Here is a 60,948-nt window from a genome sequence, read left to right as displayed (position 1 = left end):
GAGGCTAGAGAGAAGCCTTTGCCTGTCCCCACTGCACACATCTCATCACTGGTATTCAGAGCCCTCCCCACAGAACTTTCCAGCCAGCCTATTGTCCAATAATGTTATTTCAGCAGACCATGTCCCGCCCCTCCTACTGCCTTGCTGCGTTTCTGCCTTCATATTTGCTGATACTTTCGAAGCTTATCTCAAATTCCACCTCTTCCAAGGAGGAAGTCCAGAAAGCCACTCACTAAGGGATTTGTCTTGTTGAGTGGCTGACACTTTGGCTGCTTGGGTGTCCCTGCCAGTGGAGCAGGGGGATCTGGCCCTGGGATCTCCATGAATCGTCGACCTGAAGAGTCTACTGGAACCCCAGGAACCTCTGAATAACCTCCTGCCTGCCTCTCTCTTTTGCAGAGCCCTCCAGAGCCCTCCAGCTCTTCCTCTGCCTCCCCAGCGCAAAATTTGCCTTGTTATTTGGTTACTGAGTGATTTTAGGGAAATCTGTTAACCTCTCTGGGCCAATCGCAGGCTGGGTTCCCTGGTCCCAGATACAGAGTATAGCATGCAGGATGTTCATTAAGGAGGGCCCTTGGGCTCAACGCCTGTGGAAGGGCATGAAGAGGAAGCTGCATTGGACAGAGGGAGAAGTTGAACTGCCAGGTAGGCCTGACAGCCTCCATCTATTCCCCAAGGGAGCTCTAGAGCCACAAGGACCTTCAGAGTTGTCCCATGTCGGCCGAAGTGGCCAGTCTTTTACCTCCATCCAGATCAGCCTGGGGAAGGGCCTGCCCTTGGGCAAGGCTGCTCTCTGCAGCAAAAACAGTCCCTGAAGGGGCTAAAACGCGATGGCTGTCCACCTCCCAGCACCTGGGACAAGTCCTTCCATGAAGAGGGATCCGGACTGTGCATGGGTGCCTCAGCTTCCTCCTGTAACGACGGTTTATGACACGTCATTGGAATCTCATCCCAATAAAATGCAACAAAATATGTGAAGTTCCTAATACACACTCTGACTCACAGTCACTGCTTGGTAATGAGGACAGTGCTTATTGTCTGAGTATTGGGTTGAGGTCTTTTGGTTAACCCAGACCCCAAGCCACCTTTCCTCTCTTGGGGAGGGACCAAGGGGTGACTCCATGTGAGCTAGGCTCAAATTTAGACTTCTAACGTTTCTCTAGATGAAATTGCATATAAAGCCACAGAAGTACAATAAAAAAAATTTTAAATGTTCATCACACAAATTCAAAGGAGGCCCCATTAGCAGATTAATTACATTTTATTAATTTGTTATCTTGTGAATAACACTGTTATATTCCATTTCATGTTTTTGTCTTAACTTCTTCAATATAAATGTTTTTTTGTGTTTTTTTTTTTAAATATATCTTTATTGATTTCAGAGAGAGAACAGGAGAGGGAGAGAGAGAGAGATAGAAACATCAATGATGAGAGAGTCATTGATCGAGCCCACAACCCGGGCATGTGCCCTGACCGGGAATCGAACCCCAATCACCTGGATCCTAGGTGGATGCTCAACCTCTGAGCCACGCCCGGCTGGGCCAATATAAATGTTTAATATGAACCACTTTATCTACCATCCTGTTTTCACAAATTTCTTCTCGGGATTCAGGCATGCTTAAGAAATGGTAGTGGTCCAGGCTTCTCTCTGCATTTGAGAGCTCTGAGGCCCCTGGTCCAGGTGGGGGCCAGGAGGCAGGTGGGTGACACAGCTTCAGCTCTGGAGCTGGCCCCTCAATTTCTTGGACATGGCCATAGACCCAACAGTTCATCGGTCCATAGCTTTACTGGCCAAGGGAACTCCAGCCAGGTCAGGTGCACAGGTGCCCTTACTGTCCCACGCGCCAAGGAGCACGCTCTGTGCCATCTGGAACCAGAAAGGCACCCAATCCTGAGTGGCCACTTCAGGATTTCCTCCGGGCTGGAGCAGGAAGCAGGAGAAAAGCAAAAACGGGGCGCCAATTCCTTGCCCCATCCCTGGCACAGCCACAGGTACCTCCCACAGGCATTTCAGCTGCTGGTGAGGGACACGCTGCCCCTGGGCGCAGGGCTGGGGGCTGAGCCGGCCTGGACCGGCGGGACAGGACCAGGCCGGAAAGATGTCTTTGTTGTGTGAGCTTCTGAGCTTAGGTTTCATTCTTTATACAGAAAAAAAAGCATGTCACTCGGCTGTCATTAGACCAGGGCGCCCCGGGCAGTTGCGCCCTTTTGGGGACGTGGGAGTCGCTGTGCTCCTGGCCAGGCACCTTCTGGCGGTCCCTTGCCGCTGGGCAGAGCCGGCCTCAAATCCCAGCGTAGGCGGTGCAGTGAGTCTGAGAATCACCTTTGCCCCCACCTGGGTCGGGGCCAGAACCTCTCAGTCCCAGAGGAGGGGCCCTGGTGGCCATCTCCAGGGACAGGAGCTCTGCAGTCACCTGGGCAAGTCCAGGACCTGGAGATTAACTAAGACCGTATGTAAAGCCTAGCACAGTCCTGGCCTCTGTCTCCATCCACATAGTGGCCCCGGGGGGGGAGGGGGGTCCTGGCAACTGCACCCTGGGTGTGGGGTTGCCAGCTCTGCAGAAGCCAGACTGGGCGACTCCGCCTGCAGATGCCTCCCACCCTGTCCACATTGTAAAGCTGGACTGAGAGCTGGAAAGACCCACTGCCCCCCAACCCCGACTTCCTGGACCACTCCTCTCTTTTTCCTGCCCTCCCCGCTTCCATTTCTCCAGTCTTCTTCTGTTTCTGCGGGCGCACGTCCCAACACCTCTACCCCTTTCCCGGCATTTGGTGGAGGCTGTTTAGGTCAACAAACTTTTATGGAATGCATTATAATAATAACAAGGCAACTGAAGCTCAGAGAGGTTGCTTAAGGCCTCCGCGGGAGTCAGGGGTCCGAGGGAACTGGGGAGTAGGGATAAATAAGTAATGGTGTTTAAAATAAGACAGGGTTGCTTGTGTTCAGGGGCCAGAGCTGTCAATGGGTCTGGGTATTTGAATACCTTCTGTGTGGCCAGCTCAGAGCTGTTAGGGGAGATTAAAAAGACAGAAGATGAGATTTCCTATGGCCAGAAAGACTGGCATAGAGTCACCAATCCAAGAAGCTGAGAACATTTAATTTAATTTATTTGTTTTGAAAACTTTCTATCATTAGAGGAAATTCTTTTTTAAAAATTCCTCAATTCCATCTCCCAATACAAAGTTAGTTTTTGTGCTTTCTCCTAATTTTTAGCAATAAGACAGAGTTTTCATTTTTTAACATAAATTTTACCAATAGTAATATTTGGTTTACAAGTAATCTTGTTCCACTGATTTTTCCATATTCTGAGAACACACTTCCTGGTCTCCTCTTAGTCCCATGGTCACTATTTTCATGCCGCATACTGTTTCCTCATATGGCCATGCCATATTTAGCCACTTTTCTGTTACTGGTTGATTCCAGTTTTTTGTCATTATAAATAATGTGGTTATAAATATCTTTGTACATATAGCTTTTTTCTTCTTTTAAATTATGTCTTTGGAATTACTTCCCAGAAAGGGGATGACTGGGTCAAAGGGTTGACTGTTTTATAGCTCTTGCTATGTAGATCCAGACTACAACTGAGAACATTTAACAACTAAATGAAGCAACTGAGGACTCACAGCCCTCACAAATGTACCAGTGCCCATGTCTGGAAAGTATATTGTGTAGAATAAGCACTGTTGGCACCTAGGAGTATCAGGCTCCTACTAGCAGGACACACAGGGATGAATGAGACGCAGGCTCCCTCCTTGGGGAGCACAGAAGCTGTGACTATTCAACCTTTTTCTCCTCCTAGGGCACAAAATACTCAACACTGCTACACATCTAAGGCAGACTCAGAATTTGGCGATTCCCCCCAAATTCTGCAGGGACTTGAAACACTAACATGTTTTCTGATCAGCAGACTCTTAATCAAAGTGGGTGGATTTGGGGCTTCAATGAAGCCCGTGGCTGGTTCCTGGCTGTAAGTCCATTCCTTTGTCTCAGACTCAAGAAAGAATATATCAGGATGCTAGGGGATGGGAGGGATATATAGATAACATAAATCCACGTCGATTTCTAAGTATAAGCAAACCATTCCTAAAAATAGGCATTTGTGCTGTGATACAATCAGACAAGATGATCCTTTCATGTGTAATCTGTGCACCCAGCTCCCTGGTACGTAGCCCAGGATCACAAGGAGACAGAGCTCTGCTTTTAACAAACACATTCAGTTAGGTTCCTGGGCCCATTGGAACGTGGGGTGGGGGTTGGTGTTCGGGGTTCCTCCCACACCAACAAACAATTCTTAGACACCAGCAGGGTGTCCGAAAAGTCAGCTCAATTTTGACACTACAAGACTGCCCCCCTCCACACACTTCAGAAGCCAGCCTCAAGCCCAGGCTCACACCTGTGCTGCTGGCCAATCGGCTATAGATTGGAGGTTCCAACCACCTTCTCCAGCTCAGAATGCCAATCACAAGTCCAGGCTGTTACCTGTACTTCTGACCAACTGGCTATAAATCAGAGGTTCCCACAAACCCCTCCTTGGGTTCTATTAATTTGCTATAACGGCTCACAGAACTTGGAGAAAACTGTTACTTGCTACATCACTAGTTGATTGTAAAAGGACATGACTCAGGAACAGTCAGATGGAAGAGATGCACAGGGGCAGGTTTGTGAGGGGGGGTGCGGACCTTCCAAGCCACTTCCAAGTGCACTGCTCTCCCCTCATCTCCACGTGTTCACCAACCTGGAAGCTCTCAAAAGCAAATTCACCGAACCCAAGGAGAAGGTTGTGGGAACCTCTGAGTTACAGGCAGTTGATTCTTATGGAGACTTCTTTACACAGGCATGGCTGAATAAATCACTGGTCACTGGTGATTGATTCAGCTCCAGTCCCTCACCCCTCCCTGGAGGTGGGGGTGGGGAGTGAGGGACAGAAAATTCTAAACCTCTAATCCTGTGGTTGATTCTCTAGGCAACCAGCCCTCATCCACAGAAGTTTTCTAAAAGTTACTTCATTCGCATAACAAAAGACACCTCTATCTTTCTCAACACTTGGGAAATTCTGTGGGTTTCTGGAGTTGTGAGCCAGGAATTGTGGGCGAAGACAAAATATTTTTGAGAAATACAGTTTGATTATCTGAATGACTGGCTAAATGTATGTTTTATAAGTCATAATGTCGCATACATTGGGCATGTGCTCTGTGCCAAGTACTGTGCTGGGGCCCTGGGGCCAGGATGCATGAGTGCCAAGAGAACTACGAAGAACCTGGACCCCAGAGAGGGTAAGTGGTCATAAGAATGGCCATTGTGCCCCGCCGGGGGCGGCTCAGGCCTGTGCACCAGAGGGTCTCGGGTTCAATTCCTGGTCAAGGGCGGGTTCCCGGGTGGCAGGTCTGATCCCCAGCCCGCGTTCGGGGCGTGTGTAGGAGGCAGCCAATCGATGTGACTCTCTTCCCTTCCCCCTTCCCATCCACTCTCTCAAAAATCAATGGGAAAAAAAGTCCACACTGCTCCAGCGAGGATTAAAAAAAGAAAAGCACGGCCATTGTATCGCATTCATGAACACTACGTGCCGCGCACCATCTGGACACTGGGATGCACCCTACCCCGCAGAACCAATGCCGAGGGGTGGGGTGGGACAAGTAGTAAGCAACACGTCGAGTGTGTCAGACGGCGATAAACACAGTGGGGAAAACTAGCGCCGAGCGAAGGCGACAGAGCCTTCCCGAGGGCGTTTAAGCGGGGGCTGGGAGACGACGAGGGCGCCTCGGGGAGCTTTCCAGGCGGAGGCCTCGAGGCAGACGCCAAGGGGCCGAGAGCAGGGCGGGGCGGCTGGGGAGCGAGGGCAGGGAGGGTGCCGGCCGCCCTGGGGGGCCCTCTGAGCAGTTTGAGGGCTCGGGCTGACTGCGTGAGGCAGGGGCCCCCGGGCAGCGTCCGGCCCGGTGGGCGCGCAGGACGCGCTCGCGGGTGGCCGGCTGGGCCCCGGGGCTCCCCGCTGAACCGGCGCCCTTTCCTCCTCGGAGCCCTCGGCCGCCTCGGACTCGAGGTCTGCGCGGCTCCTGTGGGAACCTAGCGCGAACTCCAGCCCCAGGAGAGCTTCCAGGAGGGTTCTGAGTCCCAGTGACCGCGCAGCGCCGAGCGACGGTCCCAGGAGCCTCATAACCGCCCCGGCTGCGCAGCGCGCTGGACACAGCCTCGTCGGCCTCGCGGCACCAGACGAGCTCATTCGAAAGCACCTCGTGCACCCCGTTACCGTCCACAAAAAGCAATATGACGACGGGGCAGCTCTCAGAGGCCCGACTGCTCGGCACTTCCAACACTTTTAAAAGCGCCGCGCCCGGGTGCGCGGGTACCTGCAGGCTTCTCACCTAGCGCCCCCGCGGCGCCGGGGCCCGGGGCGGAGCCGGGGAAGCCCCCCGACCAGGCTCGAGGCCCCTCGGACGAGTCCCTCACCGCGGCGGGGCGGGGCGGGGCGGGGCGGGCGCGCGGAGGCCTGGGCGGAGCCGCCCCGCCCGCGCTCGGCCCGCGCCCGGCCCGGGGCGCGCACTCGCCGGGAGCCCGGGGAGCCCAGCGCGCCGCCGGCTCTGCAGCGTCTGTCCCCGCGGGCCGCCGCGCCATGACCACCCAGCAGATAGTCCTCCAGGGCCCGGGGCCATGGGGCTTCCGCCTCGTGGGCGGCAAGGACTTCGAGCAGCCTCTCGCCGTTTCCCGGGTAAGAGCAGCCGGGACGCGTGGGGAGCGGGGTGGCCCCGGGCCCCGCGGACGCTGGGGGGACGGCGGTTTCGGGAGCCGGGTCGGAGCCGGGACCCCGGGCGCGTCCAGGTGCGCGGGAGCCCCGAGCGCGCCCCCGCCCCCGCCCCCGCCCCCGCCGGCCGCGCGCTCCGAGCCCCGAGCCGGCCGGGGCACCGCGCGCCTACCGCGCCGGGAGAGCGGGGCAGGGTCGCTCCTCCGCCCGGAAGCGCGGCCGCGCGGCGGCGAGGGCGTGGGGTGCCCGCAGGTCCGCGCACCGCGAGGTGGCACCTTTCGGTTCTTCACGAGTCAGGGTGGCAGACGGTCCTTTGGGGCCACCCGGCCCGTCTGTGAAGAGGCGCAGGGGGTGGGACGTGCGCGGGGCGAGCGGGAGTGACTTTCGGTGCCACCGAAACGACTCGCTTCTCGCTCGTTGGACCTGACCCACGGCCGGGTCTCACCTCCGAATGCCTTTTGGAGAAAAGACCGAATTTTGGAAACAAAAAAAAAAACACGAGTAAATTTATTTGGACACCCCCCCCGCGGGAGTGGCCATGGCCTTGTTTCTTCCTGGCATTCCCGGATTATCAGCCGATCAGCACTTTTCAAAACCCCGGGAATGCTTGAATCCAAGGAATCATTAAGTTCTCAAAAGGGCCTCATCTGCTTGGAGGACGGAACCTCATCGCAGGGTCAGAGACCCCCAGGCCCATCGCCCCGAATTCAGCAGAAGCCGCGGGAGACCCAGAGCCAGTGCTTGGAAGGCCAGGCTTTTGTCTCCTAGTCTGGGCTACAGGCGAGCTTGCTGTCCCACCGGGAGTTGTACAGTCACTGCCTGCACCTACGAGGTGGACAAGCAATATTTTTTGACTGAGTGGCAAAAGGGATTAAAAAGCACTGCCTGGTGTCCACACCTTGCTTTAAGGTCTCACATTGCACCCTGGGGCCCATCTACTTGAGGAAAGCTGCCCCTAAACTTACCTCTCCAGCCACGGAATATCTTTTTTCTTGGAGGGAAGTGAGGGTGGAGAGGGAAGGGGAAGATCCCTATGGGTCCTTTTAACTTAAGTCCCTGCCACCAGCTGCTGACAAAGTGCGGTGGGAGGTGCAGGAAGAAAAGAATTGGGGGCCTCTTGGCCTGTCTGCCCACATTTCCTTCCAGGTGGGCCTAGCGAGACGGAGGAGGTTTTCTCTGACCTTCCCACCTCCCAGAGAGGCTGGTGTTACAGTTCTTAGGCCCTATCTTTCCCCTGCTGCCCTGAGGGGACCTCTTTGATTGTTATGGCAGGTACAGACTTTCTTCCCAAATTCCTCAAGCCCAGAAACTGTGCCTTCCCCTTATCAGGACTCCCACCCCCAAGCGTGACACAGAGCTGAACCTGGCCGTGCCCAGTAAATCTTTGCAGGCTTATTAATAAAAGCCTGTCCAGGGAAGGCACATTTAGATTCGCTTACCTCATAGTCCATTTGTCCCCACTCTTTGTGTCTATAATTAACCTGTCAGCCCTCTCCACTTCTGAATTTATATATGACATGCAACCTTTTTTTAAGAAGTGGAAGATATATTGGCAATCTGTTAAAAGGGCTGTTACCACCTGGCATTTTAACTGCTTTAAAAAGTCTTAATGCAAGTGGCACTGTAGGAATGACAATACGGGGTGGAAAACAACACTATAAATTCACTAGTTTGTACCTTCATGTATTCATTCATTTATTTATTAGCACATTTTAATGAGCATGTTCCAGAAACGGCAAAGCTCTGAAGTCTCAGAAATGAGGACACGGCTCCATTTTCTCAAGGTGTTCATGGTATAGTGAGGGAAGCTAATCTTTACTTGGCAGGTGCTTTACCTGAAAAGTGAAAGTGACTCAGGAGGTGACATTCTCATGCTGACAGTAATTTACTTCTTTCTTCATCTTATTATTTCCACGTGGAAAAATTGGGGCCTCCTCCTGGGAATGGGAAAGTGGCCATCTGGGTGAGATCTGGTGCTGGTCTGGTTTCTGCTGCTTCCTTGAGCTGAACCTGGGGTGAGCCTCCTATTGTGGAGGCTGCCTTCTTTAACTCTGCAGTGGAGATAACCCCAGCCACTGGCTGTGAGTTACCTATGAGAGAGTGCTCTGTAAACAGTGAACAATAGTGTGGAGGCGTGAGCACTGATCTGGAGCTGCACACACCTTCTGGTTGGTAGGTGTGTTACATTTATCGTCCTGGGCAGATAGAGTTTGCTAGTACGGATTTGTATATGTAGACTTTGAGTCTCCACACCCAAGCAAACCATAAAATTAGGCCAGGAGAGGAGTGCCTTTTATTTAAATAGCTATGTTTGCTTTCTCTTGCATGGATTATTCTGGTATTGGCTGTAGTCTTGCTAACGCTTCTGAATGTAACTTTGTAATCTGTGTACTTGAAATTGTTTTATTTCTTTTTTTTTTTAACTTATTTTTTATTGTGAAATAAAGAAGTTATAAAATATAAATGTGCATAGCAAACGATTATAAATACCTGTATAATCACCACCACCCAGGTCAAGAAATAAAACATTGCCCACACCCTAGAAGCTCAATACCCATAACCCTAGCATGACTTACGGTAATCACCTTGCTTTTTTTTTTTTTTTTATAGTTTTACCATCCAATTATGCCTCCTGAACACCATAGCTTAATTTTGCCTGTTTCTGAGCAGAATCATACCAAATACATTGTGTATGTGTGTAGCTTCAATGTTTTCATCTATTTCTAATTTGAAGACTTAACATTTCAATCCAGATTTTCAAATTTAAATGGACATAAATTAGCTTTCTTCCTTTTCCCAGTTTCTCAAATTAACTTCTAACCTTGGACTCCCATATGATCCACACATTGGCCACTGTCCCCTGAGATTTTTTTCTGTCAGTTCCTGCTCCAAATCTACAGTTGTCTGTCTCCTTGAGGGTGTTTTTTGTTTGTTTTGGTTTTTTTTCCTATGTCAATTTCTTATTTCCTCTAGTTGCTTTCAAGGGAAGCTTTCAGAGAATCCACACCCAAGCTGAAATTGCTGCTCAGTGTGTCTGGACTGTTTTTCTCTCCCAGCAACTGACAAAAGACAGGAAGGGGTGGGGCCAGAGATAGAGATGCTCTTGGGAGGAGCTGCTCATTTGCCTCAAGTTTGGGGAAGCCTTTGCTCAGCGCCTGTGGTTTTGTGGCGAATTGCTCAATATCCTAAGGGGTGCTTAATAATGGCTGCTCTGTAGACAGAGGGCCTTTTCTGCGTTAAGAGTGTTATAGCCAGACTGAAGTAGGTTCACATCCTGTCCTGAAGGTCAAAAGAGCAGGGCTCATCTGTCAGATTTATGAAAAGCGAGAAATGACCATGAAGGCTCATTAGGCGTTAATGGCCCTTGCTCTGCTCCCCTTCGTTCTGTGAAATCCATTACCTGAGAAGCATTAGCTCCTCTAGCTGAGCGCAGCGGATCCAAGGAGAGAGGAGGAACAGGATGGATGAAGGAATAGCGTGGAAGTGAACGCCTGAGCCTCTTGGCCTGAAACTCCCCAAACCATGTTATGACCCCCAACCAGAGACCTTCACCTTCCCCCGCCTCCTGGGTCCCAGCGGGGCTGGTTCGTCTTTGAGGAGGAGAAAGGGGAGAAGAATGGCCTTAAGGTATTGCAGGGCAGCAGGTGACTGAGAGGAGACTGTCATCTAACCACTGAGGTCACACTGCCCTCCTGATGAGGACTGGGAAAAGCACCAAGGAATTGCTCTTGTGCTGGGACTAGGCTCGGACTGCCTTCCAAGCTGTGCTCATTCCCTGGGCGGTGCCTTGCATTGCTCCACGGAGGAGAGGAAAGCAGGTGTTGCCTTTTACAGAGAGGAAGGTCAGGTTTCCATTGCTTAGGTAATTTGCTTGAATTTACATAAGTTTTGTCATTGACTGAGCTACTTAAGGTCCTTGTAAAGGGAAGAGTAGAGATTAGTTTAAACTGAGCAAAAATGGCTATGTGTGGGCCTGGTAAAGTGTCCAGGCCAGTGTCTCAGGCTGAGCACCACACTGGGTCACCCTTGGCAGGTCAAAGCTTCTCTAGGGTTCAGTTCTCCGGAAAGATAAACAAACAAGCAAACCCAAATGGCTTTTGTACACTTTGAATGTGAGAGCCCACTTTTTATTCTTAAGAAGTGTCCCAGTCGTCATTGTACCATCAGCCACAAGTGAGTTGACTAAGATAACGTATTATGAATTCAGAAATGTTTTCAGACAAACTTGTTATTCACCTGTGAATGTTGTTCCAGGTGACTTACATCATCTTGAAAGATTTGTGTGGGAAATACTTGATTGGCTCGTGATAATAACTGTAATTAAAATGTATATTGGACTTTTTAACATATGAGGCACTTTTCTAGATGATTAATATATTCTCTCAGTAATCCTCACGAGTATCTTGTGAGGCAGAAACAATTAAGATACCCATTTTACAGGTGAGGAAACTGAGGCATGGGCTGTTACAGTGCTTTGCCTGCATCATATAGTAGTGAGTGACAGAGCTGGAATTTGGCTGAGCAGTCTGGCTTTAGGGCCCACAGCCTTAATTGCTGTCATACTAATATTTTAATAGCAGCTAACATTTTGTGAATGCCTATTCTGTGGTAGGTGTGTACTTGCGTCAGCTTCTGTACTTCCCACAACCCCTGACACAGGGATTCAGGACACAGTAAATTGCAGGACTGGGATTTGAAGCTGGACAAACAGACCCAGGACAGTTTTAAACGCTGTAACTGTCAGTATTTCATTAGTAATAATATCTTAATTCATAGCCCAGAGAAGTGCTACAGGCATTAACATGAGGGTTGGGACCCTAAAGCCTCTTGTGCCCATGAGGGTTGGCCGGTGAGGCCTTTCAGCTGCTTTGTGGCCTCAGCTCGAGTGCTCCTGGAGCTCAGAGAGCCCCACAGGGCAGCACCTCCCCACCCTGTTCCTCCTGAAAAGCCAGAAGCCCTGGCCTCAGCTGGGAGAATTGGCCATCCAGGTATAGGATTCCATGCCCTTGTGGGTGGTGAAAGACAAGAGCAGAGGAGCTGAATGACTGGCCAGAGAAAAGCCTGCCTGGGGGGCTGGCAGGAGGAAATCTGGGGACAGTTTTTGTGGAAAATAAAGATGATCAGGGAGTGGACAGATCCACCTTGCCCAGCCAACAATGGGACTGGAAAGTGGTAGCCAAGCCAAGTCCAAAACTAAAGATAGCCCTGGCCGGTGTTGCTCAGTTGGTGGTGTGTCTTCCCATGCACGGAGAGGTCACTGGTTTGATTCCAGGTCAGGACACATGCCCTGGTTATGGGCTTGATCCCAAGTAGGGGGCATGCAGGAGGCAGCCAGATAGATGTTTCTACTCTCTTTCTTTCTCTCTTCCTTCTCCCTCTCCCTTCCTCTCTCTTTCTAAAAATCAATAAAAAGAGCCTAGCCAGTGTGTTTCAGCAGTGGAGCATCCACCTATGATCCAGGAGGTTGAGGTTCAATTCCCTGTCAGGGCACATGCTTGGGTTGCAGGCTCGATCCCCAGTAGGGGGCATGCAGGAGGCAGCGGATCAGTGACTCGAATCATTGATGTTTCTGTCTCTCTCCCTCTCCCTTCTTCTCTCTGAAATCAATAAAAGGCATATTTAAAAAATAATAATAATAAGTGGAAACATTTATATTTAAAAACAACAACAAAATATACCCATGAAGACCTAAGACAAAAAAGGTAACTTCTGTATGGTGCTTGGCGCCCTGTATGGTGGTTGCCCTCGGTATTAGCTTCCTTGTGGGTAAACTGGGGCACTCAGCCGTAACTGAGGACTGTGGTGCACTTTCACGTATACAGTACACTGTCTTCTTGGTGAGCATGTTTTCCTGAGGAATATTTCCTGAAGAATAGTCTGGTCTTGTAAGAGGCAAGTTTTTGACCAAAGACTCAGGGCCTAATTTTTATAGACATGACTACTCATATCAAACAAGATAACAAGGACATAGGTATGACATATATGAGGTAAAGGTGACTAAAATGCTTACAGATAGGTTAAATTTGGATAATGCAGCAACAACTTACTTCCATTTCTTTAAAAAAAAAATTATAAAAAATACTCGTGCTTCTGAAGTGGAACATGCCCATACCCATACCCATGACCCAGCAATTCTCCTAGTTAGACTCGGCAGAAGTGTGTCCACTTGGGCACCAAAAGCCCCAAACTCAAAACAATTCAAATTTCTAACAACAGTGGAATGGACAAGTAAATGGTGGTATGTTACATGATATCAACACCACAGCAATGAGAATGGAGGAGTCACAACTGTGCACAGTGCTATGGCTGAGACACACAAGCATGCATAGGAAGGAAAAAAGCCAGACATAAAAGGGTGACCACATGTATTTATATACTAATATATCATTATGTAATATGTGAAATGTATTTATATATGAATAAAAATATGTATATAAACAATATAAAATTATTCTATGGTGTTGGAAGTCAGGACCATGGTAGCCTTTGCCAGGAAGTTAGGGATGGGAAGGAGACCGAGGGGACTTCAGCAGTTCAGCTGAGTTGTTACCAGCTCTGACACACCGATGCTGGCTCCGTGGGTGTGCTCTCTGTGTGAGAATCCACCCAGCTGTGTATTTACAATTGTGTACTTTTCTGTATGTGTGTTATACTTCAATAAAAAGTTTGCTTGAAAATCCTTGTGCTTGTTAAAAGAGATCAAATACCATAAAAATGTGGAAAGCATTTTTATCAAAAGGTAAAAGCCTGCCCCACACCCTTCCCCAACCTTAACTTCCCAGAGGTAAACACTGTTAACAGTTTGCTGCAGAACTTTCCAGACTTTTTTCCCATTCATGTAGCATTTTAAAAATCAAATTACCATATCTAGGTGAACTATTTAGACATCGTTGCTTTGTACTTCCTTATTTTTCACTGTGGCAAATCAAGAATTAGAGGCATCTAGCATAACCCACGGACACAGACATAGTATGGGGAAAGCCTGGGGGTGGGGCGGATGCAGGGTGGAGGGGGCCATGGGGGGGTTACAAAAAAGAATTAAAGGCATCGTGATGTGGGAAAATGTCTTGTCGGTTCATTAGCTGTGTGTCCTCGGCAGGGTGAGCCCCGAAGCCTCAGTGCCCTCCTTTGTAAGGCGGGACCAGGGATTTGTCTCCGCAGGCGGTGGTGAGGGTGCAGGTGGAGAGCCCAGCGCTGCGGCTCACAGAAGGCGTCAGCAGGCAGCGGGTCTGTTACAAAAATATTCGTGGTAGCTTCTACATACGGAGCGCTTATTTAATCCTTCCACCTCCCTAATGAGGTTGGCACTGTTATGTTTTGCTTGATAAATGAAGAAACTGAGGCATAGAGAGTAACTTGCCCGATGTTATGTGTTTAGGACTTAGGTTACGGGCGGTGGTGCACGCGGGGTTCCTGGGGGCATGTTTGGAGACTTTTGAGAGACTCGGTGACTTCTTGATAAAGTATTCTGTTTTGCTATCAGCTTTCTAATTATATTCCTACCTAAGAAATGATGGTTGATCTTCCACAGTCAGAGCAGTAAGTCTCTTTGAACTGTCACCCTTAGAAGCGTTAATAGCTTCCTTTTGCACAGCGTGAAGTGAAGTGGGATTAAGGTACGAGTCCTCTACGCGTACCTGAGCCCCACTTTATCGCCACATTTCCTTGAGAGAATGGTTATAGAGTAACCAAGAACATGTTGAAACATTCTTGGGGTTTTCAGGCCAACCTACATAAACTCATACAGCTTCACTTTGACATGGCCATTAAATCAGTGGAGATTGTCCCCTAAAGGCCCATGGCACTGAGATTGACCTTGATTCCAAATCTCTGAATTATATAACTATCTTCATTTCTGCTATCTCACCTACTTGTAAAAAGGATTTAAGGTGATTTACAACACCAAACACATATTTACAATACTTAAAACTTAAGAACACACATAAGATTTATGGAACAAGAGAAAGATGTACCAGGACCTTAAAATCAGGGGGTTTCTGAAATTGCACACTATGTTTAGCTGTGAGTTTTCTTGCCAGGGCAAAACAGGAACCAGGTTGAGTTATTGACACATCTGGAATGAAATTACTTCTACAATTCTTCAGTTGCAAAGAACTTAAGGATGTTGACCAACCTTATAGGGACTGTATTTTTTTTTTTAACTGTTTTGGTAAGAGGTAGAGAAATATTCTAATGGACGTTTCTTTCAAGGGCCTTCTATACACTTTGATAGAAGTTCAAGCCCTTACAGTTGTTTCAGGAAGAGCTGAGATTTAAGTCTAAGTATTTTTGTGTGTGTTTATCCTATGACTTAACATCATTCAGGGAGAGAACTTTGGGGGGAAAGGATAGTCAACATTCCCTTTGATGTTTTCAAACCTGGGGAACATTAAAAATTTCTGGAAGGCTTTAAAAAAAATGTAGATTTCTGGGTCTCACTGTGTGGACCTTCAGTAGATCTGAAGTGGGGTGTGGAGATCTATTTATATTTTTATAACCGGTATGGGATCTGATGACTAACTTGTTTGGGAACCATTCCCTCATCCTTGCAAATATCAGAGTTTCCCTGAGTTATTGGTGAATTGGGTCAATTTCTGGCCTAAGATTTAGGTGCCAATTCCAAGGGGCAAGGTTAACAATGTTCTGTGAACAGTTAGGAAATTACCCTGTATTCTGTCCACAGGTAAAAGAGAACCTTCTGAATAGAGACAGTTTCTCCCTGGGGTGGGGGCCCTGCATCAGAACTGTGTAAGCTATTTGACAAATATTTGGTTAAAACCCCCATTTCTGTCAAAAGGAAGGCAGAATAATTTGTTATCCTAACTGGAACACTGTTGAGAGTGAAATGTAAAAACGAGAGAGTGAAATGGAGGTACTTTTGATAATTAAGATGGGAAAATAGTTTACTATTCTATGAAAACCAGGGTTTATAATCCTAGTCATAAAATATTTGTACATATAATTTTGCTTTACATAGCTTTTTTTCAATCCTCCCCCGAGGCTATGTTTTTATCGATGTTATAGAGAGAGAAAGAAATATCGATGTGAGAAACATTGCCTACCTTATGCGCCCCAACCGGAGATAGAACCCACAGCCTTTTGGTGCAGGGCATGACGCTCCAGCCAGCTGAGCCACCAGGCCAGGGCAGCTTTACATCTTTTTAACTAAGCCAGTGGTTGGTTACAAACACGTTTGCATGAAGGGGTCCGGAGGCAACGTAAATGAGTTTTAACTCGAGGGTGAGGTAGTGAGAGAATGAAATGAATGGCTTCAAGAGTGATGATAAATGGCAGCTGGTATGCGGTTTCCATGTTGAGGGCCGTGGAGCGTGCTGGGGCTGTGGCTGAATGTAGATCACACGCCTCATCGGAGGGGACAGGCTCTGCAGCTGCTGCTGATTGTTGCCATGTGGGAATACAGGTCCAGAATTGCTAGATTTTCTGAGAAGCTGAGAATCTAGAGTTTTGTATGAGCTTTACTAACATGTAAACATTAGCAAGTAATTTTAAGTTAAAAAAAAAAGCGCACAACAAGCTTATAGACTGGGTTCATTTCATGGGCCTCCAGCTTTCAATGTTGAGCCCATCTAGCTGTCAATTGAACGTGTAATTTTAATGGAACTGCCTTCTAAAGGTCCACTCCGGGAAGCCAGCCTCCCAGTGGTTGGCCTGGAGGCTGACTGGGTGACCCGGAATAATGGGTCCGTTTCTTTAAACTGCCATCATGAGAGTATTGTCATTCAGTCACCTTAATCTCAGCAGAACCAAAGCTCCGTGGTTGTTTCTTGGTAGTAACTGGGCAGTCGAGTCAGATGCTGTGTTTAGATTCCTTTGTTTTTCTCTGTCGTTTTCCAGATAAAGTACAACCTTCTTAGAAGGAAAGTTGCAGGGCTCTTGCAGCCTGATCTGTTTACCTCTCCAGCCTCATCCCCTTCTCTCTTCAGGCCCTGTTTCATCCATGGCAGTCCACATTGCTGTTCCTACAATGTTGGTATGCTCTTTCCACCTCCTGAGTGCCTTTGCACAGTTTTAAGCAACACCTCCTCCAGGGAGTCTTCTCTGATTCCACCCCTTGGTTCCCACTGCCTCTTTGCTTGCTTCTTGCACAGCACTCATCAGCTGTGGTACATGCCTGTCTCCCTCAGGAGGTTGTGGGCTCCTTGATGGCAGGCACCATCCTTTCCCATCTGTATTCCAGTGCCTGTGTGGGTCCCGGAATCTACAAACAATAGCTCACATTTTTAGAGTTCGACAGTATGCTCTGCCTGAATCATCTCATGTCTTTCTCACAACAGCCTTCTGATGTCAGGATAGCTATCGTCCCCACTTCACAGATGAGAACAGTGAGGCACACAAAGGTGAAATATCCCATCCAGGGACACTTGGCTTATAAGTGGCAGAGGCAGGACTTGAACCCTGGCCATCTGACTTCAGAAGCCACATCTTAATCAACAAGCTGCACTGTCTTTGAGAATGTACTTAAGAAATGACTGATGAGTGAAAGAATGAATGAGTGAATGAGAGGAGGGGTAAAGCAGGAACACAGAGGAAGGTTACCCCTTCGTTTGCCTTGGCCGGTGTGGGTATGCACGCTGTTCTGTGTCATAGCAATAGTTATTTACATGTAAATTGAAGAAAGCAGGAGAGCTATATCATAGTTCTGTTCTGCACCATTGAGAAGTGAAATTAAACTCTTCAAAACCTTCTATGTGCTCAGGAGTCCGGCAGCAATGCACAGGCTTTAAAGATGCAGTCAGGACCTTGCAGTACAGGGCGAGTGTGCAGGCCGGCCTCTGAGCGAGTGTCTGCCCGGGGACCGAGGGCAGGGGTGAGGAAGACATGAGCAAATTCTGCGGAAAATGGCAGGTTGTTCATTCGCGGAAATTGTTGTGCCCAAAGCCATTCTTAGGCAGCAAGAGTCGTGTGATTGAGTTATATGGTCTCTGGGGAGGAAAGCTGGGAAAGGGTTTTTGAAGCTATGCATTAACTAATGGGTCTGTTTATTTGGAGGAACATATAGGATTTCCATTTTAGAAATTGAAGCTGACTCCACCATGAGCTGGTTCTGATGGAACTTGATGGTCAGGAGGAAATTAGAAAGGACGGTGTGGTACACTGGGTTAAGAGGATGGGCTCCGGAGCCCGCAGCCTGCCACTCACCAGCTAATAGCCTCAGGCAAACCACTTAACCCCTGCACCTCCATTTCCTCCTAATGATGCAGTAATATTCCCACCTGATATCATCACATGAAGACTGGTAAGTTAACCCCTGCCAAGTACTGAAATTGTGCTGGGCGCTTAAAAAGCACTCATTAACTGACAATTACGATGAATAGAGTGTAGTAAAGATTGGAGTCCACCGGTCAAGATGGGAACTAACCGATGTTGGAGACACAGGCCTCCCCTGAGGCCTTTCCAGTCCTTGTTCTGATTTGCGTATTTGATAAGGGGTGAGGTTACTGGGCCCCAGCTCAGGACAGAGCAGTTGAGATTGTCCTGTGGAGGTAGGCACCCAGGCGGTGGCAGGAGTCTGTGACACTCGGTACCTTTTGTAGAATGCCACACAGATGAGTCTCCTTAATTCTGGATTTTTCTTTGGCTCTGGCACTTGGGCTTGGAGCATCTGCCTGTGGCTTTGTGGTGAAGCAGAAACGGAATCTGGTGTCAAGGTCAGACTCAAGCCTTAGCTGTGCGAACTTGAGTCAGTCACAGCTTCTGTGAGTCAATTTCCTCATCTGTCAACTTAAATGTTGGTGGTGAAGTCATCATTATTAAAATCTCAAGTAGGTGATTGGATGTGAAAGCGCTTTCTAGAAGGCAAATCTGTAATTTAAGTCTTTTTTTTTAAAAAAAAACAACGGCTCATAGAAGGTGAGTTTAATCTGTTTATATATGATTCTATCCAAGTCCTATCTAATGATGTTGTCTTGTAAAATTTCCTTTGGCTTCCCATAAGTTTGGCTTTAAAAAAAAAATCAGGCGGAAAGATAGGATGTCCAGGCCTTGATTACTCAGGCTCGGGGCCCTTGAGACTGGTTCTAGCTTGTCTCGGACCTGTTGGGATGTACTTAGCAGAAATGCCTCTCCCACGAGACAGTTTGAACCAAATGCTGGAAATTCCAGAGCTCTTAGCTGCTGAGCATATAAAACTAAGAGAAACTTCTATTTTCATCTCTTTAAACCTTTCCCCGCACCCCCCATCGTTTTAGTTTTGAGTGGTCACATTTCAGGATAGCGATGTTGAGGGACACGATTATTTGATCCCTTTTAAAATAGTCATTTTTTAATGGATTAAATAAAGTAACATGATTAAATATTTAATAACACTAGATATTCTAGATTTAATCACTCATTGGACAAATATTTATTGAGTACCTACTGTGTGCTAAGCATGGTGCTAGACACTGGGAATACCACAGTGCCAAAGGCAGACAGAATCTGCTCTCACACACCTTACTGTGTAGTAGGGCCTCAGATGTTAAGTAAACCCACAAAGTAGATTTACAAACCTAAGGTGACAAGTGCCACCACAAAGAAGAACAGACTATATTAGGATGATGGGGGGAATCTAACTTGGATTGGAGGTCAGGAAGGCCTCTCTGAGAAGGGCCATTTAAGCTGAGACCTGAAAGAGGCAGAGGTTGTTGCAGGTGCTAAGGTCCTGCGGTGGGAAAGAAACGAGGAAGACCCATGTAGTTAGACCTTAGTGGGGGAATGGCATGAAGATGGTTGGGAGGGAGGCGCACAGCCTTTAGGGACCTGGTCGATGATTTGGGGTTTTATCCTTAGGGGGACTGTCTTTAACACTATTAGATTTGATTGTGATAAATGAGCTTGATCAGGCTGCTTTCTCTGGAGGTAGAGTTTGCCAATCCAGAAGCATTGCTGATCCCAAATAAAGTGATGCTTAGGGCCATTTTTTTAAACAATGGGCGTATTGTTCTTTAGAAAATGAAGTATGCATGAAGTCACGGTAAGATCAGACTTCTCAGGAAGACAGACAGAAAAGGAGAGGGATTTGTTTTCACTGCCTGGACTGGGTGACTCAGAGGCTGGTTCCACCATGTTGACCGAAGGAGAGCAGCCTGCGCTTGCCTGTATAAATGTCTTTTCCCAGTGGCTGGGTGAGAAAAGGTCTGACCTTGGCTCTCTGGTAGATGGCTGATGGGAAAGCAAGAGAGGAAGGTTAGGAGGTCAAGGTCTCTGTTCTGGTTTCCACATCCTACTACATTCCAGGAGAGTTTTGCCCGATAAAGTAACAGCCTGTCTAAGCCAGAAGGGAACTCAAGAATCAAGTCGCTCACTGTTGATTTTATGGGGTCAGGTGCTGATGAGATGGACCAGGACAGCACCCCAGCTCCCTCAGACGGGGCGGCCTTTTCATTTCAGGGTGGTGAAATTGGAAGCCATGGCTGCTGCAAACTGCATCAGCCACGGAGGCTCGGGGCTTAAGCCGTTTGTCTTGCTTTGGTGCCTTGAAAGGCCTCTTACCTCTGGTTCAGCCTTACAGAGGCACACCTGTCACAAGGTTTTCTTCAGTGGGCTCCCAGGTGTCAAGGGCCATCTCCAAGGAGAGGCCACAACCCTGTGGGTGCTGGGAGTCTGGGTGTGTTACCACCACTCCATGCCTATGGGACTTGGAATTTCCATTAAGGAAAGTCTTATGTCAAAGTCATGGGCTGACACTGGCATGGTAGTAATGTTTTTAGTATACCTTGGTTTAGAAAATGGCCAATAACAAAAAATTACTCTGAGATTAGTGCTACTTCAATTGAGTTTGTATTTCATTCATTACACTACAGCATCTGTATTTACTTGAAAAATACTTGTACATCTGTGTGTGAGGCATGGTATTTATTCAGTTCACATGTAATAGTCAGAAGGCAGATGGATTTTGATGGCCCATTGCAGTCATTGATTCGCTCCCCCAAGCATTGGGGCCCATAATTTGGAACCATTGGTTCAGAAGCGTTGACCTACAGTAAACCAGCCGCCTATAGGGGATGACCCTAATCATAGTCAGCTTCTTGGGTGGGAGGAAGTGAACCAGTGTAAACCTTAAACTCACACTACAGATTTTAAAATATTTTTCATTGCCTTTTTTAATTACAAAAGTAATTCAAGCGCTTTGTAAAAACCAGAAACATTACAGAAATGTATAACTGAACAGTTTTGCATGCAGTGTTTGTTTCCATGCATAAATAACATTAATTATTAAGATTTTTATAGACCCAGATGTCACCGTACATAATGTTCTCCGTGTGTGTGTGTTTAATGTAATGGGCGATTTATTTTAAGGAAACAATAAGGTTCAGTGGGAAGAACATTGGTCTGGTTTCAGGGTTTGAATCCTAGCTCTGTAATAAACAAGCTGGATGACTAACTAGTAATACAGGGTGGGGCAAAAGTCAGTTTACAGTTATTCGTGCAGAAAATAGTACAATAATTAATAAATAATAATACAAGAATGAACTCTGTATTTTGTGTACTCACAGCTGTAAACCTGCTTTTCCCCACCGTGTATAATAATATACTAAATGGGTGCTCCCAGGTAAATCACAGGTCTTTCTAAGCCTCAGTTTCCAGATCTCTAAAATGGGCGCTGATATTTGTCCTTTCTCATGAGGTTGTTGTACGGATCCCATGAGATAGTATATAGAGAAGGACTCTGTACTCCACAATGTGTTCCGTGAAAAAAGGGTTTGTTACTATTGACACTGATGATTTAAGTCCCTCTCCTTTTTGCATGCTCTGATCCGCATCCGTGAATACTTAACCCAGTGGTAACTGACCCAGTGTTTGCCTTGGAGACGAATAGTAACTAGCTGCTCTTTCCCTTTCCCCAGGTCACTCCGGGAAGCAAGGCTGCGATAGCTAATTTATGTATTGGAGATATGATCACAGCCATCGATGGGGAAAATACCAGCAATATGACGCACTTGGAAGCTCAGAACAAAATCAAGGGCTGCGTAGACAACATGACTCTCACAGTATCCAGGTAAGGCTCCGGAAATGCCATTCGTTTCTGACCCGCTGGAAGCTGCTTGTGGGCAAGGCCCGCCTCGCCCGCCTCAGAGTCCCTTACACCCCAGCTCAGTACCGTGTGTACTGCAGGCAGGTCGGAAGGTGGGTGGAACTGGAATTTCAGGTTGCTTATTTCCCCTCTAATTGTCATAGTGCTGCTTACACTGTGGGCACCTTTCTGCGGTTTTACTTGGTCCAATACGTACAACTAGCCAGAATTTTGAGGAAGTAAGGTCAGTTAACTATTGTCAGGTATAATGAAAGGAGAACTTCTTCCTGGAAACCATTGAGAATCTGCTCAGGACGCGGCCCCCGCCACGCTGCTGAGCAGTGGGGCCTGCGCCAGGAGGTGACGGTGACAGAGCGAGACGACGGCGGGCCAGGCGGAGCGCTGAGTGCGGGCTCCAGTCTGCATGAGGAAGGGAGAGCTGGCTGTCCTCGGCGGGCTGGCGCGGGGAGAGCGCACCGCGTGGCGATTGGGGTGGAGCCCCCTTCTGTTCTCACTTGAGCATTGGAAGGAAAGGGCAGGAATTCAGAAGCGGTTTGGTTCAACCTCGATGGCTCCGTACACCCTGTTGGATCGGTTCCCATTCTTCATTCTCACCTCCTGTTATGTTAACCTGCTCTTGAATTCTCATTAACCTTCACTTCCACGGCTTTTCACCACGGACCCTTGCTCAGGTCCTCACCTGTGAAGTAGGTTTTTGGTTTCCTTCTACCTGGCGCTGCAGGACTGGTGAGAGGACCAAGTGGGGGGCAGGATGGCAAAGATTCTGTACACTTCAGGGCCTTTCCTGGGAGGGACACCATTCTCTGACTCCCCTCTCCAGAGCTCATTCACCCCTCATTCTCATCTCCACTTCTACCTCAGTCCAAATCTTCTCCTTCAAGCCTTAGTTTAAGACATTCACTCACTTGTTCATTCATAGGTTGGTTTCTGATTCATTTACCAACAAATTGAACAGGTTTATCTTATGTATATCTGGCACTGTGCTAGGCACTCCGACAATGCAAAGGTAAGTAAAATATTCTCTCCCTGTAAGAGAGAAAGAAACCTACACTAATGAAAACTGAGAAGAGGCTGAGATTGTTGATGTTGGATTGGTGCAGAGAAATCCTTTGCAAGCTCAAAAAATGAGGCATCACTTTTATTAGGTCCAGACAAGCTTCCTGATTAAATTGGTTATCTGGTTGGACACAGTGTAGTGGGGGAGAACAAGATTCGGGCAGTCCCAGCAGCTGGGGATGCTCCTCAGGGCTGAGCATGGATAGCCCTTGGACCTGATGTCATCACATTGGTGCTTTTGAAAGATCACCCCGGTGGCAAAATGGAGGGGAAGGGTGGCAGAGTGCTGGTTCAGAGGCCAGGAGTCAGGCAAGAAGGGGCATTTTCCCCTTCTGTTTTTGGTATGTATTATTTATTTAACATGCATGAAACAACAGCTTTGTCAATCTCTTGCAGATCTGAACATAAAGTCTGGTCTCCTCTAGTGACAGAGGAAGGGAAGCGTCATCCGTACAAGATGAATTTAGCCTCTGAACCGCAAGTAAGGACTTGTCCAGCATTGCTACTCCTCGCACTACCATAGCGCCTTCTCTGCTTTTGACACAGCTCAGCACACTCCTGTTTTTTCCTGCCTTGGAGGCCTGGAGATCAGACACAGGGAGAGCCCTCCACTGTCTACTGGGTCCTGGCTCTTGTTCAGCTCTTCCCGTAAGGGAACTGCAAGAGGAAAGGGCTGGAAAACCCCAAGGCTCTCACACCGGGGCCTGGGCTGGCAGCTGGGGTAGGAAGGCCGTACGGGAAGCGGGCGGAAGCCTTCCTGTGCAGAATGCGGCGGCGGGACCACGTCAAATACAGGAGCTGACTCAGCTCATTATGGACAGGTACAAATGAGTTGTGCCCGGGATGAAAATAAAACAAGTTTCAGTCTCGAGGCCTGGAAGCTAGAGGAGCTAAGGGGAAGTTTAATAGCAAACTCTGCTCTCCTCCTGGTTTCCCACTGTCTGTGATTTCCATGGTCCTTAGGGTGGAAGTCTATTTTTGTGATGGTGAGACTTTTAGTGAGACCTTAAAATTACTGAAGTGAAGAGGTAATTCACATTGAAAAATGTGGCGGGGAGTTGACGCACAGTGTGAATTTCCTGGGAGAGTAGACTGTCCCAGGATCCCATATTTGTCAATAAGTCTTTCAGTACTTAGAGTATAGGTAATTTTATTTCTTTCTCCTTAATTGCATCTTCTAAATAAGCTACAGTGAATGGGCATTCTCTTTTAAATAAGGGGAAAAAACTTAAAGAAGAAAGCTTAGAACGTCTTTGTAAAATTCCATACACCAGACAGACTACTTTTCACAAAGTATGTGTCTGTTGGGTAAATTAATGATGAAGGATAAGTTAATAGGTAAATTGATAATGGCCTTTAAAAACTTCTTTTAGACTATTTTGTGATATTTAGACTAGTTTGTGTTATTGATATCATTTCAATTGAAGATTGAGCTTTAATTTTTTTTTTTCTAAATTTGGGATGCTAGTTTTTATGGTGAGTTGAGATATAATCAAAAGATAACAGAGCTAGCTATTTTTTATACGTAAAACAGGAACTTGTATGAAATCGAACTCACTGGGAGTGGTTGTATGTAAGTGAAATTTCTCAGACGGCTTCCATTAAAATGTCAGAAATCTAGTCACACAAAATTTTTCCCATTAATATAATAAAAATCATACTCAAGAATTCTAAGAGTCACGTTGCGAATCCCTTTACATCTGACATTTCAAAATGGACATGAACCTATTACTCTGTACAGCTCCTGTTAGGGGCCCAGTTTATGAACTGGCAGTTGTGCAAACTAATTTAAAACACACCACAGTTAATTCCAGTTTCCCAGGGATTTCCAGCCACTTCATTAAACCTACTGTAAATGTTATGTTTTAATGTGGTAAGTCTCATATATTTTATAATACATAAGGAATAGTTTTAACTTGGTCTACCTAAAGTCCTAGTTTTCACTTTAAGTTGTAATGAAATTTCAGTTATATTGTTATATGTATTATACTTGAATTTTCATCTTAAACATATAATCTGGTTACCTATATTAATCTTTTTTAACTTTTATTTATTGATTTTAGAGAGAGAGAGAAACACTGATTTGTTGTTCCACCTATCCATGCATTCATTTGTTGTCTCTTGTATGTACCCTGACCTGTCTGCAGCCTTGGCCTGTTGGGATGACGCTCTAACCAGCTGATCCACCAGCCAGGGCTGTATTAGTATTTTGAAGGTAGTTCTCATTAGGTTAAAAAAATTCTCAAATACTTTAACTTTTCACTTGAGTATATTTTTCTTTTGATTCCAGTAATTCTTTGTTCATATGAAAAACGTCCCACCTTTCATTTTTTCGTCTCCACTTCCAGCCATTTTAAAACAGAGGGATGAGTAGGAGCAGAGTTAATCTATAAGTAAAAGTTCTGTTAGTTCATGTAATGTCAACCAACACCCTAGCTTATCTGAGGTCAGAGCAGTTACACACCTAGTTTATATTTCCTCATTATTGAGTTTCCTAGGCGACTGATAAATACAAAGCCCAAACAATTACATCATCCCTTCCAAAAGGCAGGCCCTGAATTAACCGCCTGAATTCTGGAAAGACCAGTATTCACATGAGGTTACAGATATTCCTTTTATGTACAAAACAGATACATTCTTGGAAGATTCCCTATAAAGTGAAAACCAGGATTTCCAACCTGAATTTTCTAACGATTTCCATTCTAATGGAAAAATGTATTTCTATGGAGGGAGAAGGGAACAGACACTGGTTGAATGTCTCTGTGTGCCAGGCACTGTGCTCGGCACACTAATATTCACACCAAGTCCTTGTGAGAGAGGCTTTATTTACATTTTAAAGATGAGAAATGGGGTGAGAGAGAGAGAGGTATAACTTGTCCAAAGCTGAACAGGAAGCAATAGGGAAAAACTGAGCCAAGACAGAAAAGTAAGGGCTGTTCCCTGGTGCTCAGCATCCGGGGCCGCTCCCCGGAATTACTGTGGAAAGGAGAGGGGAGGGGAGCATGGCACTCCTGGCTACAGCTGTGCGTCTCCCCCCAGTGCTGGAGGGCAGCCATGGATGCGGGCCGAAGTCCCAGGCCACCCATCTGCCAGCCTGTTGCCGTTAATGACTACATATTATTTCTTGGATTAATGGTGCCATAAAATTTACTTAACCGGTCTTTGATTGGTGCTTATGTTATTTTCTTAACTAATTAGACTTACTTCCCCTTTTGTGAATCATCTCTGTATACTGAGCTTTGGTCCAATGTGGACAAAGTCAGCTCAGTGTCGTTTATTTTAAATCAGTACCCAGTAAATTAAGGTGTTACTTTTCATCATCGTATTTTCTAAGAAAGCGTGAAAGACTGGAAGGTTTAGCCAAAACGAAAAAGGAAGAGCAACGGAGGACAGAAGCTCTTGGCGGGGGGCGGGGGGGGGGCAGCTGTTCTCTGCCTGGTGTTAGAAAGAGACCAGGGTTCAGGGAGATTTCTGGGGAAGCCAGGAAGTAGGGCGCAGGTTGAGTTCAGCAGGCTGCACAGAGCGCCCTGTTGCCTGGAGCCAGTGTGACCCAGGCCTGGGTAGAAAGCACCTTGCTAATTGAGTCATCAGAAAAGCCACAATTTTTTTTAAAAAAGATGTTCATTTCCAAAGTTTTGGCTGTTCGTAAAACAGCTCTGGGGTGCTGTAGCTTATTAATTCTCCCTAACTCCCAGCGAGCCGGCGTGGGGTGGAAGACGCTTCTTAAATGACAGAGGGGAGTGGGCAGTGCCCCTGCAACAGGTCTCCTCTAGCGTTCATCCGATTGGCCCTGTCCTCCCACGAGAAGCCACAGATTCTGAAGTCCCTGTGGCCACACCTGTGGGAGTACCGAGACCATCTCTGCCTAATCAGAGCTGCGTCACCCGGTCTATCTTGTTTGTCTAACCCTCTCTGTTCTGGGGACTTTATCTCCACCTTTGATCACCTCTTGCTTTGAACTGACCACAAAGTGACTGCCTGTGGTCCTCCTGGTACCTTAGTCCTTCCAGAATGTACCCCAAAAGGGTGTTTCAGCTCCAGGGCATCCTGGGGTGTCCTGCCCAGGGCTCCCCAGTAGGAGATGAACTTCACTGGGCCTCAAGGAAGAACCAGAGGCGGAGCTGGCGTGTGAACCAACCTGCCCTCTCATGAGACTTTCATGCCGTTGCCCATATCTAGTGGGTACATCAGAGCCCCTCAGCTGAAGTTAGGTGTTGAGCCAGGGCCCTTGGAGCTCACTGGAGCACCTCTCCCCCTGGCACTTGGCCTGCACTGTCCATCGAGGGAGTATGTTGGACACTCTCCTTGATTTCTCCTCTGACCTCTGCCTGCAGGAGGTCCTGCACATAGGAAGCGCCCACAACCGGAGTGCCATGCCCTTCACCGCCTCGCCGGCCTCCAGCTCTGCCCCCAGGGTCATCACAAACCAGTACAACAACCCCTCTGGCCTCTACTCCTCTGAAAACATCTCCAACTTCAATAGTGCCTTGGAGTCAAAGACAGCAGCCAGCGCACCTGAGACGAATGGCAGAGCGTGAGTAGGCTCATGAATTCTCCAGGCCAGGACCAGGCTCGGGCAGGCAGGTGGGAGTGGGTTGAGCCACTGACCCAGGGATAAAAAGGTCTACTTAAGCACAGGTCTTTCTGCCTTCACTTTCCTCATCTCTAAAAAGGTAATACCACCTGCCTTGTCGGGTTGTTGTAAAAATAAGTAACCTGTAAAATGCCCAGTACTTTGGCGCAAAGTAATCAGTTATTTGCTGAGACCTGTGTTATTATGTCTTGAAATCTCTGGTCCATACTCCTTCCTTGACACCTCCCTGCTTCCTGAGAAATTTTGCAGTGTTTACAGTTTGGGGTTTCTGCTGTGTTCACCATCCAATCTGAGCAAGGGAAAAGTATACTTCATGATGCAATTTTTGGGTTGCTTTTTCCCTGAGTGAGCAGTAGAAATAATAGAAAGAAGAGAAGTCTGTGAGGATATAAATGTGTGTATGGGAATAGGTTCTGATGCGGGGATAGGCAGAGGCAGGTTTGCTCAGGGTGGGAGTGAGGCTGCAGGTGGGCAGTGTGGGGAGGACAGTTGTGTCCTCTCCTGTCACTGACCATTTGGCCACAGTTGCTTCTATGTCTCTGTTCAACATAGGGGGCCCAGTGTCTGCTCCACCCCAAACTCTTTGAGTATGAGTCTGAACACTGGGAATACCACAGATTGTGGCAAAGAGCTGGGTTTGAGGATGGAGAGGAAGATGGGACTAGTTTTCTGTGGGTGAAAAGGGGGATGGACTTTGTCACCAGTTGCCATGTCAAATACCCAAAGGTGGCAGAGACAAGGGCAAGAGGGCAGAGAGAGCTCTGATTGCAAACGAGTAGAGTGGCCTAAGGCAGCCAGCCGGCCAGTGGGCACCCCATCCAGAGGGGGAACCACTCCTTGGCCAGCCAGACACCACATGCTCGCCGAGGAATCCCATTTCTGCTGATTAATGGCATTGAAACATAAAAAGAATGCCTCTTTTTATCTGAAATTTCGTGATTTTTAATGTTGGTGACACTCAGATTTGTTGGAAAATACTGTGTGGTCCACACTTGTCTGATCTCTGAGAAATGAAAGGAATCCTCAGTTCTTGTGTTTGCTCTGAAGCCCAATTTGCTGTTCAGTTTCTCCCCAATTCACCTCTAATAAGAATCTGCCCAGCACTTAGGGTGATTAAATTGCAAATTCATTGCTTCAGTGCAGGGTAGGAGAGGTTAAGGCACAAGAGGTTCCAAATGACTTAAATGTTTGGAAAGGGCTATCGCAGGGATCAGTTGAGGGCCCCTTGGCCATATCATCCATGTAGTTCCCCTTTCCCTGAAGAAGAGCCAGATGTTATTGGGCAACCACTGCGTGCAAGTCTCTGTTCCCAGCACCGCCAGCACTGCGATTTCATTTTAGGTTTCTTAGAGTCCAGTCCGGGAGACTTTGCTGTGTGACTTTGGCTTTACAAGCTGTGACTACATTCATTGCAGTATCCAAGGCAAAGTGGCTACTAATGCTTCTTTCCCCGAATTCTGATTCCTGCAGTACCTGACTGGCTTAAGATGATGATGCCCTTCAGGGTGACTGTGGGAGCATTTGGGGTACCTGAGACAGCGCATGCTGGGCCACCCAAGCTTCCCACGGACACACACTGAAGGGAAGCTTTCTCTCCAGCAGGTCGCGGGGGGGGGGGGAGCTGAGTGGTGGAAACATCATGGGCCACGATTCCTGTCCTTTGCTGCTTTGCCGCTGGGGGAGGCTGGAATGTGACCCTCTGTCACTGTCCCCGAGCGGAATGTTCCATGCTCTGGATTCAATAACCCAGGAAATGACACATCCTTAATTGAAAGAGCTGCTATGCATTGGGAGAAATATGTGCCTGGGAGGTATTTTTAGTATGGCCTTGGCCGTTGTTCCTTCATTAATGTCTTCTTTCTCCCTCTCTCATGCTCCCCGCCTGCTCCCTCCCCTCAGTCTGAAACAATTAAGTCTGATACTGTCTGGACACTGTGCAAGCCTTTCTCCGGCCCCTGTCCCCTCCTGTTGCAGACTTGTTGGCTGCAGTGGCCTGAGTCTATCCAAAGTCTCCTTCCAGATTTCCTCAGCAGAGGGGGCACAGGTTCTGCTCCATCCCAAACTCTGAGGATGAATCTAGAAACAGTGGGAACACCAGGAGCCCACGGCCAGCCGAGAGACCGCCTGGACAGGCTGTGCTGCTTGAGTGTGGGTCTCTGCTTACTGGCCTGTTGCTGAAGTCACCCCTCTGCACCCTCAACAAACCCAGCCAGGCACCCAGCCTTCCTTTCTCCCTCTGCAGAAGCCCCAAGGCTAGCTCCCCCGCCCCACTGTTTAGTCTGTGAAATCCCCCGAGGCTCCAGAATTGGCTCACTTCATACTTTGCATCTGAGGTCATCACTGATTCCTTGGGGCTGACTCTGAATTTCTTTGTCCCGTGCACTTCAAAGTGGCCTGGTGTGTGTGTGGCTGGCTGTCTTGTACTTCCCTGGGCCATGTCCCCATCAGACAAGAACACAGACACAGCATTGTCATTTCCTAATTTAACTGAAAAGGCAGGTTAATGGGGACCCGTCTGTTCTCCCAGCACACACACAGCCAAGTGGAAGGGCCTCTAGATCGGTTCAGTTTAACAATCATTCATTGAGTTCCTCCTGTGTACCTGGTGTGTGCGGGAAACATTGCTCTGTTCAGCATTAAGCTTTCACCTGCCCTCAGACCTTTTTCAACTGAGTTTAGGGGTTCTAAGGTCACTTTTCTGATGACTCAGGGCTTAGATTTCATTTCTATGTGATGACGTTTGATACTTTCCTAAAAGTACAGGCTTCATAGATAGCGGGGCCTGAGCTTGAATTCTAACTCTGCCTCTTATGAGATGTGCTATCGTGGGCAAACCAGATAACTTCTCTGAGACTCCATCTTCTTATCATGAAGTGCAGATAACTAACTACACCCCCACCAGTTACTGAGAGAATGAAACCAGTTGTGTAAAAAGCACTCACAGCCCTGGCTGGTGTGGCTCAGTTGGTTGAGTGTCATCCAATGCACCTAAAGGTTGCTGGTTTGATTCCCAGTGAGGGCACATGCCTGGGCTTCGGGCTCGATCCCCAGTGGGGGGCATGCAGGAGGCAGCCCATCCATGTTTCTCTCTCTCCCTCTCCCTTCCTCTCTCTCTAAAATCAATAAACACACATTTTAAAAAAATATTTAAAATAAATAAATAAAAAGCACTCGCATTGGTGCCTGGCCCCTGGTAGGTGCTCAGTTATTACTGATTTCACTGCTCATGAGGTGCTCCACATCCATCACTCTGAGCACCAGGGGCTTCCCCCAGAAGAGCAGAAGTGTGTAAACTAATGTCAAGGAGAACGTTTTGCTGTGACTTACGGTAGGCTGCTTTCTTTCCCAGCATTTTAGCTTAAGTTCAGCCACCAATGCCATTAGTCACCTTTCTGATGTAGTGGTGGCCTCTTGTGGAATATTCAGTTGGGTTCCCATAACCAACACAACAGTCCCAAGATACTAGTTCCAAATTGTGTTTTCAGGCAACCCACTCATATACTCATGAGGCAGATTTCTAAGCAGGTGCAGAGGAAATAATAAGATGCGTTGTTCTACTCAAATGATACGAGGGAGTATGTTAGGCTTGACTCATTTGGAGCTGGATCAGAAGAAAGCCTCCGTCACGAGGTGGCTGTTGGCCCCTCCAGCTAAACTTGCCCGCAGCCCGCAGAGAATTGGCTTTGGAGTCTGGGTGTTCCTCCCTCTTCTCCTGGGGCCCATAATTACTGCTCTGGTTTCTTATTACAGGCCCAACATCTAGGCCTTTGAAGACTAAAACTTAGGGAGCATTCTGGCCAGGCTCCCTTTCTAAACACGATTATGTAGGATTACTCGGAATTGCATTTTCTGTGAACACTGGGTAACCCGGTTGGGGCATCTCAGACGTGACGGTTTGTCTGAGTCAGCGCACCTCCTTTCCCTGCACCTGTGTGAAAATCAGGTACGAAAATCTCCTCTACTTCATTTCCAGTTAGCACCTAACCTCCATCATTTGGAGAAAGGATTCTTAAAATGAGTTAAACTTTTTATTTTGAAGTAATTGTAGATTCACTTGCAATTACGGGCAATGATAAGGAGGTCCTCTCTACCCTTTACCCAGTTCTCCTCCATAGTAGCATCTTGAAAACTACAGCACAACATCAAAACTAGGATATTGACGTGCATACAGTCAAGATAGAACATGTCCATCACCACAAGGATTCCTCAGCTTGCTCTTTTACAGCCACACCCACTTCCCTCCTATTCCTACACCCTCCTAAACCACGGCAACCCACTGATCTGCTCTCCATTTCTATAATTTTGTTACCTCAAGAATGTTACATTGATAGAATCATATAGTATGTAAGTTTCAGGGATTGGCTTTTTTTTTTTTTTAAATATGTCTTTATTGATTTCAAAGAGGAAGGGAGAGAGAGAGATAGAAACATCAATGATGAGAGAGTCATTGATCGGCTGCCTCCTGTACACCCCTACGGGGATCGAGCCCGCAACCCAGGCATGATCCCTGACCAGGAATCGATCCGAGATCTCCTGGATCATAGGTCGATGCTCAACCACTGAGCCACTCTGACCGGGTGGAGATTGGCTTTTTTTTACTCAGCATAATTCACTGGAGATTTATTTGATTTACTGAGGGTTTTTTGAAATGTATATCAGTTCCTTTTTTATGTTCTAAAGAGTTCTCTTTTGTGGTAAAAATACATATCATAAAATATATCATCTTAACCATATTTGTTGTTTTTTAAATATGTTTTTATTGATTTTGGAGAGAGGAAGGGAGAGGAAGAGAAGTATCCATTGGCTGCCTCTTATATGCCCCTTACTGGGGATCAAGCCTGCAACCCAGGTATGTGCCCTGACCCGGAATCAAACCGGTGACCTCTCAGTGCCTGGGACGACACTCAGCCAACCAAGCCACACTGGCAAGTGTACAGTACAATAGTGGTAATGATATGCACATTGCTGTGTGACAGAACTTATTCATCTTACAAAAGTAGAACTCTGTACCTGTTGAATAACTCCCTCTTTTGCCCTCCCCCCAGCCTCTGGCAACCACCGTTCTACTTTCTAACAACATTAATTTTTTTTCTATCCATGAATATGGATGTCTTTCCATTTATTTGTGCCTTTGCTGTGCTGATCCAGCTCCCATGGGTGTGCTCTCTGTTCTCTTCGACATTCTCACCTTCACCCTGGCTGCTCCTTTGGCTGGAGCAGGCCTGTGTGTCACATAAGGTCTGCAGGCTCAGCCTCCGAAATCCTCCCCTGGAAGACCAGGTCAAAGGGAGTTTCTTCTTAAGTTCTAAAGATCACTGGCATCCTTAAATGCCTGGCTATGTCAGCCACCTCCACAGGCTGGGAGTGGCCTGTCTGCAATATCCCTGGGGAGACAGGCCTAAAAGAGTAGGAAAAAATATTAAACATTCAGGTAACTGGTGTATATTCAGCACCAAGTATGACTCAGGAAGAAACTAGAGCTAGGAAACACAAAGAGTGTAATGTACAGTTTACTCCAAAGGAGTTGAATTTGATTAAACTGTTGTATTCTGTTACCACAATTGTAAAGAATGGGTTTAGAAGAACGTAGGGACTCGGCATCCCACCCTCACAAGTTTTCCTCCTGGTGACTCAGTCATGCATATTACATTTTTTGAAAGCTTATCGCTGTAGAATTCTTTCCTTTGTTGCTGTTACTATATATGAAAATGACAGTGCTATTTTTTTTTTTTTTGCTCCATTTTTAATGCGTATTTTTGTCCTAGAATTATTTTTTTAACATATTGTGGTATCATTTACGAATATCTTAGTGTCTGGTGTCTAAGACTTAGACTTTGTGTCTTAGGATATTGTTTCTCAATTAGGTGTATATAAGTGCTTCAAATAAAGTAATGGATATTGGAAGTGCTTTATAAGTGGTAGAAAGATATTACCATTATTTGAGAAAATGGGAAATTGTTTTCCTTTTTTTAAAAAATATGTTTTTATTAATTCCAGAGAGAGGAAGGGAGAGGGAGAGAGGGAAACATCAATGATGAGAGAGTCATTGACTGGCTGCCTCCTGCACGCCCCCGACTGGGGATCGAGCCCCCAACCCAGGCATGTGCCCTGACCAGGAATCAGACCACAATCTCCTGGATCATAGGTCAATGCTCAACCGCTGAGCCACACCGGCCTGGCTGTTTTCCTTTTTTAAAATCATGGAAATACTTTGCAAGACTGTTTGCTGGGAGAATATGTGATGAGCTTGTGGTTTGGGCTCCTTCGTTTTTAGCCGTCCCTCAGCGGCTTCCAGACATAACAACATACACCCAAGAAGGGGAAAAATTCTCCCCAAGCACATTCCATGGTCTGATCTTGATTTTAAAATAGTTCTAAGTTTAATAGAAAAAAGATTCATCAAAAGTAATGTAACACATTTATTATAGGGCAAGCTCAGAACTCAAGACCCAAAGAAAGAGTGAGACATAGAACTCAAGCGACGGGGCCAAGTAGGTGGGCCAGAGGAAGGCGTGGCTCCTGGTTAAAGCTACTCTTCAAGGTGGCCCATCGCCTGCCCGGGAGGCTCCCACAGCTCCCTGTGGGTGGGAGGGGCCGGCGAAGGCAGGGACTGTTGCCGCCAGCATGAGTGACCAGCTGATGAGTCTTTTCTTAAATTTTGGCCTTGCCTGGCAGCGGGGAAGCGTATGTCACTCCTTGAGGGCTTGGTCCTCTTATCAGGAGAACCTGACTGTATGCAAAGGGAAAACCTGGAGCTCCAGTGATGCAGGTGATGCTGCGGACTTGAGTATATCAGGTGCCCTAGGAGGCTGACTGAGAGGGAGAGGAAGAGGTAATGGGAGAATTACACAGGGGAAGCCTATACCTCAGTTTTCTTTTTAAGTGGAATGTGAAATAACTACACATGGGTGGGAAATGAGTGAGTAAGCATAATCAGTGTAATTCATTTGCGTGGGTAACCGTATCTCCAGCCCTCAGGACAGGGTGGTTAGATTCTCACTGAGAAACTGTTGGAAGGCACTGCCTGCATCCTTACACCTGGGAGGCAGCCTGGCGGGCTGCGTGGCTTGTAGTTTATTATCCAAAAATGACAGCTCATTTGCATACAAACCTACCTGTCTGCGTGGATAAATTGCACCACCTTCTGGTATTTGCTCTTTGGCTTCTGGGCACACTGTCCCTCTTCCTTAGGGGGTGGTGGCTTCTGAAAAAGCATGTGAGGCTGAGAGGCAGGAGGTGATCTGGGCCCAGGAGTCTGGGCTGCCCATTTCCCTGGCACAGTTCTGGGAGATTGCACTGCCCTACAGGACCCCTGTGACCCCACAGAAGCAGGAAGAGGGCACAGCAAGGAGAGAGGGACTTGGATCCACTTGGCAATTTTGATTCACTTCTCTGAAACCTGCTGGGCCCTGATGCTGTGCCAGGCACTGATCCAGAGCTGGGAACATGGTGGTGAACAGACTTTCTGGGGTGGGGGACAGACAACTGCAAGTATAATCCATGGGGAGAGAGGAGAAAACATGGAGAAAGATGCAGATGAGTAGAGGAGTAGAGTGATGGGGTGGATGGGCTGTTGTAAGTGGAGGGTCAGGGAGCCCTCTATGCAGAGCGACATCTAAGCAGAGACCTGAATGAAGTGTGGGAGCTGAGGGAGCAGTGAGTGCAAAGGCTCTGAGGCTCTGGGTTCCAGAAGCAGCCTGAAGCCGGTCTGACTAGAGCCGGGTGAGCCAGGGGTGGCCGGCAATGTGTTCAGAGCAGAAAACAGAGCCACATGGTGTAGGGCCTTTCTACTTTGTAATGAATATTTACTCCAAAGGAGATGAATTTGATTAAACTTGTATTTTGTTATTAAAACTGTAAATATTTGGTTCTAAGTCGGATGAGAACACTTTGAGCTACATTTCAACAGTCTGATTAATGTGTTTAAAATACCACTGTGGCTTCTGGTTGGACACAAGACTAGGGACAAGGTGCAGAGCAGGTCAGTTGTGTTGTTACACGTAGGCGTGGCTTTGACACTTGGTGGAAGTGGGGTTGCTGATGACGCCCAGAAGGGACTGGAGTCTCTCTCTCTGTCATTCCTCCAAGGCTTCTTCCCTGGAAAATGGACCCTGGGGGTAGGAGCCCCCGGCTCTGCCCGTCTCATCCTGTCTGGGCAACCCAGGAGACGCGGAAGGCGTGGGACAGGCAAGGCCTGGCCTGCTCAGTTCCTGGGCCTGCGCTGAGGCCTCTGCCCCCTCCTTGCAGCGGAACGGAACTTTACAGTTTACAAAGCACTTGCATTTTTCATCCTCACTGCCAGCCAGCCCTGTGGAACGGGCAGGGCAGATGCTGTCATCCTGTGTTGTGGGCGAGGAGACCAGAGGTCCTTGCATGAGTCCGGTGTCCTCAGGAATCAAGGGCACTGCAATCCCTGCTCTGTGAAGGGAACACACGTGGCATGTACTGAGGGGATCCCGCTGGGGTTTTAGTGGTCAGGTCATGGTTGACGTTTTTTCCTGTTTCTAAATTTTTTTGGGGCATAATGTTGTTTATGTAATTTAGAAAGAAGCAAAGCATTCCCATTCCATGGGATTAGGCCAAAAAGTAATTGAGTGACTAAAACTGTTTTGAAAAATAGCTTCTGACTGCAGTGAAGCATCAGCCAGCGCTGGCTCCGGCACCTCACAGTATTGGCAGGAGGGCTGTGGCAGAGTCCAGAGAGGGCTTCCTCCTTCAGGATCATGTCCACCCTCCCTGTGGTTCAGGGGTGTCCTTCTTTGGAAGGGGATGCCTGGGGAGGTGTAGTTGGTTTTTAACTTCTCACATGTCTTAATGAATTTCCAAACTTTCTTTACAGCTTAGAGCCTTCTCAGTCTCCAAGTGGACTCGTCATCAGCAAAGAATCCGAAGTTTACAAGATGCTTCAGGAGAAACAGGAGTTAAATGAGCCCCCAAAACAGTCCACTTCATTTCTGGTGTTGCAGGAAATCCTGGAATCTGAGGAGAAAGGTAATCAGCTGTGCGGGTGGCGAGAGGCTCTTGTTCCAGGCCCTTGGTGAGGGTCAATCATTATTGAAACAAAGGTCACCACAGCCCCACCCCCACCCCCCGCTGCAGAAGGCTTGGCTTTTAAATTGCTAAAAGCTGGGAGAGGGAAAGAGAGTGAGAATGGGTAGGAGTGAGCTCGCACCACACCTGGCCCAGCTGCTTCCGGCCACACGAGCCTTGGGAGGCCGAGATCTGAGATCGCGGTGAGCTTGACCGTTGTGCGACTCTGTTGGTCTGTGCCTTGGCCTTTGTGTGGTTTGCGCCCACATTGCCACACTTCTGTGGCGGTTGACATGTGTGAGTGGGTGAAGACCACGATGATGACAAGCAGAATGTAAATGAATCAGTGGCACAGTGAAGCCAGGCGCTGGGCTTTCTCTTCCGGGCCTGCCTTTGTTCTTGCTCTAGGGCTGTTCGCCTCCTGAGAGCCACACCCTCCCCATGTGACCTTCCAAAAGTCTCTGAGCCTTTCCAGGCCTGTTTTCTCATCTGCCAGTCAGGGATCCAAATCCTTCCCTCTCAGATTGGTGTGAGGGTCCAATGTTTTAAACTGCAGCAAATGCCCATCGCCGTGACTAGCACATAGTAGGTGCTTCATAACTATTATGAGGTTTGAAACCCCATCCAGAGGCTCCAGGCCAGCCTTCGCTTGTCCAGGGTGTGAGCTCGTGCCCGAGGCACTGAGGGCCACTTGTGTGGCTCTGCAGTCTCAGGAGATAGTCCTTGCATTGTATACATCACTTACTGTGCATTTATTATTATAATTTTCAAGTGGTGAGCAGTAAAATTATCTTAATTGAACGTCCACAGTATATTGTGAGAAACTGTTGGTTGGTGGGCGTGTTGAAAAAGGGGGATGCTTTTTTCCATTCTCACAAAGGAGACCTACGAGGAGTAATTCTCAGGCTCCCCAACTCCCAGGTGGTTATTCCTAAGGCCTTTCGATTCTCGTGAGCGGCCTAGCTAGGAATGCCTTCTCTGCAGAGTTGGGATTTGCTCCCCTTCTTGGCCTCTGAAGCCCAGGCCTGCAGACTCTGCCGTTGTCCCTTTCTCTGAGATAGGTACCTCACAGGAGTCCTGCTTTCCACCTCTCACTTCTCCTCTCTCCAGTGTCCTGCCAGTGAGATTGTCGGTGCTCCTGGGAGGGACACCTGGTGCTTCCTTAGGAGACCTGCTTCAGCCTAGCTCCAGAGGAGTTGACATGTTTGCTCAAGGCAGCCAGTGAGGATCAGAGCAGAGTGTCCCCTGGAAGAGTAACCCCCCTCCTGCTGGGAGTCCTTCCTGAGCTGAAAGTTCCCTACTAAACACCCCCAACACCCAGGCTTCCTCCCCATTTGGGTGGGTTCTTTAGAGAAATTGGCAATTTACAAGCACAGGAAATTAGGAAAAAAGTTCTTTTATGCTAAAAGGATATTGTTTTACCAGTAATTTCCCCTTTTGCTTGGAGTACCTGTGGAGCTGGGAAGTAATGAACCCAACTCTGTATTAAGTCCCACTATCAGGCCCATGTGGCAAATGACTTGGGGGGCCAGCCCTGGAGGATGACAATTTTATCAAAACATGTGAGAAACCACATCTTGTTCTGGGTAAGTGAAGAACCCTTCAATTAAGAGAGAAAAAGTCAGCCATTCCAGCCCAAACTAGGACCTTGACAGATACCACAGAGCTCATCGAGTCGCATGCCCGCGTGTCAGACAAAAGGGCCTGAAGTCCAGGATCACTGAGCTGCCCTGAGGTGGCAGCACCCTGCTCATTGAGAGCTGGACTCCTGCCACCCTGTGCTCCATCTACAAGGCCTGTGGCTTTTGTTCTCAAGGTTACCTCATGGTCCTTGTTGGCAGCTGGTGCTCTAGCCTGCATGCCCCCTTCCAGGCACCAGGAAGGAAGAAGTGGGGGGGATGGCTAATTGGGGAGTCCCCCTTCCAGATGAGCCAGCTTTCTCATTCCCAGAAGTCCCACATTATTATTCCATCTACATTTTGACCAGAATGAATCACATGGTTATATCTAGTTCCAAGAGAGTCTGGGAATGATGGTTTTCCCCCCTGGGCTGAATATCTTCTTGCCCCAAAGGAAATAAAAATTTTGCTAAAAAAACAAGAGGGAGATAATGGATTTTTTTAAAATTTATTTTTTATTGATTTTAGAAGGGGAAAGGAGAGAGAGAGAGAAACATCATCTGTTGCCTGCCACATATGCCCCGACCGGGTAGCGAATCCGAAATCTGTATGTGCCCTGACTGGGAATCGAACCCGCCACCTTTTGGTGCATGGGACGCTCCAACCAACTGAGCCACCCTGCCAGGGCAGATATGGGATCTTATAGTCTCTCCCTTATCCCTTAATATGTCCTGGCATTAAATTTTTACTGAATGAAACAGTATATATTCCAACCTAAACACCCCCCACCCGCAGAAGGCACTCGGAGGGAGGAGCGGGGCACAGGGGCCTGGCTTCATTTGAGATGCGGTGGCCGAAGCTCAGGCACAGCGTCCGCTACACCGTAAACACCCAGTGAGGGCTACTGTCCTCCGAGGAGGGCTCTGGTTCGTAAAGCAGCACTGCCTGGTAGGAAAGACACTGGCACCCAGGACCCGCCTGTGACCCTCCATGAGACCTCGAGCAAGTTGCTCGTCCCTCCAAGCCCTGTTTCCACACACATCCGGGGAAGCTGCTGATGGCCGCGTCACGGGCGGTTTAAAGCATCAAGGGAAACGGCAGGTGGGCCAGGTGCCTGGTTCACAGCGAGGCCCCCGAGGCTTTGCAGCAGGGTTTGGTGATAATCTCCAAGGACTCTGTGTGGCTCTTCTCATTTTGAAGTATACAGTCCAGAGGCATTAAGTACATTCGTATTGCTGTGCTACAGTCACCCCCATTCATCACAGAACTCCTCACCTTGCAAAACGGAAACTGCACCCACGAAACACTACCTCCTCCTTGCCCGCGCCCCAGCTCCTGGAAACCACCATTCTGCTTTCTGTTTGCTAGAATATGATTACGTCAGCAGCTTCGTATGAATGGAACCGTATTTGTCATTCTGTGACAGGCTAATTTCACTCAGCATAATGTCCTCAAGGTTCATTCGTGTTGCAGCATGTGTCAGAGGGTCCTTTCTAAGGCTGAACATGTGATATGTATATACCTCATCTTTTTTATCCACTCGTTTGTCCACTGAAGGAGACTTTTAATGAGAGGAAACTTGGAAGGAGACACCATGGGCAGAGAACCCACAGAAAAATCACAGAGGCTCTGAGCTAAGAAACCTAGACTCGCTCATTAAGTATCGAGGCTCGTTATGGCTGATGCCTGGGGTTCCAGGAGAATCCTCGGGTGGTCTGGCCTCAGATCCTGGGGGAACACCAGGTGCTAGGTTAAGGACCATGAATTTGATTGTATAGACCATGTGCAGCCATGGAAGGTTGTTGAGCAGTGAAGTGACAGAAAGCTGTGCTTGACTCACTTTTACTTTTTCTCCAGAAAGCTTTGAGATGCAAGGTTCACTGGAAGAAGGAAAAATTGGAAATTTTTGTAGTTCCCCAGAGTCCTAAGGGAGCTGGTATTTTTACTGTGTTATTTTAGAGGGCAGTAAAATAAAATTTCTTTTGAGTTTGCAGTGTTGGCTGAGTGAGGGAGAGAAGAAAATCATGCCAGCAAGTGGCGCTGCAGGGCTGAACAAGCTGTAGCCAGGATGGCTTTCTCCAGCTGCTCCTGCTGTGCCCAATTTTGAGTTTCCTTTTTTTTTTTTTTTTTAAATAATATGTTTTTATTGATTTCAGAGAGAGGAAGGGAGAGGGGGAGAGAGGTAGAAACATCAGTGATGAGAGAGAATTATTCATCAGCTGCCTCCTGCATGCCTCCTTCTGGAGATTGAGGCTGAAATCCAGGCATGCGCCCTGACCGGGAATTGAACCAATGACCTCTTGGTTCATGGGTCTTCACTCTACCACTGAGCAACACTGGCTGGGTGAAATGCATATTCTTGGGCCCTACTGCAGGCCTGCTGAATCAGAAACTGGGGTGAGCCCAGGCATCTGTGTTTTAATAAGCCCTCCTGGTGATTCTGATATACAGTAAAGTTTGAGAACATTTGTTTTAGTCTAAAGAAGTGGGTTTTAACCAGGGGTATAGGACAGGATCTCCTGGGGCCCCTGCACCCACAGGTGCTCACTCAGCAGGCCTGGAGTAGAGCCTGGTCTGGGAATTTTGTGAAATCTCTCCTGGTGCCTATTCGGAACCACCGTTATAGAGCCTTCTGTAGCTTCTTGGGCCAAAGCATGTTGGACCACGGTAGGCACTGTCATACATTTGTCATGACATTTCATCAATCATTTCCAGGTATTTACTGAGCCTCTGTTATTTGCTAAGCCTCATGCTAAGCTCTGTGGAATATTGAAAAGTATTTAAAACAGAGCTCTGGTGCTCTATTAATTTGCAGTCTGGACAGATGTGTGTGTAGCTGATAAACATAAGGCAACTAGGGCACATCATAGTAAAGAAATAAGTGATGTGGGAACAAAACCAGCCAAATATATAGCAGTAATAGTAAACTTGGGAGCTTACCATTATTAATAGCTGCCACAACAAAGGGCTCTGAAGACGTGATAAACTGGGCTGTGCTCCATTCACCTCCCAGCAACTAGGAGCTTGTTTTATCAGCACAAAGCTGACTTCCAGAAGGCGGCTTACTGTGCTCGGTGGCAGGTGATTTTCCTCTGACTGCTTGTATTGAGCTGTACTGTAGTGATTTTGTTTTGTGAATTGAATTTCTTTCCGCATCTAATACAGTCTTTCAGTGATCAGGTAATGTTTTTATTTATTTTTCTATCTAAGGCCTTTTTAAGTTCCCTTATCACTGTTTGCATGTATTTAATCAGAATGTAATGTGTGTTTTGAGGGCTGACCACTTTCCAGGTACTGTGGGGAGGGGGGGGCTATCTTTTTATGCCACTGTGAAGGGAAGAAAAAAATGATCTCTTTTATAGAAAAAGAAATGGGAACCAGAGAAGTTAAGTAACTTGCCCAGGATCACACAGCAGAGTAGGGTCTGTTTGACTCCATTGCCCACGACCTTGCAGGAACATACATATAAATGTCTCTGAAAGAATGAATGATACTTACGCAGTCCTGCAACCCTGCCCTTCCTGACCAACCCAAGTGTTTTCCTCATTTTAGGGGATCCCAACAAGCCCTCGGGATTCAGAAGTGTTAAGGCTCCGGTCACCAAAGTGGCTGCATCGATTGGAAATGCCCAGAAGTTGCCCATGTGTGACAAATGTGGCACCGGCATTGTGTGAGTATCTGCCTTCCCCAGGCAATGGGGGCCCTGCATGTTGAGTAAACCATGAAAATATGGAAAGTGCTGAATGTTGCACATTTCGAGTGTGATGGGAAAAAAACCCTACCTGGAAAAGGGAGCAGAGAGGCCAGGTAGGTTCCGTGTCCCAGAGCCAGGTGGTGAAGGTTTTCCTTGGCCATGGAACCCTTAGGGTTTGAACACGTAAAACCAAACCAGAAGAAGCAGGGCCACTCTGCTGAAGAGGGAGAGACTTCTGGAAGGTTTCAAGAGGAATGTCTCTGGACCCCAGGAATGGGAGGCCCCCTTATCAATGGAGGCCAGTTGGGAGGCCCTCATCTGCCTTTTGATGGGCCTCTGGGGAGGAGCCCCTGGCCCAGGCGCCACCTTCGTGTGCTCGTGACTAACGGAGCCACTTTCCCCCTTTCTGCAGCGGCGTGTTCGTGAAGCTGCGGGACCATCACCGCCACCCCGAGTGTTACGTGTGCACCGACTGTGGCACAAACCTGAAACAGAAGGGCCACTTCTTTGTGGAAGATCAGATCTACTGTGAAAAGCATGCCCGAGAGCGGGTCACCCCACCTGAAGGCTACGACGTGGTCACTGTGTTCCCCAAGTGAACCGGCAGATCCTCGCCGAACACTGTTCTTGCTGCCACCTGTCTCTCAACGCCTGGCCCTCTCCCGTCTTGGAAGCTCCTGCTTCCTTCGGTTTGATTCCTGCTCAGTAAACGTTGCGGCCCCTGCCTTTGCTAACTGACTCCACTGCTGCGTGATGCCTGCTTTTATAACAGGAGGAAGATGGCTCTGCTCAGTGTCCCCCTGCCGACATCTCTCTGTCTTCTCTTCACCTCAGTTCATCTCTGCTGCAAACGGACATCAGCCAAATTTGAACCAAACTGAATTTAATGTGTCTGCCATTGATTTTGTTTTTACTCAATAAATTTAAAGACTGTAAGGCAGTGTGGTGTCCTTTATCATTTGACTATGTGCCCTAGCTCCTATCTCAAGCCAGATGCAATTTATTTTTCCTTTTTTTTTTTTTAATGTCTTTATTGATTTCAGAGAGAAGAAGGGAGCGGGGGAGAGAGAGAGATAGAAACATCAATGATGAGAGAGTCATTGATCAGCTGCCTCCTACATGCCCCTTACTGGGGATCGAGCCTGCACCCCAGGCATGTGCCCTGACCAGGAATCAAACCGCAGTCACCTGGATCATAGGTCGATCTTGGTTTGAGTTCCCCACATCTCTGAGATTGTCAGGCTTTTCCTCCAGGCGTGAGAAACCTGGCATCTGAAAAAGCCATGCTCTTACAGATCTTTGAAGCTTGCTCCAAATTAGCTTTCTATTGTTGGTGCTAATAGAAGATCTTTGGTTGTATTGTAATGAAATGATGTTTTCTCTCCCTGTGGCCATTCCGGGGTTTATCTGAGGAAATGAGTGCTTTCCAAATACTAGGCGGGGAGCTTTACCAGTTGGCCTTGAAATACTCCCTAATAAGCCCCTTCCCAGGCTGGTTGCTGCCATCACAGCCCCTCTTCTTTGTGAAGGGAAGCAGACCAGGAACATGGCCAGCAGCACTACGCCTGCAGATTGCTCAGGAAAATGCCAAGTGCGTCCTCACAGAAGAGACCCTAGCTGTTAGGGGGTTTTGAGTCAGACAGCTAAGGTCACCATAGATCATCTTCTGGTGACTAACCCCTCATGGAGTTTATTTCTCAGACAGTGGCACCCCCATCCCTCCAGAGATGGACTAAGCAATTTGTTAAGAGAGGTGGACAGGACAGTCCAGCCAACCTTCCTTCATCTACAAGAGCAAATCATCTGTCATTAAGCAGTGGTCACCACCGCGGGTCATAGCTTATGCCCTTTCTTGATGAAGGATAACTTGGCAGTGCTTACTGTCATAGTAAGGGCCTAGTTAGCAGAGCTAGGATTCCATCCCGCAGGTCTCTGGGACAAGAACATGCCATGTAGACATGAGCAGTTCTAATCTACAAAACCCAGAACAGTACCTTCGGGTGAGAAATTACTTCATATTAAAGCTCTGGTTTTTTTTTTTTTGGTAGGTTAAATTTCATCTGTTTCTAAGTTTTCCAAGCCCTCTGGAAGTGTGTTTCTTACATTTTAATGTGCATGGGACTCACCTGTGTATTCTGTTTAGCTGCAGGTTCGGATTCATCATCAGGTCTAAGTGAGGCTGAGGCTCTGAGTTTCCAGCTGGCTCCCAAGTGATGCTGATGCTCCGGTCTGGGCCTTACATTTTGGAGGCAAGTTGTTTAGAACACTAACTTAGCCACAGCTCAGGGGTAACGAGGCTACAATATTGCTGTTGGGCTGACCATTAGGGAATATATACCCCAATATACTTTTTAACTCAGGTATAATTATGTACAATAAAATTCATAGGTCTTTTCCTTGGAGTTTTGATTACTGTGCACACCTCAATCAAGACAGAACATTTCCATTGCCCCATAATGATCTTTATGTCCGTTCCCGGTCAATCTCCTCTTGCCCCTGATCCCACCCAAGGTAGACACAAGGTCTTCCAACTGGCCCTTCCCCGCCCTCTTGACGTCGTCAGGGTTGCAGCCATGGAGTGGATTGTTTTCCATTCTCCTTGACCTTCTCACCTTTGTCCCAGCTGCTCTTTGGGCCAGAGTCACCCTGCATGTCACATGGGTCTGCAGCCTGAGTCTCCAAAGTCCGTTGGGTTTCATGGGAACATACCTGAATTTTCTTTTTAATGTGAAATAACTACACATGGGTGGGAAATGAGTGAGTAAACATAATCAGTGTAATTCATTTGCGTGGGTAACCGTGGCTTCAGCCCTCAGGACAGGGTGGTTAGATTCTCACTGAGAAACTTGGAAGGCACTGCGTGCATCCTTACACCTGGGAGGCAGCCTGGCAGGCTGGATGGCATGTTGTGTGTTACTCATAAATGACAACTCGTTTACATTTAAACCTGCCTGTCTGCATGGATAAATTGCACCACCTCTAGTATTTGCTCTTTGGTTCCTGGGCACACTGTCCCTCTTCCCTAGGGGGTGGCAGCTTCTGAAAAAACGTGAGGCTGAGAGGCAGGAGGTGATCTGGGCCCAGGAGGCTGGGCTGCCCATTTCCCTGACAGTAATTGTAAGGACAGTGAATTAAATGCTGGTTGCTAAGCTTGACTGATATTTTGGGAAGAATGTGAGAAACGGTGAAAACTATCAAATAAAAGCTACAAGTGAAGGATAGAGGTCCATCCGAGTAGAATATAAAGAAGGCAGAATTTAAAGCTTAATTCCAGCTTTAAGCCAAGGAATTACTCATAAGAATAGCAGACTTCTAAAAATGGCGAAACTCTCAGCCTCAACGGTTCTGCTATGCCAAGGCCAGGGCTCGATTTGGGAATATGTGGGCTGGGAACAGCTGGGTCAGTGCCTCAGAAACTCTTGACCTCCACAGTTCCCTGAAACGTCGGAGCCCGCAAAAGTACCTGCTCCTCTCTGTTGAGGGCTAGTGTTGCCTTCTTGCTCAAAAGCAGTGCTGAGGCCTCTCCCCTGACCCTGGGCATGCGCTAAAGTTGGCTCTCTCACCTGCTCCCCACCCCCACCCCAAAGGAAAGGACAGCCTCTGAAAAATACATTGGGCATAAAGCTCCCTGACACCTATGGGCGCTTAACAGATTACAAAATACATTCATACCTGTTGTATTATTTGGTGAGGATCACAAAGCCTACTAATTGGCGGTTTCACAGGTTAGGACCAGGGACTCTGTGCAAATGAGAATTAGAAAGAATGTGTAAAATATGAACGCACATGTGCTGTAAGTTGTGAAGAGCCCCGTGGACCCTGCTCTGCGGAAGAATGCCTGTCGCCAAGCACTGAGGGCTTCCAGAGTATTTGTTCGAGTAGTTGGGTTATGCTAGACTTCCCTCCTCCCTTCCTCTAAATATTCTCTCGACACTATGGTGTTGAATCAATTTAGAAAGAAATAAAGCATTTCTGACCAGTGGGATTAGACCAACAAGGAACTGAATTGCCAAAGTCTTTGGCAGAAGACACTCGTTGCACTGAATCAGCAGCCTGTTTCTTTAATTGCTCACTAATTATTTTTTGTATATACAGGGTGTCCCCCAAAAGTGTATACACACTTTAACAGCTGGTAGCTCAATTTTGAAAAGGAAATAAAAGCTGCCTTTATAATTACTCAAAGTGTGTGTATACATTTTTTTGGGATGCGCTACATTTTAAGGAAAGATATACCACAGAACAATTCTGGAGTATACACAAATGCCAGGGTATAAATGTGTCTATTTTACCATCACTGCTCCCTCTTTGCTCACTGTCAATAATTTGGTTCCAGCCTCAAGACTGTTTATCTTTTCTTTCTTTTTTTAATATATTTTTATCAATTTCAGAGAGAGGAAGGGAGAGAGAGAAACATCAGTGATGAGAGAGTTATTGATCGGTTGCTTCTTGCACACCCCCTGCTGGGGATCCAGCCTGAAACCCAAGCATGTGCCTTGACCAGGAATCGAACCACGATCTCCTGGATCCTAGGCCGACGCTCAACCGCTGAGCCACGCCCGGCCGGGCAGGATTGCTTATCTTAAAACAAATTCATCTTGGATGATGGATTAAAAGTCTGGTGGTCATGACTTGTATATTGTGCTTGCCCAGGCAAGGGCCTGGACTCACTCACACAACGGCTCTGATCGTTGTTTGCTTTCCAAATTGTCCCTTCACTCTCTTTTTTCTTTTTTTCACTCATTCTTCAGTCTAAGTGAGTGAAGAGATGGAGTGAAAGTCAGTTTTAGCCTGACTACCATAATACTCTTACTTTATAGGTGCACATCTCCAAAAGAAACTTTCTTATTCCTTATATATTCATCTATAAGGTAAAGGAGTTGAGCTGAATTACGGTCGAATTTTAAAACATACACCAACCCCGTTGCGTTTCGGCCATGGCAATACCCTGAAGTTCCACGAGGTGGCGCGCTTTCCCATTCCTGCGAGACGGAGCGCAGAAACGGGGGCCTGAGTGGATCCCTGGCCTAGAAATTCCGTTTGCTTTTTTTGCTCCATTGAAACAAGAAAACAAGACGTTTTCTTCCTCCCCCTTTCCTTACCTATTTTTGTAGTTTGAAAAGAAAACAAACAAAATATCTTATTTTACTTTTTTAAATAAAAAGATGGAAATAAACTTGCTTTTAGTAATTTCTACTCATTTTTCTTAGTTTTTCTTCTAGAGCAATTATGGACTTTTTCTTTCTGACTTGACATCTTTCAGGTATCTGGCTCCGTTCTCTCTCTCTCTCTTTGTTCTTCTCCTGGGACCTACACTCAATTATTTCAACTTCTCAATATATAAAAGGGTTCCCCCTGTTCTTTTTATATCAATGCTTAATTACCTGCAGGCTTTGCAAACAGCTCTCTCAAGGCTGCACACTCTGCCCCCAGGGGAGGCCAGTGGTGGGAGTCCGGCTAGGGACAGTAGGAGCTCAGCTGGAGACTCTAGCTCCAAGTATGCACCCTGCAGCGGGGGTTAGCTGGGTGGGGGTGGGGGTCTTGGGCTGGCCTCTTGCTTTCACACAGCTGAGAGGCCTGAGCTGGCTTCTGGTGTGGTTTTCAGATTCCAGGTGGGGTGGGGGCAGGAAATGGGGAGAGACTCCAGCGGCTGGCATCAGTGAATGTGAATACCTGTGGAGCAAAAGCTGGTGTAATCTGCAGAGGGTCCAAAGTAGCTGAGCTGGCTATGTTGTTTTTGGCAGCGCTGAAATCTCCTGGGTCTGTTTGCTGAGCAGGTCACTGTGAACTGCGACCACTCCCGATGGTGGCTGCTGTTAGTGGCCCCTGCTTTTCTTCCTGGCTCTTAGCCATCTCATGCATCTCAGCTTTGCTGGTCTGGGTGGGCTGAGCCTGAAGCAGGACCTTTCATGCAATGATCTGAAAGGATGGAGAAGCCAGGTGCTCACTCCTCTCTTCCTCTCCTGGTGAGGGGAACCCTCTAGCTGGAAGTTCCCTCTTGAACAACGCTGGCATGGGGCGTAAGGTGATTTTTAACATGCACGTCTGCCTGTCCTCTACCTACTCACAAATCAGAATCCTGGACAGCATGCCTAGAAAGTAGATTCTTTCCCATATATTTCCATATATTTTTGTTAAGGATTTTGATGGTCAATAAGAGCAAGGGAAAAGAGACTATGTGTCTTGGATTAACAGTCCAGTTTCTTTTTGAGCTCCAATTGAGGGTTTCAGGTAAAAAAAGATTTTTAAAATGCTGCTTCCTAACCTCTGATGTCCCTACCATCGAGGGTAAGACAGGTTATCACAAACTTTCATAACCTTGAAGACAGCTCATGTTTGTGCAGAAGAGAATTAAAATTTTAAAGTAAATGTCTTCTACACTCAATATTATGTTTAAAATTTCTTTAGATCCAGGTGATTTTAAAAATCTTATATTGAAGGAAACAAAGGCCCTTCAACTAGCCCCTCTGATATTAACCCGCTGTGTGACTAGATGCAAAGCTCTTTGCCTCTCTGAGCCATTATTGCATTGCTCTTCAGATAAGGAACTAAGGAATCTCAATAGATGATTTCCAAGATCTGTTCCAGCTCAATTATTCCTACATTGTCTTCCTTCTATGAAGGGAAAAATGGTCAAGCTTATGAACCCCCAGAAAGGTTGCATAGACAGAGCTAAAACACAAGTTTCTTAGGCCAAGGGATGGCTCTGAAGAGAGACAGAGAGAGAAAGAATTTTTCAAAAATATATAAACTGCCCAGCCGGGCATGGCTCAGCAGTTGAGTGTCGACCTAGGATCCAGGCGATCAGGGTTCGATTCCCAGTCAGGGCACATGCCCGGGTTGCGGGCTGCAGCCGATCAATGACTCTCTCTTCATTGATGTTTCTCTCTCTCCCTCTCCCTTCCTCTCTCTGAAATCAATAAAGATATATTTTTTTAAAAAACAAAAATATATAAACTGTTTTAAAATCTCCTCTACTCCCAGGACCAGAGATGTCCTGAGGCAGTGTACGTCAGCTGCAGGATTGGACAGCTAATGACTGTATTTCTTTAAAATCAAGTTATTTGACTCTTTGAACCCTGGCCTCCTGGAATTCTAAAGATTACAAAGGGACAAACTTTTCTGAACTCTCGTTTTTATTTATCCATGGTAAATTTTAAACCAGATATTTGCTGAAGTGAGACTGCAAGATAGATGATAATTACTCAACAAGTGTTTGTGAAATATGTTTAAATTCAAATATTTTTCACTGCAGAGTTCACGAGTTATGAAACTGGAGCTGGGGTTCTTACCCTGCCTTAGAAGGTAAAATTTGGGCAAATGCTTCCAGTCCTGATTCTAATTATCCTCACCTGTAAAATGAATAAAAATATCTATCTCGTGGGTTGATTATGAGATTCAAATAATAAGATATTCACAAAAGTGCTTCATAAACTTCACAGAATTCTACAAATAAAAAGACTTTTTTTTTTTAATTAAAGAGAGCAATTTATTTTCTTTTAAAACACTTTAAGACTCTAGGCACTTTATTTAAAAATGTAATAGTGGTTTTACAGAAATCTGTTTTTAAACAGATCTTTTATGTGGTATAAGTGGAATTTTAATTTTATTAGTTGCTGATCTAAATATATTGTTCTTGTCTATGGAATCTAGATATGGTGGTCTTCCAGACTGGGATTTTTATTTTATTTTAATATATCTTTATTGATTTCAGAGAGAGGAAGGGAGAGGGAGAAAGAGAGATAGAAACATCAATGATGCGAGTCATTGATTGGCTGCCTCCTGCACGCCCCCTCCTGGGAATTGAGCCCAAAACCCAGGCATGTGCCCTGACCCAGAATGGAACCAAGATCGATGACCTGCTGCTGAGCCACGCCCCGGCCGGGCCAGACTGAGGTCTGTTTGATGTTCGCGCCCCACCAGGTAACTGCTTAGCAGGTTTGCTTCTGCGCTGCACGCCTGGAGGGCGCTGCCTCTCTCAGGGCCCCTGCCGACTCCTCCAGGCTGCCCTCCTGCAGCAGGCTGCCAGGAGACCGCAGCCCTGGGAGTCCTGTGTTGCATCACATCTCCACGGCTCCTAAATGGGTATTTCTTCCCCCCTGGGCTGCTGTCGTATGGGCACTCATTTCTTCTTTTCTCAAGTTACAATTGGGATATGTGATGTGTCAGATGTCCTAGGTTCAAATGCCAGCCCTACCCTCTATTAACTGGGCAGGGAGGTTGTACCTGTGTTGACTCGGCATCTCCTTTGAGAATAAGTGGTGTCGGAACTCCTGACATAGAGAAGGGCCCTGCCAAGAGAGCGGGGCTATCTCTACTCTAAGAGGAGCTCCCTAGCCCTTCCTTGTTACCCTGCCTCCCCTCTGACATTGGTTCTGGCCTTTTGCTGCATTTTCTGGGAACAGGCACTAAGAGAGTGCTTCTTCCTTCTGCACAGATGATGCATTTTGATATGAGATCTTCTCTTTCACCATTTGTCAAGCTTATGAAGCTTAGCCCTTTGAAAATTTGTTAGCTTTCAATTTCACTATTAAACTGTGGCCATCTCTGAAGAAGTGAGGTTTTTTTTTTAGTTGGAATTTCCAACTGAAACTTAGTTTAAAACTTAGATATTTCTTTATACTAAGGTGACTGCTTTTAAAGGTTAAATTTATTGGGGTAACATTGTTTAATAACCTTGTATAAATTTCAGGTATACAACTTTAAAATAACACATCCGTGTATTGCGTGCTCACCACCCAAAGCCTGGTCTCCTTCCGTCACCATATATTTGACCCCCTTTACTTTCTTCATCTTCCCCGCACCCCCTTCCCCTCTGGTAACCACAATTCTGTCGCCTGTATCTGTGAGTCTTTTTCCTGCTGTCTTGTCTCTACCAGCAGGCCAAAGTACACCGGAGATAAAACAATATCCAAAAGTTCAGAGACTTGGTGCATGATGGGAGGTCAGTTTGTATTTAGTATTTATACAATCTTTGGGTTATGAACCTTCAGTTGCACTGATGCAAAGCCCACCGATGGATCTCACAGTCCTGTTGATTTGTCTTTGTTGTTTTCTTTTTCTTTTTCTATGGAACCGAAGATCTGCCCATGGCAAGCTGCCACCTGGCCCCACTCCTCTGCCAATCATTGGAAACATTCTACAGATAAATACCAAGAACATCGGAGAATCCCTAAGAAAGGTTCAGTATGATTAATTTTCTCCCAGTTATTTGCAATGAGTAAACAGAGATAGCCCTAGACTGTATCTAAGTAAAATATGGTCCCAGACACCGTGCTTTAAAGAAGTAGTTTTAAAGGGAAGTATCCATTGGGCACTCAGATATAATTTTATTTTTTAAAATTCAATTAAATTTACTGGGGTAGCACTGATTAATAACATTTTACAGGTTTCAGGGGTACCAGCCTGAAGCGCGTCGTCTGTGTATTGCACTGTGTGCTCAGTGTCCCGAGTCTGGTCTCCTGCCGTCACCATGCACTTCTCCCCTCCCCCCCAGCCCTCCTTCCCTTTTGGTAACCACCGTATGTTTGTGTCTATGAGTGTGTTTGTTTGCTTGTTGCTTTCTGTTTTAATCCCACATATGCATGAAATCCTATAGTCCCTTTCCTTTTCCACCAGACATGATTTTAAGTGGCGTGCAGCTAGACAGGGGCTAGAAGAGGGTGAGATTGTTGAAATTACCAAAAGTAGGAATTTCCTGCGCATATTGCGACCTAGGTCCTCTTTCTAGTAATTATTCCTTGGTGAACTCTAATGGCAATGAATCTACTTTCAATTAAAAAAATCTACTGATTTATAGAGGCACAACATTAAAATTTTCCTAAAAGCACACACCAATGTGATATTAAGGAATTAACTAAAGGTTCAGGAACTTCCACGGTTTCTTTTAAATTTCCTCAATGAATGAGTGAATAAGTGCTCTACTCTTAGCTATTTAGTAGCAATAGCTCTCTAAACCTTGAAGGAATTATTTGAAATCTGTCTCCTCTGAGACTGCTTGTTACCAGAGCACTGCCCCTTGCTTCTTCCTCTGTTTTGGGCTCTGGATTCAAAGGGATCGAGTCGGCACCCCAGAACATTTGTTAACTTAAAACCTTGGGCAAGTTTAAAAAATCTCTCTGAGCTTCAATTTCCATTTCTTTAAAAGGTAATAATTATTTTGCAGAAGTTATTAGTATATCATACATTCAACAGGCTACTGAATGCCTGCTTTGTATTAGGCACTATGTTAGGTGCTAGGGATTTTTTCGGTATTATTTTGTATTGGCTTCAGGTGTAGAGCCGAATGATTTGACAGTCATACACTTTACAAAGTGTTCCCCCTGATGCTTTCAGTACCCACCTGGCACCATACATGGTTATTGCAATATTATTGACTATATTCCCTATAATGTACTTTACACCCCCATGACTGCTTTGTAACTCCCAATTTGTACTTCTTAACCCCTTGGCCTCTTCCACCTAGTCTCCCAACCCCTCTCCCCTCTGTCAATCACCAGTCCCGTCTCGGTGTCTATAAGTCAGTTTCAATTTTGTTTGGTATTTTTGTTCTTTAGATTCCACGTATACATGAAATCATATGGTATTTGTCTTTCTCTGACTGACTTAGTTCATGTACCATAACACCCTCTAGGTCCCTCCCCGCAGTCACAGATGGTAAGATTTTACTTCTTTTTATGTGTGCTGGGGATTTTCAATGGTGAATGGAAAAAAAAAAGAACCTAGTATTATGGAATTTACAATCTAGAGGGTAGGCATGTATTTATGATACAACAATTCTAATAAGTGTACAATTTCAAACCGTGTAACAGGGACCCAGTAGAAAGAGGCCATGTAGTTTGGAGGACTGGGGAGGGAAGAACACTCTGCAAAGAGTTCTCTGAGGAATTGAGTTTGGAGCTGAGCTCCAAAGAAAGATTAGGTGTTAACCAGGCAAAAACCAGATAAAAGTTTGTCCCAGGCTTTTTTGATCCGGAGAAGAATTACTTGTTAGAGTCTCTGAAAAAGGACCAGTTTGGTCGTAGCCCAGAGAGTGATTAAAAACATCGTGTGAGGGGAGGCTGGAGAGGTCAGCAGGGGCCAGAGCATGCAGGTCTTACAGGATTTTAAGAGTATTGGTCTTTAGCGCAAGAACAATGTGATGCCACGAAGGTGCTTACAGGACTGTCATGTTAGCATTTGCCTGGTGAAAACATCACTCTGGAGCATGAATTGGAGAGTGAATGGTAAGGTAGCAAGACTCAAACACGGGACCGGTGGAAAGAGTTTAAGTCCCACATCATTAGTATACTAAATAAGCTTCCATAAGAGAAAGACCCCAATAACGCAATGGCTTAAAGAAGACAAGAGTTTATTTCTGTCTTTCATATGATTTAGAGATGATTGCTGGTGGGCTCTCTCTCTTCCATGAGGTCATTCAGAGAACCAGTTTTTCTCAGTCTTGTTTTTACCATCCTTTGCCCCTGGGCTATTGCTTTCATTTTCGTGGTCACAGTGGGGCCATCTCCATGTGTCATCTCAACCTACGAAAAAGGGAAGAAATGGAAAGCATCTTGTGACGATTTGTGCAACAGTGTAGGATTTGCACACGTCGCTTCTGCTAACATCAGTTCACGGGAGCTTAGTCTCATGGCCACACATGGAAGCTGGGAAGGCCTGTAATGAGGCTGCCATGTCTGTTTGTAGAAATAAAACGTAGAGTCTCTGGTGCTAAAAAGATGTAGAGAATGGATAATAAAGGGCAATTGTTTCTTTACACCTGGAGCAAGATGGAGAAACTTCCCTTAAACAGGAGAAACATATCATTTATTGTAACTATAGGAAGGAAGGAGACATTTGGAGCAGAGGTTTGGTAGAAAAAAATTAATGAAATAATATGAATAAAATTTATGACAGAGTCACACAGTAGAAGCTGAATAAAGGAAAACTATTGATGGTGATAATAATAGCAATAAAGTAATATGACTTCTTATTAAATTACTGGGTCTAGAAGTTGAAATATTTTATAATGGGTGAATGAATATTAAAATGTCTCTTCGGTAAGGTTAAGAATATTTCTCTCACTTATCTGCAGTTTTAGTTTTGAGATTCTCACTATCCTTGTGTCTCCTGTTCGTTTCCCAGCTGGCACAAGTCTACGGCCCGGTGTTCACGGTGTACTTGGGCATGCAGCCCACGGTGGTGCTGCACGGATACGAAGCAGTGAAAGAGGCCCTGATTGACCAGGGTGAGGAGTTTTCTGGAAGAGGGCATCTCCCAGTGTTGGACGTATTTGCCCAGGGGCGAGGTATGCTTCCATTTGGGGACCGTGCATGGATTTGCAAGTTGCAAAGATTCCACATAGGTGAAGGAATTGAGAAATCTTACGCATTTAGAGAAATTTATGGAAATATCATAATTCCAACATTTTCTATAAAGGATAATTATTCCATATTTAAAATGATGAAAGTGACACAACGTCTCCATGAAACAATAAATTCAATGAAAGCAAACTAACGAATGTTCTATGAATTTGTGACTAAGTCATGTTCATTTTAAATTATGGACTGTTAAGCATGAGAGACAGAGAGAAAAGGGGGGGAGGAGGTTGACTAAATTATTCTATTCGCCAAATATTTTGCTTTCTGTCCTGAGTCATGGGTGCCAAGAGATTATTTTAGAAAGCTTGCACAGTGTGCATGGAACCAACATAAATCTGGAATATTTCCAACCTCACCTTTAGTCTTCTCATCTTCTAAAAAGGATAAGAGATATTTGAATTCAATAGAAGATAAGCACAACTAGGCTGTGAAAAGAGGATTATGGAGAAACACATAGTAAGAATGGATTGGAATTGATATTAGAAAAAGATTTTTTACTTAAGAGTTTAGTAATACATCAAACCGAGAGTCTTGACATATTACTAAATGTTAGGCTGTGGTGAGAGAGAAGGCAGGCCAAGTAGGGCTCATTGGGAATTTCTGAGGCTGGCACCATTATATTTACATTTCTGCTTAAGTGACATTATCATTTTCTGAGCGAAAGACTCTCAGCTCGAATGAATGAAAATGAGAGTTATTTATTTTTCATCCTGATAGGAGTTGTTTTCAGCAATGGAGAAATCTGGAAGCAAACCCGGAGTTTCTCCCTCATGGTTTTGCGGAATATGGGAATGGGAAAGAAGACTATTGAAGACAGAATCAAAGAGGAAGCCTTGTGTCTTGTGGAAGCATTAAGAAAAACCAACGGTGTGTTTTCTTTATGTAATTAACAGAAATGCTTTGGGTAGACTGAATGCTATTGCAGATAGACTACAGAGAGATCCGACGGCTCAAGTACAGCGGAAGTTTACTTTTTGCTCACCTGGCAGGAGAAGAGGTGAAGTGGCTGGTTTTTTCAGGCTCTTCGGGTACCAGGTTGATAGGGGCTTTGATATCTTCCCCTTGTGGCTTCCGGTGTCACCCAGGATCCATCCCTTTTCACAGCAGTGGGAGGAGCAAAGGACAAGGGAAAGCGCCAGTCGTGTTTTGAGCGGGCCAGGCTTGGCGGTGGCACGCGAGCTGCTTTCCGGGGCGCGGTGACTCGCTCGCCTCTGGGCTGGCTTGCGGCCCTGGCGCCCTGCGAGAACACGACAGCATGGACTTTGGTGATCAGCCGGTAGTTCTGGCCACAGTAACCTGAAAAACTAAGTGATTTCTCTAGTAACTTCTTGAGAAACACTGCAAACATGTCGCAATATAGGTGCATCAAGTTGTTATGCTGCGCACCTTAAACATATACGTGTTGAATGTTAGTTACATCTCAGTAAAGGTGAAAAAGCCCTGGTGGTTCAGGGGTGGAATTTATGTCAAACCCTTTTCAATGCTCAGGGCTGTGCTGAGCCCCCTTAGGAGTGTAGGTGTGAAGGAAGGGAGCTGCTGTAGCACCCATCTGCTCAGTGTGTGCATATGTGTGTACATGTGCAGTGTGCATATGTGTGTACACGTGTGTATGTGTGTATGTGCGCCATGTGTATATGTGTGTTCATGTGCAGTGCGTGTATGTGCAGTGTGTATATGTACATGTGTGTGTATGTGCGGTCTGTATATGTGTGCATATGTGTGTATGCACCATCCAGGACAGGGAGAGGAGGTAGAAGAGAAAGGGGCGGGCAGGAGACTTAGCAGGAAACTAGTAAGATCAGGATCATGAAATATATGTGGTTTTTAGCCTCAATATTTAAATATTTTTCAAGAACATTATTAACTTAAATAATACTATATTCTATTTGGTGAACTGCCATTGTGTTTTTAAACTCTCCAGATGGGTTATTTCTCTTTTGCTGATATTAATATTATTACAAATATCTGCATAATTCTGATTTCTTCCTTAGAATAAATTTCTGGAAATAGTGGTAGAGTGTCAATGAACATTATTTGGACTTTTGCTACATATTATCTAGTAATGGGTGGAAGACCTAGAAGAAGAAGGGATAAGGGCATGAAGCTTGTACTGGGTATATTATTATGTAAACTTAGGTTTAAATTTAATATAGTAAATAAACATTTTTCACATGTTTAATTTTAAATGCTTTTAAAGAACATTATTAACAGAATAGTATACTATTCCTTATTTTGGATGTACCATAGTTTATTTAAAGAGACTTATTTTTGGTCAAATAGACTGTTTTCAGTTTTTGTTGCTTTTAATATGAAAAAAATGCAATCCATATTAATCATTGCATATCCCTGACTACTTTCTTAGAATAAAATTTTGGAAATGGAATTAAGTCAACCAATGTTGGATTTTGATACATTTTATCTGGGAAATGATTTTGTGCACTTAATTTATATGTCAAGCAGAATTTATTATTGACTGGTTCAACTTTTCCCATAGTGAATATGACCTTCTCAGTTTCCTGACCCATCAACACTGAGACTCTGCTTGGTTCCCCCTAGCTATGGGGACCTCACACCCTCGGGGCAGCCCATTTCATCTCTGGATAACTAACTGTTGGAAGTTTCTCTCACATGTTGAGCAGAACCTCTTTTCCTTGTAACTTCTACTTTTGATCCCTGCTAAGTTTTCGCCTTTCGGAATTATAGTGTTGTGGCAGTTACCCCACAGAGGCAGGATGGACCTCCCAACTAAAGTTTGGTTTAGATGTTAAGATTGAAACTGCTGCATGCCCCCCTCCCCCCAATAGGATATGAGCAGGTTCATTACTCACATAATGAGGCTTTCTTTGGAGGTGGGGTGGCTCCTAAGCAGATCACACAATGGCCTGACAGCAGGGAAAGGACACTGGCTTGAGGTTTCTATGGTGATTGGGGGGTGAGGTGTGGGTGGGGGTTCCCTGTGCCAGCCAGGGCTTGTGTGGGTTAAACACCCTGCTTGTGCCAAGGAGGGGACACCTGAGATTTTTTTTTATTGGTTTGTCCAGATGTGAGCAGAGGAAGAAAAGGTAAGGCTTAACAGCTGTCGGCAGCCAAATGCCAAAAAATGGAGTCATGTTCTTTATTACATGTAGGAAGCTTGTTTCCTATACTGTAACATATTTTTTCAAATATCTGAATGTAACTCCAATTTTTCTCATTTTTCTTCTCTTCTACAAGGAAAGCACACCCAACTTTTTTCAGCTGTGTTTTGTAAAATAAGATTTCAAATCTCCTCAGGGTCTTGATTTTCTTGCTGGGTTGCTGGGTCTCTCGCTGGGTTGCTGGGTTTCTGACGGGCCTTGTTGAGAAGCAGCCACATGGAGGCCTGCATTTTACACTTTCTGAGATATTTTCACTGTAGGAAAGAACAAAATCTTACCATTGTGACAGCAGGATGGACCTAGAGGGCATTATGCTGAGTGAAGTAAGGCAGTCAGAGAAAGACAAATACCATATGATTTCACTTATATGTGGAATCTAAAAAACCAAATAAATAAACAACCAAAACAGAAACAGACTCATAGACACAGAGAAGAGACTGGCGGCTGCCCGAGGGGAAAGGGGTTGGGGGGCTGGGTGAAAAAGGTGAACGGGTTGAAAAGCACAGACTGGTAGTTACAGAGTCGCCGGGGGGTGTAAAGTACAGCTTAGGGAATCTAGCCACCAATATTGTAATAAATAAATACATTTTTAAAAGATCTCCTTCTTGTGAATTGTCTTGTGGCTCTTATTTGGAGAATCGTATAAATAGGAGAATACTTGAGGGGAAATTAATACATTGGACTGGAGTAGACGGTTTTGTTTGGGGAAACGTAGTACATTTTATTTTAGGCATGTTGAGTTTATATCGATGGTGGCACATCTAGGTAATTCCTGTCCTTAAAAACATCTTTGGAGTTGACTTTTCTCAGTTATTTTACATAGTCAACTTAAGATTTAAATGCAAATTCTGCTCTAACTTTTGACTTACATTGTTTTTAGCATCTCCCTGCGATCCTTCTTTCCTCCTGGGCAGTGCTCCCTGCAATGTGATCTGCTCCGTTATTTTCCAGAGCCGTTTTGAGTACAATGATGAGAAATTGCTGACCTTGTTAAAGTATTTTCAAGAAAACTTCAAAATTTTATGCACCCCCTGGATACAGGTAAAGTCAACGTTCATTTTATGGTTTTTTAAAATGTTTTTATTGATTTTAGAGAGAGAGGAAGGAAGAGAGAGCAAAGTGTCTGATAGACAATAGAGGCCTACACGAGTTTGCTGAGTGAATTAATGAACAATTGTTTTCTCTTCCAGCTCTACAATTCTTTCCCTTCTTTAATACATTATCTCCCAGGAAGTCATAATGAATTATTTAAAAATGTTGCTGAACAGAATAAATTTATTTTGGAGCAAATAAAAGAACACCAGGCATCTCTGGATCTCAGTAACCCTCGAGACTTTACCGACTACTTCCTGATTAAAATGGAAAAGGTATAAATGGCCCTGATTTGCGGCTTCGTCTTTGTGGGTGATGTGACTCATGGATCAGTTTGTATCTTTCCAGTGAAACTGGGATAGTAAATCAAATGCTTCTTCCTAAAGATAGATTCATTGCTTGTACAACCTCTTACTTGTACAAACCGTACTGGGTACCTTGAGACAGTTTCAAATTCCCACTAAATGGTTCACAAGGTTTTATATTTACATTGTTAAAACTGGTTCTTTATTTGGAGCAGACTGAAGCACACACACACACACACACACACACACACACACACATGCAAACAAGCACACACATATTTAAGATTAATGATAAACAACACATGTCATGCATAAAATAAGTTCCATGAATGCAATGTGTAACATGTGAGGGAACCAAGGATGGACAGGAATCTAGAAAGGCTTACCTTGGGAAAGACGCTAGGAAATCTTCCCAGGTGAGGTAGTTTTAGAGGAAACTGACTTAGATTAACCGAGATGACAAAATAGGCCTAGGGGACTATGGTCAAGTGTGTGTATATCTCACAGAGGTTATCTTGATTGTAATTGAGGACCTGTCCCAGGCGTAGTGACTGGTGACATTGGGAATAGTGATGTGGTTAGGGGGCGGGTGGTTCTGGAGGCTTGAATGAGAAATTTAGACGTGATGAAATAGACAATAGAGGCTAGAACTGACGGTGAGTAGCCATGATGACTTGATAAAAATTATGTTTGAAAGAACTGAATGGCTCTCATGGGTGAGAAAGGGAGGAATCAGGAAGGACTTGTTGAAAGTTTATAGCTCTGATTTTATTTTAAAATGTTTGAAGGAATCCCAACAACTCATCTAACTTTACCTTCACTCTTTAATGTTGGGCTTAATTAGTGAAATAAGCAAATAAAGCAAATAATGACGTTATATTGAGTTATGTTATGATATCTCCAAAGCTCTTTTATTTCTCAAGTAATTCTAATACATCATTACTAGGAAAAGCACAACAAACAGACTGCATTTACCATGGACAACTTGATCACTACCCTATGGGATATATTTAATGCGGGAACTGAGACAACAAGTACCACCCTGAAATATGGACTCCTGCTCCTGCTGAAGCACCCAGAGGTCACAGGTATGATCCCAGATGATGGGCAGGATAAAATTCCAGGTAGAAATTGGCAGGCAACACTGATGACTATCCTACTCTTCACCTGCCTAGACAATATACAAGAAAATTTCTATCAATAATACATCTTCCTATCATTGAATGAATTAAATTCAAATTAGATTACTACAGAAAGAGGAAACAATATTTAAATAGAGGCAGAGACTGAAGGGCAGAGGTCACTGTTCTCACTGCATTGATGGACTGTCCTTGATTTGTGTCAGACCAGCTAGTCATCTGTCTAAGGGAGACGATAATACTTTCTAACACTCACAGAGTTGTTCCCACAAAGGAAAAGTTGATTAGCATTTGTTTTTAACTAATGAATAGTTTTACCTAGCTATATATTATTAACATGATATCCTTTGTAGGTAAAGTAAAAATATAATTCACTAACAACTTACTTTTAGTAACTTTATTCCATTTCCAAGATTGTGAGCTTGGGAGTGAGAAAGACCACAAGACACCTGGATGTCCTTAAGAAATATGTTGACTTTCCTCATTTTTAAGATATACAAACTAATACCCAACACATAGGACTGTTTTGAGAAATTATAAAGTAATATAATAATTAGTGTAGCATGCCTGCTAAATTTTGCATGCTAAATAGATGTTAATTTCTTGTTCCTATATGCCTAGTCCACTAAGCAGCTTATTTAATTGCTCTATTTATTAAGCATTTAGTGCACTGGGTAGTTCTTAACCCCTTGGAAGTTACATATTTAATAGAACAAAACTTCATACACAACGAGGTTAAACAACAACGTTTGTAGTGAGCTTTCAAGATCCAAGACCCCTGGGTCTATCAAACAAAAATACACAAAATAAAGAATCAGAGTTGAGAAATGAATTTCATGGTACCATTGTGTTTTGAATTGAAGTCTTTAATGAGATTCCAATTTGCCCAGGAGGCTGAAATTCTGTTTCTTTTTTCCCCTTATGGAGGTAACCATTGTAATTTTCCCTTCTCCCCATCTCCCACCACTATGTATTCAACATTAAGATCATTTCAAAAGTTCTTCCATTTCACATAAACTCTGATTTCCACCTCACCAGCTAAAGTCCAGGAAGAGATTAAGCGTGTGGTTGGCAGAGAGCGGAGCCCCTGCATGCAGGACAGGAGCCACATGCCCTACACAGATGCCATGGTGCACGAAGTCCAGAGATACGCTA

The 60,948-nt window shown here is 45.9% G+C and overlaps 2 protein-coding genes across 3 annotated transcripts in view; both read left to right on the top strand.

Moving 5' to 3' along the window:
* Positions 1-6,576: 6,576 nt before the first annotated feature.
* PDLIM1 (PDZ and LIM domain 1) lies at positions 6,577-42,700 on the top strand. The gene is made up of 7 exons (XM_087824461.1): positions 6,577-6,704; positions 21,584-21,735; positions 23,224-23,308; positions 27,162-27,361; positions 36,261-36,412; positions 41,623-41,740; positions 42,177-42,700. The coding sequence occupies exons 1-7, from the start codon at positions 6,609-6,611 to the stop codon at positions 42,361-42,363; spliced, it is 990 nt and encodes a 329-aa protein (XP_087680587.1). The 5' UTR covers positions 6,577-6,608; the 3' UTR covers positions 42,364-42,700.
* Positions 42,701-50,762: 8,062 nt separating this feature from the next.
* Positions 50,763-60,948, top strand: part of LOC107542552 (cytochrome P450 2C21-like) — a 13,969-nt gene continuing 3,783 nt past the window's right edge. Inside the window, exons 1-7 of one of the 2 annotated variants that reach the window (XM_016219871.2) lie at positions 50,763-50,942; positions 53,885-54,047; positions 54,838-54,987; positions 58,138-58,298; positions 58,448-58,624; positions 59,601-59,742; positions 60,832-60,948. The exon at positions 60,832-60,948 is cut by the window's right edge and continues 71 nt beyond it. In XM_016219871.2, coding sequence (XP_016075357.2) covers positions 50,763-50,942; positions 53,885-54,047; positions 54,838-54,987; positions 58,138-58,298; positions 58,448-58,624; positions 59,601-59,742; positions 60,832-60,948 — 1,090 coding nt within the window. The remainder of the gene's footprint in view (positions 50,943-53,884; positions 54,048-54,837; positions 54,988-58,137; positions 58,299-58,447; positions 58,625-59,600; positions 59,743-60,831) is intronic. The other variant, XM_016219872.2, reaches the window with a different exon arrangement.

This window comes from Miniopterus natalensis, chromosome 14 (assembly GCF_054644295.1).
Source record: "Miniopterus natalensis isolate mMinNat1 chromosome 14, mMinNat1.hap1, whole genome shotgun sequence".
Taxonomy (NCBI): domain Eukaryota; kingdom Metazoa; phylum Chordata; class Mammalia; order Chiroptera; family Miniopteridae; genus Miniopterus; species Miniopterus natalensis.
The sequence above is the reverse complement of the archived record's forward strand: the minus strand, read 5'-3'. Positions and strand labels throughout refer to the sequence as shown.

Excerpts from the sequence above, each read along its gene's own strand:
- PDLIM1 (XM_087824461.1), top strand. The coding sequence starts at position 6,609 with ATGACCACCCAGCAGATAGTCCTCCAGGGCCCGGGGCCATGGGGCTTC. Across the intron at positions 6,705-21,583 it reads AGCCTCTCGCCGTTTCCCGG|GTCACTCCGGGAAGCAAGGC; the intron begins GTAAGAGCAGCC and ends CCCTTTCCCCAG. Across the intron at positions 41,741-42,176 it reads AAATGTGGCACCGGCATTGT|CGGCGTGTTCGTGAAGCTGC; the intron begins GTGAGTATCTGC and ends CCCTTTCTGCAG.